Source organism: Heloderma suspectum, chromosome Z (assembly GCF_057233095.1).
Source record: "Heloderma suspectum isolate Gila_16-S chromosome Z, 16-S_ref, whole genome shotgun sequence".
Lineage (NCBI taxonomy): Eukaryota > Metazoa > Chordata > Lepidosauria > Squamata > Helodermatidae > Heloderma > Heloderma suspectum.
This window is the reverse complement of record NC_139476.1, coordinates 17,494,877-17,566,587: the sequence shown is the minus strand read 5'-3', so window position 1 is coordinate 17,566,587 and position 71,711 is coordinate 17,494,877. Positions and strand designations below refer to the sequence as shown.

At 46.7% G+C, this 71,711-nt stretch overlaps 1 protein-coding gene across 1 annotated transcript; it reads left to right on the top strand.

Moving 5' to 3' along the window:
* The first annotated feature begins 13,262 nt into the window (after positions 1–13,262).
* On the top strand, positions 13,263–21,487 carry LOC146333805 (vomeronasal type-2 receptor 26-like). Its single transcript, XM_084826316.1, has 3 exons — positions 13,263–13,307; positions 18,519–18,645; positions 20,589–21,487. The coding sequence occupies exons 1-3, from the start codon at positions 13,263–13,265 to the stop codon at positions 21,485–21,487; spliced, it is 1,071 nt and encodes a 356-aa protein (XP_084682442.1).
* The last annotated feature ends 50,224 nt before the right edge of the window (positions 21,488–71,711 follow it).

Here is a 71,711-nt window from a genome sequence, read left to right as displayed (position 1 = left end):
TCCAGTTCTGGGTGCCACACTTTAAGAAGGATGCAGACAACTGGACAATGTCTGTAACTGAACCCCTGCTCAGTGCAGGAATCCATGTCAGCATCCCTGACAGATGGCTGACCAGCCTCATCTTGAAGGCCTCCAGTGTGGGAGAGCCCGCCACCTCCCCAGGATCAATTTCAGGGTGCAGTTCTAGCACTCAACCAGAAGATGTGTCTGGGAATGGCAGGGGAGGTCCACACTACCTTGACTCCTAAGATTTGAGCTTTACATGCTCAGCTGCACTCAGGACTAAGGCAGACCTTGACAACTACATTGAAATCCATCAACTTGGGGGTGCAATGGTGGCTAAGAAGTAGGACTTCCTTGTTGCTACCACATGGAAGGCATGGTAAGGTGCTCTCAACTCCGCTAGGTCAGTTTTGTTCTGATTCTCGTGCCACTTGCACTCTGTCCGCTATCCTACCTGCCTCATAGAATCATGGAATCATAGAATAGTAGGGTTGGAAGGGGCCTACAAGGCCATCGAGTCCAACCCCCTGCTCAATGCAGGAATCCAAGTCAGAGCATCCCCGACAGACGGCTGTCCAGCCTCGTCTTGAATGCCTCCAGTGTGGGAGAGCCTGCCACCGCCCTAGGTCATGGGTTCCATTGTCATAGCCCAAAGTTCTCCTGAAATCCAGAGAGCCATCTGTGTCCAACAGCACCAGGGAGGACTCTTAGGCCTGGCAGGGAGAATATAACTGGTATTTGCTAGCCATGCTGAACAAAACCTCCCGAAAGCATTCAGGAATCCCCTGGATTCCATAGGGCTTTGGAGTGGGCCATCCTGAAAGGTCCTTTGCCCCCTGCAGAATGATTTAACTCCTGACAGACCAGACATGACATCCTGCAAAGCCTTATTGCCCATCTTTGCACTGCTATAACCAGGTGCCAGCTCCTCCATTTCCCAACCAACTATTTTAGCTAGTGAATGTTGGCCAAAGTCTGGACTCCATCTTGGATTTAGGTTCTCGGATTTACACAGGCCAAAGGGCAGAACCTGACAACTAAAGTCAAGTCCAACTGGCCCATAGAGAAGCAAAAAGTGACGCAAACCTTTTTTTTCTTTCCAATGTTTAAAGGGAGCCCAGTTCTCTGGGTCTGTGGTCATTTCACTACCCTGGAATTATTATGGAATTATCAAAATGACAGTAATTCTTGAGAAAGGCTCCATGAATCTCCATCCAGCAAATCAATAACAAAGACATCCTGGAGAAAACATGCTTAATATAAATACCTCCTGAGCCCTTCCATGCGCAGCTGAGGTGGGGTCTGATCGCATGGCATCTTGTCACTTCTGGTTAAGATCAAATTCCCCTTCTGGGGCCTACATTGTTGGCTCTCTTTCAGGTTCTCTTTGTTGCTGACCAAGAAGGGAAGGTCTCCCTGTGGCTGTGATGGTTTGGCTGCAGCCCCTGCTAATCTTTTGGCTCCTGCGTCAGGCCACCCAGAGGATGCTGAGGGCCAACTGCCTCTTGACCAGGACGTATCGACTGAAAAAAGATTATTACAGGCCAGGAGATCTCATTGTTGGTGGGAATATACCACTTGGTGGTTATTATCCCTCAAAGGCGCACGACTTTAGAAGATTATCCCTAGAACCATTTATCCCTATTCTTACGTAAGTTTCCACAAGAGGGACCTAGGATGGATGCTTGGCTGCTTTGCTTTCAGCTTAGAGGGCTCCTTCCAGGGAGATGCATGCTGCTGATGATAGAAATTTCCTAAGCTGAAATACAAGTCTCAGATGATGGTCACGACTGGCTGTAACACATGATGGGAGTCAGAGACATGAGGGATCTTCTTTGGCTAGAGCTGGAGGAGAATTCTGAGCTGGAGGAGAATTCCTCCTTCTCAATCTGGCATGGTTGAGGGTGCTATGGTAGCCTCACAGGCATCCTGGGAACAAACTTTGGAGACAGTGAGGGAGTCAAGTGCTGCTGTTGTGAATTCTTCACAACGAAGCTTCACAACTTCGAATCTTCAAAGATCATGCCTGAATTAGAAAAAAAAACTCCTGGAGAAGCCCCAATTCTGCTAGGATAACAGCTTAATTTTAAAAAAACATCCGGAGCGGGGGATAGGAGGGGGTAAAACCTAGTCTCATTTGAAGAGATAGAACAACCCCCTGCTCACTGCAGGAAGCCTGATTCCCAGGCAGTCTCCCATCCAACTACTGACCCCGCTTAGCTTCTGAGATCAGACAAGCGCACGCACATCCAGCCCTTTGCTTGTTGCTGAGGAAATGGGGGCTGCTGAGGAAGCTATGCTATCAGTAGCTGGAAGAAGACATGGGGCCGTCGAGAGCTGTGATCGGACAGGGGGGAAATACAAACACTGCCATATATGGGCAGGGGAGGGGACTGCGACCGGATCTGGTGGTGAAGGTGGACAATCAGAGGGGAAATACCGGGACATTGGGGTATTGAAAGCGGGAGCACGGAAGTGGGAAATTCTGGTTCCAATTTGAGGCGGGGACTGCGTAGTATGAAAGGTGGGCAGTGAAACCTCATTAGAAGCAAAAAAAAGGTGGTAAGTGTAGATCCAGCCAGAGAGAGAGAGAGTAAACCATCTGGATTTCTCTGTGTGCTCTTGGTTTTGGGACTGAAGGTGGCTTTGGTCTAGAAGCTTTTGTATTTTTTTTTCAAAAAGGGCTGAACCAGATGGACTTCTTTTACTTTTTATTTAATTACAGTCACAGACCAGCCACTAGGAATACAAAGGATGGACTTCATTACCCTCCACTTCTCAGCTGTTCTGCTGGGATCCTCACCCTCCCAATATCGCTCTCTTTGCAGACTGACACTCAAAAACTACCAGCAAATCCTGGCCATGGTGTTCTCCATCAAGGAGCTGAACAAGGATCCAACTCTCCTTCCCAACACCACGCTCGGCTTCCGCATCTATGACCACAGCAACATTGCCAGAAGGATTTACGTGAGCACCCTCTCTCTGCTCTCCACACGGGGGCAAATGTCTCCCAATTATAAATGTGACAGGGAGGATGAACTGCTCTCCGTTATTGGGGGTCTTGACTCCGACTCCTCAAGACAGATGGCCTCCATCTTGGGCATCCTCAAGATCCCACAGGTAAGGGAATTCATGTGAGCACAGATGTGGGGATTCTGCTCTGCAGAACTCGGGAACTCGGAGATGGAAAGGCCAATCTCTGGAAACGATGCAGTGGCTGTGTGGTGCCATTATGTTGCCATGATTCTCTGGATGGCAAAATTAAATAGCCTTGGTGATAACCTGGAATGAGGAAGTTCAGGAAGCTGCTGCATGACCAATCCCAGCAATGGGTCTTTTATGTAAGGAAAGGTTTGTGATGGGGGGGCAAAGATTCTAGTGACACCTGAAAAACTCACAAACTCAAAAGTTGCCAACAGACTCCTTGTTGTTCTTGCTGCAAATGACCAACACAGCTATGCCTTTGCGGACTGGGGGAAGCCCCTCTGCCCCACTTAGTGATGGCAGAGAATTTCGCCATGGACTCCAATGAGGCTGGATTCGTTAAAATTCTTTAGAATTCCCTCCCCCCCCCTCCGGAGTCCATGGCGGAATGGACCACTCACCTCCGCCTCCCCACGGGATCCATCCAGGTCGGATCCCTGTCCACGTCGAATCAACTTTACGGCCGCAAATGGCATCCACTATGCCATTTGCATCCCTGTTTTTGGCCATGATAGGCTACGCAAATATCTGCATAGCCTACTGCATGAACAGGGATGCGAATGGCGTAGCAGATGCCATTTGCGGCCATAAAGCTGGTCGATTAACCTAAATGGCTGCATTTAGGCTAATGGACCAGCTTTACGGCTGCAAATGGCGCCCACTACGCCATTTGCGTCTGGGGGACTGACTTAGACAGAGATGCAGCACGGCAACGGCTGCCGGCCATATCGACTTTCTCCAGCCCTGCAGAGCTGGCGGCCAGCTCCGCAGGTTCAATGCGGAGCCAGTCTGGACGGATTCCAGGGGGAAGGAATGGATCGCCTCCCCCCCCAGCGGACCCCCTGCGGATGGCAGGTAAGGGGATTCATACATCCCTAGCCCCACTACAATATGCGTTTGATGTCGAATGCTGTGGACATCATATATTTTGACTTCAGCAAGGCATTTGACAAAGTGACCAGGATATTCTGATGAGCAAGCTTGTTAAGTGTGGCCTGGAGGGTGGATCCACAGCTGGCTGGAGAACTGGACTCAAACAGTGCTTATTAATGGTTCCTCATCAAACTGGAGGGAGGTATAGAGTTGGCTCAGGGCTCAGACTTGGGCACTGTACACTTCAACTATTTTATTAGTAGCCTGGAGGAAGGTGTGTGTGTGTGTGTGTGTGTGTGTGTGTAGGGGGGGTGCTTGTCAAATTTCCAGGCCACAAAATTGTGTGGGATACCTAAGCCCTTAGAAGACAGGAACAAAATTCAGAATGATATTCATAGGTTAGAAAACTGGGCAGAAAATAAGAGGATGCAATTTAATGGAGAGAAGTGCATAGTTCTTCATTTAGGAAAAAAGAAATTAAATGTCCAGGTATAAAATGGGGGATACCTGGCTTGACAACAGCAGATATGAAAAGGATCTTGGAGTTGTAGTCCACCACAACCTGAATATGAGTCAGCAGTGTGATGTGGCTGCAAAAAAGGCGAATGCAATTTGAGGCTGCATCAGTTGAAGTATGGTTTCTAAACCATGGGAAGTAATAGTTCCACTGTGCTGATCAGTCCTCACCTCAAATTCTGTGTCTAGTTCTGGACATCACGCATCAAGAAGGTTTCAGACAAACTGGAATGAGTTCAGAGAAGGGCAGCAAAGATGGTCAGGGAACTAGAAACAAGAAAGATTGAAGGAACATGGTATGTTTAGCCTTGAGAAGTGAAGACCGGGGGGGGGGGGAGAGAGAGAGAGAGAGAGAGAAGGCAGGACATTTCTAGTACCTAAAGCGTTGTCACACAGAAGAGGGCTGCAACCTGTTCTCTCTCACCCAGTCCTGTAGGACATGGAATAACAGACTTAAATTACACGGAAGCAGATTTTAGTGGAGCATCTGGAAAAATGTCCTGTTGGAGCAGTCAGGCTGTGGATCTGACTGCCTCAGGAGGATGGGAGCTCTCCGTCCCTGGAGGTATTCAAGCAGAGACTGGACAGCCAACTGTCAGGGATGTTTTAAACTGGATTCCAGCACTGAGCAGAGTGTTGGACCCAATGGCCTAAAGTGCCCCTTCGAACTCTATGATTTTATGTCTTAGAACACACTTCCATAGAAAATAGTTTTTGTTTCAGCCAGTTGTCTTGAGGTTACCTTCACGGCACTCCTGACTTTTGGGATGATAGCCTTGAAGTCATCATGCAGCTTCAGCTTACATTTCAAAATCTATTTTTAAACTCTTCGTTCAGGATAATGTTTCATGAATCTGATGCACTGGTCCGTAGGAATCCACAAAAGTGTATGGCATAAAAATCTGTTAATCTTTCAAGTGCCACAGAACTTGTTTTTGCTGCAACAGACTAACGGGGCTCCCCCTCTGAAAATTCCTTCCTTCAGCTTGGTTATGGCTTGATCGACCCTACTCAGGGAGAGAAAAGGACATTTCCTTCCTTCTACCGGATTGATCCTAAAGAAACTTCTCAGTATGTGGGCTTAGTCCGGCTGCTCTTGCATTTCTACTGGAACTGGATTGGGCTTTTTTCCTACACAAATGCCATTGGTGAACACTTCGTCCAGACCCTGACCCCAATGCTCAAGCAAAACGACATCTGTGTAGCCTTCACCAAAATGCTGGAGCCCACTGACAAGGTCTTACAAAGAGAAGGTCTACTTGGTTCTATTCCTAGTTCTTGGCTTGAATCTTTAGTTGTTATTCTCTTTGGGGAACCAGATGTTATATCATTCTTTATTTATCTCCAAACTACCAAGATCTCATTGAGGAAGGTTTGGATCCTGACATCCCATTATGAAATTGCTGCAACGGGATCTCCATTAGGCTGGGGAAGTCACAAACCTTTCCATGGCGCTTTGCACTTCAGAGTCCACAGGAGGGATGTGCCAGAATTCAAGCCTTTTCTCCAGGCTTTAGATCCTTTAGAACCACAAGGAGACATCTTTCTCCGTGAGTGGTGGCAAACGGCATTTTTCTGTCAGTTTCTGAAATCAGGCCAAACCTCTCAAAGTGAAACAAGAAGTTGTACTGGGAAGGAGAAGCTCAAGGACCTGCCAGGCCCCTGGTTCATAATGAGCATGACCAGTCACAGCTACAGCATCTACAACGCCATCTATTCCATGGCACATGCATTTCATGCCATGTACTTCTCTCATTCCAAACGTGCAGTGATGGGGGAAGGAAAGAGTCTTCTGAATGTCCAGCCATGGCAGGTAATGTTCTCATTAAAACTTGGCCATGTTTTTAAAAGTAGGGCTGTTCACAGACCACCCCCCACTTTGCTTTGGATGCCGATTCGGATATCTGGAGCTGCCCCACTTCACTTTGGACCGATTCAGACCCAATCCACTTTGCTTCAGATTTGAATCTGAAGCGAGATTCAGATATCCGAATAATTCGGATTTGACGTTTTCCCTTTAACTTGCATTGGAAAACAGAAACAGCCATAACTTTTTTGATTTTCATGATAAATACATGAAATTTGGGGACCTGGTGGCAGCCCCCATGGAGGTGATTCCACCTGCCAAATTTCAGACAATTTGTCCCAGTGGTTTTTATGCTGGGCACATGTAAACTGTGCTGTTCTCAGATACTCAAACCAAAGGTCATAAGGGGATAATCAGAGAAGGGAGGGGCTTAAGTGGTGATTAGGAGGTCACTATCCCTAATCTCTGCTGTAGGCTTCTTTGAAGTGCAACAACCTCTCTCCCCAGTACTACTTTCCTATTCCCCTTCACAGTGGATGACCTCAAGCTCTCTTTGGCTGGATGGGAGACACATCACCTGGGAAAACAGTGTGCAGAGGAGGAGGAGAGTCAGGAAAGGGCATGCACAGTGCACACTGCATGGGTGCTGGCACAAGGCTGGCAGGCAGAGGAAGTGGAGAGGCAGCTACACCCACTGCTCGCTCAGCTCTGCCCCTGCCACGGCCCTGAAGGTGCCTCATATTGGGCTTGCCTTGCCACCCAGTGTAGTATTAAATGTAAATAATATATGTTAAGGTGTGCAGTGCTTTGCCCACTGTGTTTTGAAATGTGGACTTGTGTGTAGTGCTTTGCTGCACACTGTTTGCTTGACCACAACACAAGCGCATGCACGCACATGCACACACGCAAAGACAGAGAGTGAAACAGAGAGAAGAGCAAAATAAAAGCAAATACAGAACTACCTACAAGCAAAGAAAAGGGTTTTTATTTTTTATTATTATTGGGGGGGGGTGTAGAGTCCTCCGGCTGCCTACACCAAGGGAAGCTCAGAAGACAAGGGAGAGGGCCTTTTTGGTGGCGGCCCCCAAATTATGGAATGATCTCCGTGACAAGGCCTGCATGGTGCCAACGTTGTTATCTTTTCAGTGCCAGGTTAAGACCTTTCTCTTCTGCCAGGCATTCAGCAGTATATGATAAGTGTTTAATCGATCCTGGAATGTCTTATGGTTAGGGTTGCTTTCTTTTTAGATTGTTTGTTTGAAGTTGTTTTAGATAGATGTTTCTTTTGTGTATATTGTCTCTTCATGTGTGTGTTTTTTATTAAATGGTTTTTAATCTCTGTATATTGTATTTTTTAATGTTTTTAATCTTTGTAAACTGTCCAGAGAGCTCCGGCTATTGGATAGTATAGAAATGTAATAAATGATGATGGTGATGATAGAGTTCAAAAATGGGAAGGGAAGGAATACAGGAATTGAGAAGCACAGGGGAGCCAAGAACAAGGAAAGGATCTAGAAAGAAAGAAAGAAAGAAAGAAAGAAAGAAAGAAAGAAAGGGAAACCTTTAAGAAGGGGAGCCAAGAACAAGGAAAGGATCTAGAAAGAAAGAAAGAAAGAAAGAAAGAAAGAAAGGGAAACCTTTCAGAAATAGTTGAATTGAGAAGGGAATTCAAAGAACAAGGCAAGGCAGGAAACTAAACTACTGTGGTTTTTTTGTGGGTTTTTTTAAAAGGAATCTAGAAAGAAAGGGAAAACTAATAAGGATGGTTGAATTGAGAGTGGGGCCGGGGAGCCAAGGAACAAGGAAAAGAAAGGAGGAAACTAAAGTAATTTTTAAATGTTTTGGGGTTTTTAAATAAAGAATCTAGAAAAGAACGAAAGGGAATAGTTGAACTGAGAAGGGCTGGGTGGGAAAGAAGAAGAACGACAAAGCTGCAGTACAACCCACACATGCACACACTCCACACAGATCTAGCCAGCTAACCAACTCTAACCAGCTCTCTCTCACACAATGAAACAAATGCAGGCTGATCTCCAATATCCACAGGATCCCCCCACCCCACCCTGCTCCTCCACCACTGTCACTGACTGGAGACTGCTAGGTTAAGTTTAGCCCCAATTTGGCAACTAGACTTGCCATTTGCCAAGGCTCACCATTCCCCCCCTCCTCTCCCCTTCCCCCTCCCACCTCCTCCTTTCCCCCTCCCTGATCTTTCACATTTAGAGACAGGCTGTCTGGGCTTCAGAAGGGTTCAGAATAGCTCCAAATCTCTGAGGCAGACCAAGGCACAGTGGAGACCTGCTTCACTTGGACAGCTTCAGTGCTGATCTGATCCACTTCAGATCTCAACGAGGCACCCCCAAAGCAGCCTGATTTTAGGGATGGCGGAGAAATCCGCCACGGACTCCAATGAGGCCAAATTCTTTAGAATCTGGCCCCGCAGAGTCTATGGTGGAACAGACTGCTCCCCCCCCCAAATCCTCCCCAGATGGACCCTACCTGCTGCCGGCCGGTTCAGGTCTATCCGCTGCTGCCATCCGTCCGTTGCCCTGGACTGCGGCTGAAAATGGTGTCCAGCGTAGGGGACACCATTTGCATCCCTGCTCTTTTCAGTGATAGGCTATGTAAATATTTATCACCTCTGGAGGCACCGAAAAGAGCAGGGACGCAAATGGCCAGCAGCGGATGGAAGTCCAGCTGCAGATGGGCCGAGCCGGCGGCTCTGCGGACTTGCCGCAGAGCGGAGCCGGCCAGGCAGGATTTCGGGGGGAGGGACGGATCGCCTCCCCCCACCCCACGGATGCCCGGACCGGAACAGTAAGTGGGTTTCATACACCCCTACCTGTTTTGCTTCGGTATTTGGATTTGGCACTGAAGCAATGCACAACCCTACTAAAAAGAGCCTCAGAGGTTTTTTAAGTATCAGATCTTGGGATAAAAAGAGTGAGTCTAAGAGAAGGGCTATTAGTCCATTCTAAAGATCCCATTCTAAAGAAAACACATTTTCTTGAATTCGCTTCTACTCCTCCCATGTCACATGTAGGATGTAGCCAATTAATGCAGCATAGAATTTATATAAATCTCACTTTTGTGAGGCAAGTGTGTAATCTTAAACTGCATTTAGCTGTGTAGGTGATTTAGCTATGTAGGTGGAGTCTCGGGACATCAACAAGTTTCCTTCCTCCCCCCGCTTAAGTGTAGGCACAGATGCAATTATGTGGAGATTTTTTTAAAAAGTCATCCCAAAAGCAACATGAGGGTGAAGCCGAAAGGAACAGATTAACTCATCTCCTCGGGCCCATCCCTCACTGCCATAACTTTTCATTCCCCTGAAGCCTCTTTTCCCTCCACCCCGCAGTAGCACAGCAAGCTTAGGACACACTGAGTTCTGAAATGCAGGGAACTAGCAATACAGGGAAAATCTGTCACAAAAGGACTTAAAACAAACGTGGTTTTTTATGGCAAGAAAATTGGGGACTGATACAGATTGGGGTATTTGTCATGCCCGTGTGTGAAGCACAGTAGCACCACAGTAAATTCCACTTGTAGATTGGGCCACTTCTGTATTACTTATGTATTTACAGCTATGGCTGGGAAGAAGGGAAGAATGATGCAAAACTCCATAGCACACATCCATAATCTATGAAACAGTATTTGTCCCCACCCCAATTTGCAGAATCAATTTGCAGCCAGTGAATCAATTCACAGCCAGCACATCCATTCACAAATCAATTCACAAATTAATTCAATCCGCGGATGAATTCGCGAATTGATTCGTGAATCAGTTTGCAGAATCAATTTGCAGCTAGCTGAAAACATCAGAAGTTCGTCTCTCTGCTGGTAAAAACCAACCTCCTCCATTCCCCACCAAAGATGTGAGACCATCTTGTAGCAAGCTGACACCAGTTAACCCTTCCTCCACAAAAGTGGGGATGCTTCTTCAAAAGGTTAATGCCCAAAGAAGAAGCATCTTAGGCTTTCAACGAAACCAGGGGTGGGCAACTTTGGGAGGCCTGGGGGGGGTTCACACCAGACCCCCAGCAGGCTGCCCACCCCTTCTGTGGGTGCTGAAAACAAATAAAATAATGAACCCTGTCATGGCTATGGAGCATACAAAAAGCAATCAAGTTAATTTGCACCCTTTTGACACTCCGTAGCCACCACAGACACAGTGATGTCCCCCTCCCTCAAGTCCATCTGCTTCTGCTTTGGGACAGCTGTCCTCACTGTCCCAAAAGCTTCAGCACCTAAATTCACCATGTACAAGAGACACCCAATATGCCTAATTGGTTCCAAGAGACGTACCTGGGAAATATGAACACTATTGGTAGTTCAGAAAGATGAACAAGACCTGGGATATTATACTGTAAAAAAAAATCAAGTTTATTTAAGACAAGAGATGTTATATCTCATAATTAATCACTCAGTTCTCAGTCTTACCCTGCCTCCTCTGCCCCTTCTAACTCCTGTTCCCACAACCCCAATATCTAGATGTAGTTTCATCAAACCCTGTGTCTATCTCTGTCTAACCAGTTAATTGTCTGCCCCTGCCTTTTATAGACTCCGTCCCCTCACACACACCCAAAAGCCACTCTCACCTTTCACTCACTTTCTGCCACACAATTAACCCTAACTTACCTGGGTTCTATTTAACACAGGAAACAAATAAAAACATTATTATAGACTCCACATGGCAAGCTTTATGATTTTGTCACAGACACCTTTTCTTTTTCAAAATAATATTTATTTTTACTGAATTCACTGGGTGGCATGGGCGGCATGTGGTTCATTACCCATGTGTTTCCCACCCCTGCACTAAATAATGGAGTACAGATGAATACCATCTCCTTCCTTGATGGCCATCACATTATGTTAGAAGATACCAGACCCCTCTGATACCAGAACCGATCACCATGTTTGCTCAATGTCTCTTTCATTTCAGATCCTTGCCTCCTTGAGGAACATCCGGTTTAACAACGGTGCTGGTGATGAAGTCTCTTTTACAGAAAATGGCAAGAGATATGATATTCAGAACTGGATCTACTTCCCAAATGGATCTTTTCATCCTGTGGAAGTTGGCTGGATAGACCCCAAGGCTCCCCCAGGCGAAGACTTTAGCATAAGCTCAGAAGTGATTGTGTGGGCTACAGAGGTGGAGTTGAAGTGAAAGTTCTGAGGACATGGGAGAACTAAAGAATGTTGCCATTGTGTCGCTTGAGAACCAAAGATGCCTTTCTAGATAGAACCTCCCTATTGTGTCCGGGGACGGGCTGCTGCTCTCCCTGTGGTAAAGCACCTCCTTTGCAGGCAGAAGTCCCAGGTTTGATCCTGGAATCTCTAGCTAGGGCTGGGAATTGATCTGGCACTAGCTTCCTTTGTTCCTATTTAATCTGCCTTTTATTCAAAACTATGGTCCCACAGCTTTAATGGACTGGATGAGGGCCAATAATCTTTAGCTCAATCCAGACAAGACAGAGATACAACTGGCTGGTGGTTTATCTGTATTCAACTTGTTCTGGAAGAGGTTGCGCTCCCACTAAAGGATCAGGGTTGTAGCTTGGGGGTGCTTGAAGATCCAACTTTGTCCCTAGAGGCAAACCTGTCTTCTGTGTCATGGGTTGATTTTTTTCCAGTTTAGGGTGGTATGCCAACTACTGCCCAATCTGTATAGAGACTGCCTGGCTTCAGTAATCCAGTAACCTTCCATAGATTACTGCAATCCAGCCAATGTGGGGCTCCCCTTGGAGATAGTCCAGGAATTCCAGTTAGTACACACAATGACAGCTGAGGAATTATGAGTGTATTATGCCGGTAGAGTACCATCTTCACTATCTTTTTTTCACTGGCTACTGTTCTGTTTTGGCAGCCATTTCAAAGTGTTTGTCTTAATCTGCAAAGCCCTGTATGGCTTGGGGCCACAGTATCTAAAGGAACTCCTGTTCACATCTGTTCCTACTCATGCTCTGAGATCATCATCAGAGGCCCTCTTCCAGTTGCCCTCATATAATGAGATCAGGTGGGTGGCTATTCATGAGTGGGGCCTTTTCTGTAGTGGCTCCTGAAATGTGGGATATCCTTCCTAGCTAGGTCCTCCTGGTTCCTACTTTGTTGACATTTCAGCACCAAAGTCCTTTTTTTTTAATTCCCTCTGGTCTTCTAAAAGATTTTTAAATGGCTGCTTGTTTTATTTTGAGTAGGGCTGTGTACCTCTTCAGAGCTGAATCTGAATACCAAAGCGAATCGGGCCGCTTCGGGGGTGTCTCGCTGAGCTCCAAAGTGGGTCAGAACAGCACGGAGGCAGTCCCCAGCGAATCAGGTTGACCCTGAAGTGCCTCAGTCTGCCTTGGAGATTCAGAGCTATTCTGAAGACATTCTGGAGCCCAGACAACCTGTCTCTAAAATGTATCAACTTGCAAAAGACCAGGGAGGGAGTGTGCTTGCTGCTTCAGCCTGCTTCAGCTATTGGGCGGTATAGAAATTAAATGAATAAATAAATTCGTTCCACTTTGTGAGAGAGAGTTGGTTAGAGGTTAGAGTTGGTTAAGTGTGCACGAAACCACTTAACAGTCCACTAAAGGGTTCCGTGGGGGGGGTAGGCAATCCGTCCCTCCCCCCCGGAATCCTCCCCAGCCAGCTCCACTCCGCGGTGAGTCCACGGAGCCGCCGGCTGGGCCCGTCCACAGCCGGACTTCCGACCGCTGCCACGCAAATGGCGTCTGGTGTAGCGGACACCATTTGCGTCCCTGCCCTTGGCCACGATAGGCTACGTAAATATTTACATAGCCTATCACAGCCAAGGGCAAGATGAAAATGGCATCCGCTACGCTGGATGCCATTTGCTTCCGCAGCCCGGCAGAGGATGGCTGAGGAACGAAGACGACGGACCAGGACCAGCTGGCGCCAGGTAGGGTCCCTCCCGACCAGGCTTCGCCGGGTGGTGGGGGGAGGCCGTTCCACCATGGACTCTGGGAGCCCAGATTCTAAAGAATCCAGTCTCATTGGAGTCCGTGGTGGATTTCTCCGCCATCCCTAGAGTTGGTTAGAGAGAGAGTTGACTAGATCTGGGTGGTGTGTGTGTTGTGTTCCACTGCAGCTTTGTCGTTCTTCTTCCTTCCGACCCAGCCCTTCTCAATTCAGCTATTCCCTTTCTTTTTTTTCTGGATTCTTTATTAAAAAACAAAACAACAACAACCATCATTTTTAAACTACTTTAGTTTCCTCCTTTCCTTTCCTTTCCTTTCCTTTCCTTTCCTTGCCTTGTTCTTCACTCCCCTGCCCCGCCCTTCTTAATTCCTGTTTTCCTTCCCTTCCCATTATTGAACTCTATATCTTTTCACTACCCTCCCCCCTTCTCTTCTGGTAGGATTATAGATCTAGAATCATAGAATCATAGAATAGTAGGGTTGGAAGGAGCCTACAAGGCCATCGAGTCCAACCTCCTGCAATAGAATATTGAACTCTATATCTTTTCACTACCCTCCCCCCTTCTCTTCTGGTAGGATTATAGATATAGAATCATAGAATCATAGAATAGCTGAAGAAAGCCTTTTTGCTGATTTTAGCCTCCCTCGCTAACCTCAGCTCGTTCTCAGCTTTAGCCTTCCTGATGCCATCCCTGCAATTCTGTACTACCTGCCTGTACTCTTCCTTTGTTACTTGGCCTTCTTTCCACTTCCTATATGTGTCCTTTTTTGTTTTCAGGTCATCCCTAAGCTTTTTGTGAAGCCACATTGGCTTCTTCTGTTGTCTTCCACCTTTTCTTCTTGCTGGAATTGCTTGTGATTGTGCCTTGAGAATTTCCTTTTTTAAAACTCCCACCCATCTTGGACTCCTTTTCTTGTTACCATCGCTTGCCATGGGACCTTACTGATCATTGTTCTGAGTTTATTAAAATCAGCTTTCCTAAAATCCAGGGTACGTGTTTGACTACACTCAGCTTTTGCTTCCCTTAGAACCAAGAACTCAAGTACAACATGGTCGCTTTCCCCCTGAGTTCCTGTAACTGCTACTTTATCCACTAAGTCATCTCTGTTGGTTAGGATCAAGTCAAGGATAGCTGATCCTCTAGTTCCTTCCTCTACTTTCTGTAGGAGGAAGTTATCTGCCACACAAGTCAGGAATTTCCTGGAGGGGCCATGTTTTGCAGAATTGGTCCCCCAACAAATATCGGGGAAATTGAAGTCCCCCATTACTACTACATCATGCTTCCTTAAAACATTGGCTATTTAATTTTCAAAAGTTTCATCCTCGTCTAATCCTTGGTTGGGTGGCCGGTAGTAGACTCTGACCACCAGGTTCCTTTTATTCTTTGCTCCATTTATTTTGATCCAGATGCTCTCGATGGGGCTACCAAGCTCCTCCTCCTGTATTTCTGTGCGGAGATATGTATTTTTCACATACAGTGCAACCCCACCTCCCTTTCTGTTCCTCCTGTTCTTTTTGAACAAGTTATATCCTTCAATTGCTGTATTCCAGTCATGAGAGTCATCCCACCAAGTCTCATTTATACCTATCAAGTCATAATTTCCCTCCTGTATTAAGAGTTCAAGTTCGTTCTGTTTGTTTCCCATACTCTGGGCATTAGTATATAGACATCGAAGACCATGTGCTTCATAGTCTGGCTTTCTTCCTACATGTGTCTGAAGACTATTATTGGGCGCTGTTAGAGCTGTTCTCTCCATTGCAGTGCATGCGCCTACGTCCATTGTTACCCCCAACTTTGCGTCTCCCTTCCCCGTAGGATTCAGTTTAAAGCCCTCCTGATGAAGTTCTTCATGCTGTGGCCAAACACATTCTTCCCAGCCTTTGTGAGGTGCAACCCGTCCCTAGCCAACAGCCCATCTTCCAGGAAGTATAGCCCGTGGTCCCAGAATCCAAATCTCTCTCATCGGCACCACCTTCGTAGCCAGTCATTCACCCGGAGTATTTTTCGTTCCCTTTCTATCCCTCTTCTAACTACTGGAAGGATGGATAAGAAAACTATCTGGGCCCCAAAGTTCTTGAGTTTCCTTCCCAAAGCTTCAAAGTCTGACGTGATCTCTTCGTAGCTCCGCTTGGCAGTATCATTTGTTCCCACATGGATGAGAAGAAAGGGATACCTGTCAGTGGGCTTTATGAGTGCAGGCAGCCTTTCAGTCACGTCTCTAATTTGTCCTCCCGGGAGACAACATACCTGGCAAGTCCACGGGTCTTCGCGACATACTTGGGTCTCGATCCCATGCAGCAAGGAGTCTGCCACTACTATCACTCTTCTCTTCTTGTTGTTGTAGGCCTGAGTTTCATCGCCTCTGTTTGACTGACCTTCAGCCTCTTGCTCACTCTCATGTAGGTTCCCCTGTGATTCTTCCTATGCAAGCTGTCCTCCAGTCTCATCTGCAAGTACCTGGAATCAGTTCCGCAGCTCCACTGCTTCCACTGGTGCAGAGTGGCGTCTAGTTCTTCTTCTCCTAACTGTCACCCTTTTCCATGGAGTATCCTCTACTCCATTTTTCTTCACCTCAGCATTTCCCACTGTCTCATCTTGCTGTTGTTCTTCAAGCTTCTGGTCTTCCCTTTGCTGCTGCAGTTCCCCCATTCTGTCCAAGAACGCTTCATGTTCTCTTATTCCCCGGAGGGTCGACAGTCGCTGCTCCAGTCCTCTCACTTTTTCTTCCAGCAGCATGATCAACTTGCACTTGTTCCAGGTGTAGGCCATGTTGTTCTCAGGCAAGAGAACAAACATTGCACATACCTTGCAGGTCACAACCACTGGAGAGTCCTGTCCTTCTATTGCCTCTTTTCCCTTTTTGTGTCTAGCTTTGTGATTGTTCTAGACTAGCCTGTGCCTGCTCCTCTACTCAGTAGAGGTTAAAAGCAGAGTCCCACTGGTGTGGAAGTGTGTGTTACAAGACAAATAAATGAAAAAAGTTAGTTAAAAAATAAAATTAAATTAAAAAGTGGGGGGAAAATGAAAAAAAAATGTTAGGAGGCAAAAAATGCCTCCCCCTTGACCTCCCCTGCCGAACTCCCCTGGCCAACTCCTGTTTGCTCCCCCTGTCCGCTCGCTCTGGTCGCTTGCTCTCTGGGAGCTTGCTTGCTTCTGTAGTCCCTGGACCAGCTGGAGCAGCTTCCTCTGCTCTGCTCTGCTCTGCTCTGCTCAGCTGGGAGGCAGGAAACAGACTGAAGCTTCCCGCCCACTCAGCTGCTGGGAGTACTCAGGCCACACACACCCAATTCAGTTGGAGCTCTCAGAAGCAGCTGGTGAGCTCACAGCCACTCAGAAGGATAAAGGGCAGCCCCCTGGGCTTCCTGCAGCCCACTTACCTCTTAGCCTCTGTCTCCTTTGTCTCCTTTGTCTCCTTTGTCTCTTCAACCACTGCAACTCCCCTGGCCAACTCCTGTTTGCTCCCCCTGTCCGCTCGCTCTGGTCGCTCGCTCTCTGGGAGCTTGCTTGCTTCTGTAGTCCCTGGACCAGCTGGAGCAGCTTGCTCTGCTCTGCTCAGCTGGGAGGCGGGAAATATTGTACTGTACGCCTCCCCTCCCTCCCACTTTTTGTTTGTAGGTAGTTCTGTATTTGCTTTTCTTTTGCTGGTGTGTGTGTGCGTGTGCACTTGTGTGGTGGTCAAGCAAACTGTGGCAAAGCACTACATGCAAGTCCCTATTTCAAAATATAGTGGGCAAAGCACTACACACATTAACATATATTACTTAAATTTAGTACAACAATTACAGCTTTTTCTTTGAGTTTTGTTGTTGTTGAAAGAAGCACATTTTACCGGCACCTAGCACAAAAACTACTTGGACAAACTGTCTGAAGTTTGGCAGGTTCAGTCACCTGCATCCAGGCTGCCAGGTATCCAGATGTCACACATTGCTGTGCCACCAGTGAAAAGTTATAGCTCTTTGCTTTGAGAGTTTGTGTTGAAAAAAAAAAAATTCTAGCACAAAACTACTCTGGCAGCCTGCCTGCTTAATAGGAAAGTAGCATTAGAGGAGAGGGGTTATTGCACTTCAAAGAAACCTACAGCAGAGATTAGGGATAGTGACCTCATAATCACCGCTTAAACACCTGACCTCTCTGATTATCCCTTTATGACCTTTAGTTTGAGTTTCTGAGAACAGCACATTTTACCTGTGCCCAGCACAAAAACCACTGGGCCAAACTATATGAAATTCGGCAGGTGGGTTCATCTCCATGGGGGCTGCCAGGTCCCTAAGTGCCATGTACTTATCATAAGAACTGAAAAAGTTATGGCCATTTCTGTTTTCCAGTGCAAGTAAATGGGAAACCGTCAAATCCGAATGATTTAGATATCCGAATCTTGCCTTGGATCTGAAGCCGAAGCCAAGCGGATTGGGTCCAAATCGGCATCTGAAGTGAATCGGGGGGGGGGGTGTCTGTGTACAGCCCTAATTTTGTGGATACAATGAATGCTATGCTTTAAAATTATCCTTTTTCATGTTCAAGTTGCTTGGGATTTGTCTCTTATTTTAAACTTATTTTAAATTATTATTTCTTCTTTTAGAAATGTTAATGTGTTTTATCATAGGTTTTATTATATTTCCTTTTCTTACTATGTTGCTCCGAGAGCTTCAGCAACACATGCATTTTAATTAATTACTTAATAACGCTGAGGACTGGAATCTTGTTTTATCTTTATGGGGCCATAGCTCAGTGACAGAGCCCTTCTTTTGCATGCAGAAGGTCCGAGGTTCACCTGAAGCATCTCCAGCTAATCTTGAGATAGACTCTCGTCTAAAACCCTGGAAGCCACTTAGAATCATAGACTCATAGAATCATAGAATAGTAGGGTTGGAAGGGGCCTACAAGACCATCGAGTCCAACCCCCTGCTCAATGCAGGAAACCCCCAGCAAAATGCACTTCCAGTCAGAGGAGACAATCCTGAACTAGATGGACTTGCTATAAGGCAGATTCCAATGTTCCTATGTGTGTCTTGGTATACATTTTGTATGAGCCTCTCTTACTATACTGCAGATATCCAGGAGAGATTTGACCCTCCAAACTGGTGATCCTATTCATCCTGTAATGGAAAACTCCACTGACTAACTCCAAGTTCTGTTTTCTTCCATTTCCGTCATGTGGGAAACCTCAACTATTCCTCTCTTCCCTTTCAGAAGACACCCTCTTCAAGGTGTGTGGAGAGCTGCTCTCTAGGACAACAGAAGAAAGTTCCAGAGGGGAAGCTGGTTTGCTGCTACGAATGCATCCGTTGTCCAGAAGGGACTTTTTCTAACCAGACAGGTAGCTGAAACTTTAAGAGCCTTATTTAAGTGCAGAAAATACTGAGACAAGAACAGGATAGGAAAGGTGCAGATCTTGGATTGGGGGGCAAGAGGGTGCCATTTTCTCTATGGTAAAATTCAGTTTTGGTGTCCAAACTTGTGCAGTTTTACTTGTTTCAAAGTATTCACAGTTTTCTGAAGAAATGTTCTATATTAGTATTAGCATTAATACTTCAGTTCAGTTCAGTTTATTGCTTATTAAACAATCAGGCCATAGGCATACAAACACATATTAAAATACCAGTCTTGCACAGAAAATGATACCAAAACAAAAAGTATTATAGAATGATAGAATAGTAGGGTTGGAAGGACCCTGAAAGATTGTCGAGTCCAACCCCCTGCTCAACGCAGGAAGTCTGATTCCCAGGCAGTCTCCCATCCAAGTGCTAACATTTCATGAAGTCTGGAGAGTATTTAGAGACTTATTGAAATATGTTAGCAAGCTTAGTCTTCTATGCCAGTCAATAATGTTAATTTCTCCCAAGCCCGTTGGACAAACTTGATAGTTCTATAGGATGTATACTAATCCGTACCAGCCAGTAGAAATAAGGTTGTGCTTAGAGAAGATTTGTGACTGAAGGGCTCAAGTTATTGCTTCCTCAGCTCTACATACAGATGACATTTCATTAGAAAGTGTGCCATGTCCTCTATCTTACAACTGCCAGCGGGGCAATGCCCATAATGAACCCTATAGCGTGCTTTCATCTTCATTATTTGCAGCGAGTTCAACCTGCATTTAGTCAGGAGCTATCTCAACTCATATGAGCCAATAGAGGACAAATGGGGGGGGGGGCACCTTACCCAGAAAAATAAGACTTTTATAGAGTGTGTTAGAACTGCTCTCAGCAGCAGTGGCCCTTGCAATCTGAGACTCGATACCGAGGAGATTTCTAGAAGATTATACAATTAATATTTATCATCATCAAGTCAGGAAATCATTAACACCATTGTGCAAGAACTCTCCAGTCCAGTGTCTGTCAGGTTTTCTTTCATATTCACCTAGCTAACACTTGTCTTGTATTTGCCCGTATGGCTCCACTGATTATGTTCCACTAGCACGACACGCTGCTTCCGAGAGCAACCCCAGGAAGCAACTGGAAATGAGCTGAGATGCTCATTTCCAGGATGAGTCAGCAGATTTCCCTTCTGCGAGCTCCACTGATCTGTCCCCACTGTGGGAGTGAGCATTTTGGCTCATTTCCAGTCGCTTTTTGAAGCACTAGTTTCTCAGGCAGCTCTGGATACTGCTCCGGGATTTGATCCAGATTCAGCCATCCTTAAATGTGTCTAGTTTAAGGTGTATAACTGGATCCAACCGCTTGACTCCGACATCAGCTGTTCTGGCATATGGCCCCATAACTTTGAGGGCAGTTTGGATTAAAGGCTCAGTACGCTGATCAGGGGAACAACCAAGGCATGATAACCCAGTCCCAAAGAACTGCCCCTTTCCTGCAGTGTCTTCTATAGCATGTCCCTCAGCCTCCGGACTAAGACACGTCCTGCGGGACAGGGTGTTGTCACGAAATAAGTTGCTAAAGCTGAAAGGGAGGGCAATCGAAGGGCAGTTGTACTCTGGGGTGTACAATAAATTGCAGAAGCAATAATTCCACCTCTTTCTTTGTGCTCTGAACTGGCAACCAAGTCTGCATCACATTTGAGATTGTAACCATCGTGTGACATAATACCCCACTCCATCCCCCAAAAGATTGCTTTTTGAGATCATGCCTGTTGTACCCTGATCCCCAGCCTTGCTCCCAGTGCCTTTTCTGAGAGGATAGTCCATATTCCAAAGAAAACAATATTTCAGGATGTATTTTTCATTTGTTGTGGCATGAACTGGCTACCACAGAAAGAAAATCTCTGTCATCTTTGAGATACTTCAGCAGCTGTTGTTCATTCCAGATGCAGATCACTGTGCTTCATGTCCAGAAGATCATTATCCAAACAGGAACCAAGATCAGTGTATCCCCAAAACGATCCACTTTCTTTCCCATCAGGAGACATTGGGTTCCATGCTAGTTTCTCTAGCCATTTTCCTCTCTCTGATCACATCCCTGGTGCTGGCAACCTTCATTAAACACCGTGACACAGCAATCGTCAAAGCCAACAACCAAGACCTGACATACGTCCTCCTCATCTCCCTCCTGCTCTGCTTCCTCTGCTCCTTCCTGTTTATCAGTCGACCCACGGAGGTCACTTGTCTTCTGCGGCAAGCTGTTTTTGGCATCATCTTCTCTGTTGCTATTTCTTCCATTTTAGCAAAAACCATCACAGTGGTTCTGGCCTTCATGGCCACCAAGCCAGGAAACATGGCAAGAAAACTCTTGGGGAGACAACTGACCAACTCCATTGTCCTGGCCTGTCCCCTCATCCAAGCTGTGATCTGTGCTGTCTGGCTAGTAACTTTTCCTCCATTCCTAAACTTGGACTTCCATTCCCTGGCAGAAGAAATCATAGTGGAATGTAATGAAGGCTCAATCACCATGTTTTATACTGCCTTGGGTTACATGGGTTTCTTGGCTCTTGTCAGCTTCACTGTGGCTTTCCAAGCTAGGAATTTGCCTGACAGCTTTAATGAAGCCAAGTTTATCACCTTCAGCATGCTGGTATTTTGCAGCGTTTGGGTCTCCTTTGTGCCTACATACCTGAGCACCAAAGGAAAGTCCATGGTAGCAGTGGAGATCTTCTCCATTTTGGCCTCCGGTGCTGGACTCCTGGGTTGCATCTTTCTCCCTAAATGTTACATTATGCTCCTGAGGCCCAATCTCAATTGCAGGGATCATCTCATAAGGAAAAAGTAATCTCTGAATTGTAAAATAACTGTAACATAATCTGTGAATTCCCTGCTAATTCATTTCCCAGTCAAGCGCATTCATATTTATCAATACAGGCTTTAATGTGACCCTGATTTTTTCATTTTAAAATAAAACTAGCCTGTCAAATTCATGATTTCTGTGTTTCTTTTTTGCCTGATGCAGTTTTTTAGGCTAAGCAGTTCTAATAAGCCAGTCAGAGACACCTTGCAGAGTGCTCTCACTTCTGTATTGAATGTCATTAGGAGATCATGATGAGACCCAGATTTTACTGAACGAAGCAGTATCGTCATTAGATCGTACAATTTCATAAGATTTATTGTAAACCTGCCAACAGTTCCCTTCTTCTGTTTTATCTTATGTTCAGTACCTAAATATCCTGAATTCATGAACAATTTGGCATTATTTGGATGGGGACTTTGCCAAATCTCTGCTCCTCTCACTGTCACCCTCCTTCTCAGATAATGGAGAATGCTTGGAGTAAGCAACCTTTGGTCTAAGGGTCAAACTAGATGGGACAATCTCACGGCTGGCAGTTGTGTCCTTATGTTATTGCAAATAAATAGCCACGGGGATGGAGGTGGGTCTGGACCATGGCAGAGGAGCAAGGTTATCTTTCCATCTGGATTGGAGCCCCAAGCCTGTTCCTTGCTGTGCAATGGAAGTTCCTGTTAGTGCCTGGGGGAGCTTCCCTTCTGGTGCAAACACCCATTCCAGGCAGGGTGGGGAAATTTTCATCAGGGCCCTTGCTGGTGCTTCCAAGAGGCACAGTGAAGGGCAGCTTTTGAAACATCTCCCAAAGATGAGCCGTAAGAAAAAAGGGGCCAGAATGAAGTGGAAAGTTTGCATGAAAATTTAATTTAATTGAGTGTTTGGGGTGAATTGTGATGGGAGATATTTTAATTATAATACACAATTAAGAAGAATAATGTTGCTTTACCGCTAGTTTAAGCTCAGGCTGAACCCCCTTTTCTCATGTGGCCCCCACTTATTTGAGTGTTGGGTGATCTATTGGCCCCCAATACATCACCCAACACTCAAAACCACCCCGAGAATTTTGTGCAACCTTACTCCATGTGATGTAAACGTTGAGACTAACGCTTCCAGCGATGCAGTAACATGGGTGTTCAGCATGTTGGGGGGGGGTGCAAAACACACCAACCCATCGTGGGTGACAAGCCACTAGGAGCGGTGAGTGCGATTCGGAGCAAAAAGTGGGGTGGGGGCACTCTTCTATGGAAACCAGTTGCTGCTGACTTGGGGAGGGGTGGACTGGGAGATGGGGTCCCCAAGGGTAAGGACAGACCTTTAAGTCCTCGGGATCACCTCGGTGAGTGATCTTGAGCACTTTTCTGCCTTGACAGGTGGGGAAAAGTGCTCAACACCACCCCCTTAGCAAGGTGATCCCCATGATTTAAAGAGCTGCCCCGACCCTTGGGGGTTCCCACCTTCTAGTCCCCCCCTCCCCAACTTGGCACCAACTGTTTTTCATAGAAGACTGCACCCAACCCCCTTTTTAGCTGTTGCACTGCCCAATGCCCCCTACCCATGATGGACTGGGTGTCCCTGGTTCGGACGACACCACAACCCATCATGGGTAAAACAACCCCCGGAAAAAGCCATGGCTTTGTGCTGTGGCTTTTCCTCAAAGAATTAACCCAGCCCACGGGTAGCTGTCCAGGTTCAGTCATCACCTTATTATGGGATGCCCTTCATGCTGTTGCACTGGGATCATTCATCAGTATGACAGCTGTAAAAAGGTGGGGGATATAAAGGACAAAAGTGATGATTGAATCAGGACATTGTCATTAGCTTAGAGGCCCGACACAGAAGAGACGAGGGCTCCACAGTCACTTTGGGCTGGTGGGCACCGTTGGGCTTCTGAGAACTCTGTGGCTGTGGCCCCTTGTGTGTGGTCTCCCCTCCTGCAGATCCTGCCTCCCCTTTTTCTTTCTCCCCCAGGCCTTTCCCCCTCTCCGCCCTCCCTCCCCTCTACAGGTCCCTCCACGTTTGCTTCCTGCCACGGACCCTCGCCCCTCCATATTTCCTTTTTCTCCCACCCCTACTTATCTTCCTCTCCCTTTCCTTTTCTTTTAGTTGTCATTGGACGCTACCAGCAGAGAGAGGAGAGAAATGGGTTCGAATTGGTCTCTCCCTCCTCTTTGTTCACAGTGTGGTGTAATGGTTGGAGAGTTGAGCTGGGAACCAGGGGACCAGGATTCAAGTCCCCACTTGGCCAAGAAGCTCACCGGGTGACTTTGGGCCACTCGCTGAGTCTTCACCTCACCTACCTCACAGGGTTGTTGTGAGGAATAAATGGAGAGGAGAAGGACCACACAAGCCACCTTGGGCTCCTTGAAAGAGGGGAGAAGGCGGAATAGAAATTTAACAATTAGATACATAAATAATTAGAACTATTCCCTCCCTGTTGCCTTTCTTTCTTTCTTTCTTTCTTTCTTTCTTTCTTTCTTTCTTTCTTTCTTTCCCTGGAGTCTGCAAGCCAGTCAGAACGGCAGGAGGCCCTAGTCATGAATGAAAAGAAAGTGGGGCTCAGCACGATTGTAATTTCCAGTCTGGCCATGAGTGGAGCCGAGAGCCTGGCAGGCAGCCTGGGAGTTCTCTGTGGGCTCACGGACACCCGCTGGCGCCGCCTCAGAGACCTCGACATGCATCCCGCTGCATAAACGGGTCTACGACTACGAATAGCACTGGGAAATAAAAGGAGGGGTTCGCTGAAACTTGTCAAGCGCAAAGAGCCTCGGTCTGCAACCAGGGTGGGGAAGGTTTCCCATAAAATCGCGGGGGGGGGGGCAATCTTCATACAATATCCGCATTGGGTAGCAGTGTGGACAAGGTGAAAAAGGGCAGGTCCTACTTCCAGCTGGCCCTCGACATTGCCATTCAACACTGTTCATGGCAGCTGACGGATCCCGTCCTGCTCCCGGGCGGGGAGGGTGCTTGTGGCTCAGAGGAAGTGGTGGGGTGGCTGCATTAAGGCCCCTGCAATCGCCGGTGCAGGAACCGAGGGTGAAAAGTCTTTGTCTTCCACTGAAAATGGGCACAGTGTCCTGGGAATGAATGTAAACTGTTCATCGGGGTAAAGCACAGCTGAGGCCTAGAGAGGATCAGCCAGCTCGACAGCAGCAACAGCCACGAGGGGGCTGTTCTTCCCTAGCTGCCCCTGGGAGGCACGTGCCTCTCCTGCAACTCTTAACTGCTCTTCTCTCCCTGTGCTAGAATGGCACATGGTTATGATGTGTGGTTATGGCTGCCTTAGAATTGAGCATGGTTATGGTTGTCTGCTTTGAGATTGCTGGTGGAAGTTGTTTTAGCTAGATGTTCTTGTAGATTGTTCTGTTCGTGTGCGTTTTATGGAATGGGCTTTTAACATCTGTATATTATATTTTTAAATGTTTTAGTCTTTGTAAACTGCCCAGAGATCTTCGGCTATTGGGGGGTATAGAAAGGTAATCAATCAATAAAATAAATATGTGCTGCTCTGGCAGGCCTCACAGGAGACCTGCGTGGCTGGGGAGGCCTGTGTGATGGCAGCGGCGTCCCACATCACGTGTCCCCATCCTGGCGTCAGTGGGGCTGGGGCAAAGCCACCCTATCCCAAAGACACAGAGGAAAGGGCTTTTTTCTGGAATGGGCTGGTTTATGCATATTATGCCCATTTAAAGAACAAGCAAACAAACCCGCCACTGGCTATTTCGTTCCATGCCGAAGTCTGTGTGCTGGGACTTAACCTTAAAGCCCTAAATGGAAAGTTCCTGAAGGACACAGAAATGTTCTGAATGAAAGAATGCATAGATAGGAAGGAGCCCAAGACAGGGTCAAAAGCCAAAAGGAAAGCAGGGAGAGCCTGACATTTAGTGGTTGCTTGGTGCGATTGCTGGGCTTAAAAAGGCAACTCCCCATTTGACTGGTATGGCCAGGCTGATTTGCTTCTTGGTCTAGTTCCAGGAGCTGCTACCTAACTTGAAAGTCTGCAGTGGCTCAGATCCCAAACACAGGAACAATTACATGTGTGAGCGGGTAGGTGTTCTTGGGCCTGCAATGCAGAACTGCTGACCACTGCCTCATGTGGTGAGGCATAGAACTGCAGCCTCTCCTGGGAGAATGTTCCAGATCCAGCTTGGCCCCACCCACCCAGTTGGCCATTGGCTCCTCCTGGGCAGGAAGGAGTATAAAGGACTTCCTTTTCCAGCTGATCCTGGCTGGAGCAACAAGGTCTACTTGGGCTCTGTTTTTTCTTCCATTTCTAGTCTTCTTCTTGGTTCTGACTCCTGGTTGCTCTCACATCCAGAATGTATTTTGGGCCTGGCTCCCAATTCTTGACTCCCCTGAGACCATTCCCTACTGCCCAGTCCTGACATGTGGCCAACGGTTTGGTCAAAAACAGTGGAAAGGGTTTCTCCACTGGGCAAGAGGGCTAAACCTAACCCAGGCACTGAGCCCCCTTCATTCCCAAATTAATCAAGAATGGTTCAAAGGAAGCAAATGATGCAAAGCTTTTGGGGCTTCCAAAAGGGTGAATATCAGGGCAGGCAACATGTCATCTTAGGCCAGCCTTCCCAAGCAGATGATGCACAGGTCTGTTGGACTGCAAGTCCCATCATCCTCATATAACACATCTGGAGGAGACCATGAAATTTTCCACCATGCAGCTTTCCACATCCTCATTTTCAAGGTGCAGTTTTTGCAGTCAGTGTGACAGTTGGTGTGCGGAGGGTGAGAGGCAGTTTATGGGGCACAGCTGAGATGTGAGCTGAGATGGCCCTTGGCCTATGAATAGTTCATGGGGGGAAATCCCCAAGGCAAAAACTCCGCTGAACTCACGATCAAGGGCTGGTGTGCCTTGCTAAAGGAAGAAGGTCTCAGGATATCTAGCATCATTAGGATGAATCTATGGCCCTGGGGCATGAGGAGGATGGACTCCATTATATGTCCATAGATACTCGTTCTCGAAAATACCAGTTCACACTGGGAGCAGGACCAACCTTAACAAGCTGAGGCAGGCAAAACATCCATGCAATTTTAAATGTCTCTTCCCTCCCAAGGTGGCCACCTCTAAGATGGTTGCTTGGTATCTCTTGGGTTTAGAGGCTCTGTATCGGGTGCTGGGCCATGATCCACACCAAGATCCCTACCTCAAACTAGGGAGTCTTCCTGGAAGCATGTGAGGCTACCATTAAGACACAAAAATCAAATCAGAGCATTAATTTATTTCTGAGACTTGTATACCATGGAATATAATTGCTGAAGGCACCAGAGAGAATGTTACATTCAACCGGAGTTGTAGTTTGGCCCTGCAACATTCAAGATGGCAGTAACAGAAACAGCTGCTGTAAAAAAAGATGGCTGGATATTGGGAATGATGCTCACAGTTTCTTCCCCTGAGATTAAAAGACTTGGAAGGAAGCCGCCTTGTACCTGGACATGCTTTGCATCCATGGTATAATAGGTTTAACCCAGCCTTCCTCTATCAGGTGCCTTTCTGATGTTTTGGACTTCAACACCCACCATACCCAGCCTCCATAGCCATGGCCAAACTGACTAGAAATGATGGGAGTTCCAGTCCAAAACATCTGGAAGGCACCAGATTGGGGAACACTGCCATTCACAATGTTATCTGGAGCTTGAGGGATTGGCAACGATACTGAACACCAGGCATCCATGATGGTGCAGAGGTGGGTGGGTCATCTTAGGTGAGGTGAAGTCAACCTGCTGTCCTCCATCTAAGCGTTCTCAAATCCAGGGTGCAATTCTAGCACTCATCCAGAACATCTGTCTGGGGGTGGAAAAGGAAGGCCCATGCTGGCATGACTCCTGAGATGTGAAACTAGGGTTTAGGGGCTCAGCTTCATACAGGAACAAGGGCACACCCTGAAGGAGGAGCAACTGCAGTGCCCCCTGGAAACTCCCCCGCCCCCCAAAAAACCTTCAGGAATCCCTCAGCTTCCATAGTTCTTTGGAGGTGGACCATTGTAATAGGTCCTCTGCTCCCTGCAGGATGTCCTAGCTGCAGACAGAGCATTTGCTCCATCCAGCAATGGCTTTTTGCCCTGCCCTGCGCTGCTATAACCAGGGGCAAATTCCTCCCTTTCCCAACCATTACCTGCATTAACAAACTTTGGCCCAAGCCTGGAATCCATCTCTGAATTTAGGGGCTCAGCCTTAAACAGGCCCAAAGGCAGAACCTGACAACTGAAGTCAGGTTCCAACTGACCCATGGAGAAACAAAGAGCGACTCAAACCTGTTTTTCTCCCTCCCAAGTGCAAAGGGAGCCCAATGTTCTAAGGCTGGGGTTATTTTACTGCCCTGTAATTTTCAAAATTACAGTAATTCTTGAAGACTCCCCCATGGATTTCCTTCCAGGAAGACAATAACACAGAAATACTGGAGGAAAAAATGCTTAATATAAATATGTTCTAGGCCCTTCCATGTGGGGCTGGGGTGGTGTCTGATCATTAGCTGTCTGTCCATTTCTTCCTAAGGTTTAATTCCCCTGCTGGGGCCTGTACAGTCAGTTCTTTTCAGGTTCTGTTTGGTTGCTGACCAAGGAGGGAAGTTATGCCTGTGCCAAAGATGATTTTTCAGCTGATGCTTCTGCTCTTTCGGCTCCTGCCTCAGACCACCCAGTGGATGCTGAGGGCCAGGTGCCCCTTGATGATGCTTAAGGAAGAGCATAACTATTACAGGCCGGGAGATTTAATTGTTGGTGGGAATTTACCACTTGGCAGTTATTCTTATACAAACACAAAAGACTTTTGCAGTTTAGCCCCATCAAAAAGGTCTGTTATTGAAGCGTACGTTTCCACAAAAGGGATCTGGGATACATGCTTACCAGTTTTGCTTTCAGATTACAGGGCTCCTTCCAGGGATATGTATCACCCACATGGGTGAAATTCAAAATTTCCTGATTTGAGATACGAGGATTGTCATGATTGGCTTTGACTGGTAGTGAAAGCTGGATACTAGAGGGTTCTTCTCTAGTTTAATCATGGGGGGTTTCATGCAAGGAGCAGAGGCTGAGCTAACTGATAATTTGGTTTCATGCTGGTCATGACTAAGAAACGTCCCCCATACACGCCCCAAGCAGACTTCACCTAAGAGAGGGCTGGCGAAGGTAGGTCTGGATGTACTGGTAGATCTCTGGCTGATCAGCAGTGTATCAGCAAGCATTTGTGACTCTCAATTGTGTAATAACAGCAGCAACAAATGATTCCCTCCCACCTTAAATTATACAGCTGAAATGAAGAACAATCAGGGTTTTGTCTCTGAGGTTCTGGTACTAAAAATAAACTCCTGAGCTCAGAATATTTTATTTCTAAGTGTGTGTGTCTAATTTGCACCAGGCTCCGGTTGGGGGATCTCTGGGAGCATGTAAAAAAATGAAGTAGATTACACAAGTTTGAACTCTGCCCAGTCCTGATCTGGTTCCCAACCTTGAATTCCCAGATAATGTTTGGATCCCAATTCCCATCATCCATGGACAAATGTAGGGGATGATGGAAGTTGTGCTGAGGACCCAGGGCTGGGAAATACTGTAAACATCCCCACAGCTGGATGCTTCAGACATTTTGCAAGGTGCGGATGAGATTCTGTAGTAGGCAATAACTGGGTGGGTTTTGTAGCCCTGGAAGTAAGGGCTCCAATAATTGTAGGCTAAATTAATTAACAGTCAGTCAGCAATATATTTATTGCAAGGTATAAGCTTTCAGGGGAAAAAAAAAGCTACTTTTAAACATACTGAGATGCACATTAAATGCAACCTTGAGAGATTAGCTCCCCTCTCCAAGAAGAAACCCCAAGAAGGGAAAAGAAAGGAAAAACTCAATACTCGATTACCTTTACACTCTTCTCCATTTCTGTGCACAGTCTTCTTGCCACTGAAACAGTAAAGTGGCCCCCCTTTTTAAATTCCACATTTATCCACATCATTTGACATAGATGTTAAGATATACTTGGATCACAAAAGACTCAGCAGTTCCTCTGTGACTGCTCCGTAAATGGAGGAAAGGAACATTGATTGAGCAACTCAGAAAGCTTCCTTCTCTTGAGGGCTCCTTTACATCAGTTTCCTCCATGAAAAGAGTTAAAGCGGCAAGAAGAGGAACGAGATCAATGAAAGATAATGGAAGACTTCAGTGCAGGGGGAAGGGGAGGGGGGAAAGAAGGAAGCACGTGTAAAGGGAGTCCATTGTGATCCTGCATTTAAAATGGAAGCAGAAAGCCCCATTTTAAATGCAGGATTTTAGGCTGGTGTAGAGATGTCTCGAGACAGACCATCGGTCCATCTAGTTCAGTCTCTGCTCCATTGAGTAGCAGGAGCTTTCCTTCCTTGCCCCACCAAGAAATTCTGCCAGCGGTGGAACCTGGGGGCTTCCCTGTGGAAAGCCGGTTTCTTTTTTTTGTCCTTTGGCTAAAGCTAAGTCCTCGTGGCTCTGAATAAAGGTATGATTTAATTAGGAAGTTGCTTTATGCCATGTGAGAGCTTTGTTGCAATTAGATCAATATTGACCCCACAGAGTGGCCGATGGGTTGAGTTTGCTTTAAAAAGGGTCAGATAAATTCCTGGAGCTGAGAACTATTCTGAGTCAGACATAGGGCTGTCCATCATGGAGAAATCTGGCCCTTTTTAGGCCTGACAGATCACCACAACAGGCCCGGCTTGGCTTGCATTTGCAAGCCAACTACGCAATAGTTCCTGAAACTGGAAACTTTACAGAGATTTTCTGGGCAAAATCTCAGGCCACGTTGCGTAAAATTGCAGCTGTAAATAGCACAATTTGTGCAAAATTGAGGCCATAGGTCATCCAATCTGTGCAAATTAGACCACTTATGGACTCCGTCTTGCACAAATACAAATATTTGTATATTTGTATACAATATACAAATAGCAAATTGTGCTATTTACAGCCATAATTTTGAGCAAATCGCGATTTGTGCAACCCCCCAATCCATGAGTTGGCCTGACTCATTGCACACTGAGTCAGGCCACTTCATGGATGATCCAGCCAGACTCCAAGTTGGTGAAAACTTGCTCCATCCCACAAATGGATTCCTCTGACATCCCTAGTCAGACAATTGATCCTAGCTCAGTATCTAGCACAGGCCCTCCAGGGTGCTAGACAGGGTCTCTCTCTCTCCCAGGGTTGCCTGCATATGCCAAGCATTGACCCTGGGACGAGTAGCATTCAAAGGAGGTGCTCAATCCTTGAAATATGGTCCTTCCTCTAAAAAGAAAGCAAGTTTCCAGTCCTCATGGTTCTGAATGAAGGGCTGGTTTAAGTTGGAAGCTGCTTTATACCGTATTAGAGCTTTGATGCAATTAGGCCAAATTTGCCAGCACTGATTGGCAGCAGCTCTCCAGGGTTTCTGGCAGGTTTCTTTCCCAGGCCAATGTGGGAAAGATTGAATATTCTGGGGACTGAACCTGGGACCTCCTGCATGCAGAGCTACGGTCCTTCCCCTCGGTAGTTCTGAATCACACGTGCACATCTTGCTTCACTACAGAAGGGGTTTGTAGACGTGGTGATGGCTGCTGGCCTAACTTTGCTTTTAGAAGGATCGGACACCTTTCTTGAGGTGTATTGGCAGCTCTGAACCAGGGATGCTAACTAGAGATTCCATGATGAGAGGCAGTCTACCACAGAACAGGAGGTGTTATGGGAGGGAGAAGAAGAAAGGTGGGCTCTTGCCTTAATCTTCTTCTTGTGGGGCTCCCAGGAAGCATCTTGGCTGACCGCAGTCAGAAACAGGATGCTGAGCAAGATGGAACTACCTTGGCCTGATCCAGCAGGGTTCATCTGACCTTCTTAATATATTCTTCTTCACAAATTAATGGGGGAGGCTGTTTCAGTCAAGAGCTCTTAGCCCGTCTTAAGTTATCCTGGCATTTATTTATTTTCTTTAAAATATTATCTTATATTAATTTCAGTATTGCATTTTTGTTTTACCTGTAACCCATACTGAAACACTTCTATCCTGAAAGGTGGAACTTAAAAGATGAAAATAGTTAATAAAGAACTAAATTATAAATGTGCTAAATTAGAGCTTTGATCTAGCAGGGCTCTTCAGATGTTCTGATAAAATGCAGCTACTGAGACTTTGTGTCTCTGTGTATCAATACGACAATCTGAATTTCACTCTGAATGCTTTGTGGAGATGTCTTTGGTCTAGAAGGTTTTTTTTCTTTCTTCACAGAGAGTTGAACTAGACTGACTTTTTAACTTCTCATCAGATCTGTTGGGATCCTCACCCACCTCTCAATGTCACTTTCATCATTGCAGGACCATAGTGAAGAACTACCAGCACATCTTGGCCTTGGCGTTTGCCATCACTGAGCTCAACAAGGATCCAACGCTCCTTCCGAACATGACGCTTGGCTTCGGCATCTATCAGCACAAGGACCTTGCCAGATGGATGCATGTGAACAGCCTCTCTCAGCTTTCCACTCGGGGGCAAATGGTTCCCAATTATAAATGTGACAGGCAGGATAAACTGCTCTCTGTTATGGGGGGTCTGGACTCCCAGTCCTCAAAGGAGATCGCATCCTTAATGGGCATCTTCAAGATCCCACAGGTAAGGGGATTCACATGGGGAGAGATGTGGGGGACCTGCAGAGCTCAGGAACACTAAGATGGAAAGGCCGATCTCTGAAAACAGATTTGCCCCTGCAGTGGGGGGCATTGCCTCAATTCTGGATAGCAGGAGTCGGGGTCTTCTAACTTTGGTTGACCTGCCACACCATCACCTTGGTGGTAGCCAGGAATCTCAGGTGGCTATTGCATGACTGATGTCAGCCAACAATGGGTCTGGTATCTCAAAAATGATTCATATTTGAAGAAAGACCAGGGAGTCTTCTGAAGCCTTAAAGACTCAGAAACAAATGAGGTTCTACAAGATGCCTTGTTGTTCCTGCTGCTGTCGACTAACACACCTACCCCTCTGGGGATTGGGGGAAGCCCCTCCCCAACAAGATGCAGTGATCGATCTTTTACCTATTGGACTATGAATATGATCTTGGGGAGGGGCCCTATAGCTAGGAGTATTTCATAGAATCATAGAATAGTAGGGTTGGAAGAAGCCTATAAGACTGTTGAGTCCAACCGCCTGCTAAGTGCAGGAATCCAAGTCAGAGCATCCCTGACAGATGGCTGTCCAGCCTCGTCTTGAACGCCTCCAGTGTGGGAGAGCCCACCACTGCCCTAGGTAACTGGTGGGATTGTCATATTGCTTTAACTGTCAGGAGGTTTGTCCTAATGTTCAGCCGGAATCTGGCTTCCTTTGATTTGAGCCCATTCTTCCATGTCCTGCATTCTGGGGTGATCGAGAAGAGATCCTGGCCTTCCTCTCTGTGACAGCCTTTCAAGTACTTGAAGAGTGCTATCATATCTCCCCTCAGTCTTCTCTTCTCAAGGCTAAGGGGTGTGTCTGATTAAACCCCACTAATCTTGTGTCACATTTGGTTTTTTGTGTGTCCTGATGCATTTCCACAAAGAATGGGAACAGTTTGACCAGCTATTGTCTTTGGGGAGAGGCCCTAAAGCCAGAAAGCCCCACTGTTGCTTACAAAGAGTCATATATCTAGCATATAGACAGAAGGGCCCATTCATTGCAATGGGAACACATTGTGTCAAGGTTACCTGCTTGGAGCAGTAACTTTTGGGGTGATATCCACACTAGGGGGGCGGGGAGTATTAAATACATCAGAGAGCGTCACTTTATTTAAAGAAGGATTTAGATATCCTTCTTTAAAATGGACATCTTCCTTCTGGAGAGCACTTCATGCATCTAAAGCCGGGTGTAGGAGTCCATAGAAGCTCATGCCAGAAAAAAATATGCTTGTTTTTGAAATGCTGCAGAATTCTGCTGCAACAGACTAACAGGAAATTCCTTCGTTCAGCTTGGTTACAGCTTTTTCAGCTATGCTGAGGGAGAGAGAAGGGAATTTCCTTCTTTCTACCGGATCAATCCTAGTGAAGTTCCTCAATATGTGGGCTTAGTCCAGCTGCTCCTGCATTTCCACTGGAACTGGATTGGGCTGGTTGTTCACAATGATGACAGTGGTGAAAATTTCATCCAGACGCTGACACCCATGCTCAAGCAGAATGACATCTGTGTGGCCTTCATCGACCTGCTCAAGTCTACAGACTCGGGCTTTCATCTTCAAATACGAATTGGCTCTATTCCTAGCTCTTGGTTTGAGCCCCAAGTGATTATTGTCTTTGGGGACACCAGTGTTATACTGCAATTAACAATGTTGTTGTTTATTCATGGAGAAAAGACTAAAACCCCATTTCGGAAGGTGTGGATCATGACATCCCTTTGGGAAATCATTGCGACAGGACCCCCCTTCAGCATGATATATGGAAAAACCATCCATGGTGCTTTGCACTTCAGAGTCCACAGAAGGGATGTGCCAGAATTCAAGCATTTTCTCTGGGTGCTAAATCCACTCCAACCGCAAGGAGACGTCTTTCTAAGTGAATGGTGGGAAATAGCATTTGGCTGTCAATTCCTGAAATCAGGCCAAACCTCTCCAAGCGGAGTGAGAAACTGTACTGGGAAGGAGAAGGTACAGGACCTGCAAAGCTACAGGTTTGAAATGGTCATGTCCAGTCACAGCTACAGCATCTACAATGGTGTATATTCCGTGGCACATGCGTTACATGCTGTATCTGGATCCAAATATGGTGTGACGGGGGAAGGCAAGAGGCTTCTGAATATTCAGCCATGGCAGGTAATGTCCTCCTTCAGATCTGGCAATTTTATAGAAATTGTCTTGGTGATTTCTCAGTGGCCTGATCCTGTAAGCAAAGCAGAAGGAGTATTAGAACCTTTTTACATGAGGCATTTATTATGCGCTCATAATTCCTCACTCACAGTGGTTTACGGGTGCTTTACATGCCGTTATCATCCTCCAAAGCCTCTCCCATTCTTTAAAAACATTGTAGCATTTTTTTAAATGAGAAAAGTCTGATATCTCCATGAATGACAGCATTAAACCCTGGTGCATTTGCACAATTCCGCTATACCACAGGCCATTCTAAGGATGCTAAGGAAGATATTCGCCATGGATATTCTTTCATGGCCAAACACCAGTAAACAGTTCTATCCTAAATCTGTCACAAACAGCAAAACAAAAGGTTTAAGGAAAATTATGCATGTAACAATATATAAACAAATTTTAATATAAAAACTTATATTTCATACAAAGTTTAAAACAATAGATTAGCAGTCCAACAGTTTATCAAACATTCATAAGTGCAAGACTGATTTCCAAAAAAGGCTATACAAATACACTGCCTATATCCCAAACGCGTTTCGATTAAACTGGTCCTCATCAGTGGGAAAAAGCAAACAATAGGCATCTCTCCTGCCCCATGTTCCTTCTTGACAGCCAGCTGAAGACCTCCAGACATTGGTCTCTTTGCTACTATGAACAAACTCCCGGCAGCTCCCACTCCAAGATATGAGGGGGAATTGTAACAAGTAGACACCAGCCCACAAAGCCCAAGGCACTGGGCACGCATATTTCATAGAATCATAGAATAGTAGGGTTGGAAGGGGCCTACAAGGCCATCGAGTCCAACCCCCTGCTCAGTGCAGGAATCCAAGTCACAGCATCCCTGACAGATGGCCGCCCAGCCTTGTCTTGAAGGCCTCCAGTGTGGGAGAGCCCACCACCTCCCTAGGTCATCGGTTCCATTGTCATATCACTCAAACAGTCAGGAAGCTTTTCCTGAGGTTCAGCCGGAATCTGGCTTCCTGTCACTTGAGCCCATGATTCCGTGTCCTGCACTCTGGGATGATGATCAAGAAGAGATCCTGGCCTTCCTCTCTGCGACAACCTTTCAAGTACTTGAAGAGTGCTATCATATCTCCCCTCAGTCTTCTCTTCTCAAGGCTACACATGCCCAGTTCTTTCAGTCTCTCCTCACAGGGCTTTGTTTCCAGTCCCCTGATCATTCTTGTTGCCCTCCTCTGAACCCTCTCCAGCTTGTCTACATCCGTCTTAAAGTGTGGCACCCAAAATTGAACACAGTACTCCAGATGAGGCCTAACCAGTGCTGAGTAGAGGGGAACTAGTACTTCCCAGGATTTGGAAGCTATGCTTCTATTAATGCAGCTCAAAAGAGCATTGGCCTTTTTTTGCAGCCGCATCGCATTGTTGGCTCATATTCAGCTTGTGATTGACAACAATGCCAAGTTCCTTCTCACTTGTAGTGTTGTTGAGCCACGTATCCCCCATCTTGTAACTGTGCATTTGGTTTCTTTTTCCTAGGTGCAGAACTTGGCATTGATACCCATTAGATTTCATTCTGTTATTTTCTGCCCAGTGCTCCAGTCTGTCAAGATCATTTTGAATTTTGTTTCTGTCTTCAGAAGTATTAGCTATCCCACCCAATTGTGTGTCATCTGCAAATCTGATCAGCATTCCCTGCACCTCCTCCTCCAAGTCATTCATAAACATGTTGAAGAGCACTGGGCCCAGGACTGAGCCCTGCAGTACCCCACTCGTTCCCTCTCCCCAGTTTGAGAAGGTCCCACTGATCAGCACTCTTTGAGTCCGATTCTGTAGCCAACTGTGGATCCACCAGATCATTGTTCCATCTAGCCCATTTTGAGCTAGTTTGCTCATCAGCATATCATGGGGCACTTTGTCGAAAGCTTTGTTGAAGTTGAGGTATATTTCCACAGCATTCCCACAGTCCACAACCTGATAAAAAAATGAGATCGGATTCATCTGGCAGGATTTGTTCTTGACAAATCCATGTTGGCTTCGAGGAATCACTGCCTTGTTTTCAAGGTGCTTACAGATGGATTACTTGATAATCAGCTCCAGAATTTTCCCAGGGATTGATGTCAGACTGACTGGTCTGTAGTTCCCAGGTTCCTCCTTTTTACCCTTTTTGAAGATAGGGACAACATTCGCCCTCCTCCAGTCATCTGGCACTTCCCCCGTCCTCCATGATTTCTCAAAGATAATAGACAATGGTTCTGAGAGTTCTTTTGCCAGTTCCTTTATTACTCTAGGGTGCAGTTCATCTGGCCCTGGAAATTTGAACTCATTCCAAGTAATTTGGTGTTCCTTGACCATATGCCTATCGATCTCAAGCTGCAATCCTGCCCCTTCAACCTGTACTTCGCCTTTCCTAGGGGGGTCATAGACCCTCTTTTGGGAGAAGACTGAGCCAAAGTAGGAATTGAGCACCTCTGCCTTTTCTTTGTCATCTGTTATCATTTTGCCATCCTTATTTAATAGCTGAACTACCATTTCTTTCCTCTGCCTTTTATTATGCACGTAGCTGAAGAAAGCCTTTTTGTTGCTTTTAGCCTCCCTCGCTAGCCTCAGCTCGTTCTCAGCTTTAGCCTTCCTGACGCCATCCCTGAAATTCTGTGCTACCTGCCTGTACTCCCCATTTGTTGCTTGGCCTTTCTTCCACTTCCTATATGTGTACTTTTGTTTTCAGGTCATCCCTAAGCTTTTTCTGAAGCCACATTGGCTTCTTCTGTTGTCTTCCACCTTTTTTTCCTGTTGGAATTGTTTGTAATTGTGTCTTGAGAATTTCCTTTTTTAAAAACTCCCACCTATCTTGTCCTCCTTTTCTTATTAGAGTTGCTTGTCGTGGGACCTTACTTATCATCTTTCTTACTTGGCCAATCCTCTAGTTCCTTCCTCTCCTTTCTGTAGGAGGAAGTTATCCGCCACACAAGTCAGAAATTTCCTGGAGGGGCCATGTTTTGCAGAATTTGTCTCCCAACAAATATTGGGGAGATTGAAGTCCCCCATTACTACTACATCACGCTTCCTTGAAACATTGGCAATTTGCTTTTCAAAAGTTTCATCCTCATCTTCTCCTTGACTGGGTGGCCGGTACTAGACTCCGACCACCATATTCCTTTTATTCTTTGATCCAGATGCTCTCGATGGGGCTACCAAGCTCCTCCTCTTGTATTTCTGTGCAGAGATATGTATTTTTAACATATAGTGCAACCCCACCTCCCTTCCTGTTCCTCCTGTTCTTTTTAAACAATTTGATCAGATAATGCTCAAAGAAGAGGCATCTTAAGTATTAAACTAGACAACAGAGTACTGGGGGGTGGGGGGTGGGGGTTGTCTCCTAACTTGATGGCAATCACAGTATGTTGGAAGACACCAGGAGCTTATTGTGCATGTATTCCCTACTCATAACCCTACTCATGGTTAACTGCAACTTCTTTAGATGACATCATTACCCTCCAGTGTGGCTTCTGGTTTTTCTTTCACTTTCAGTGAGGGTTGGTTTTTGTTTGTTTTTAGAGAAGGGAAAATGTGGTATTACTTAAAGGAAGCAAAAGAAAACACTGTTTCCACTTGAGTATTTGCACTATTCTGCTGTACTGCAGTGCCACCTAGAATTTATGTATCAGAAAAGGAAAACCACTTGCGTAGAGCTCAGATCTCAATTCTGCAATGAAACCAAAAGTAGATACAGTGGATTAAGAGCCTCATGTAGAAAAGCTCCAGAACTCTCTCCCATTTACCCCATTTTATTAATGGGGTAAATGAAATTTCATTTCAGATTCTTGCCTCTTTGAGAAACGTCCGTTTTAACAACAGCGCTGGAGATGAAGTCTCTCTCACTGAAAATAGGAAGAGATATGACATCCTCAACTGGATCTTCTTCCCAAATGAGTCTTTCTCTCCTGTGAAAGTTGGAGGGGTCATTGGAGTTCCCGCAGGCCAAGACCTCACCATTCACTCAGATTCGGTTATCTGGGTTACAGAGGTTGGTTTGACGGGAATGTTCTGGGGTCATGGGAAAATGAAAGAATATTTCTGTTCTGTCCCTTGAGAACAGAAGCGGTCTTTCTAGATGAAGCTTAGGGCCTAATGAATCCAGGGAGGGGCTGCTGTCCAGTGGGTAAAGAACCATCTTTGCATTGAAATGAGCCCAATTCAGTTCTTGGCTTCTCCAGGCAGGGCCGGAAAAGGCCCCTGTCTGAATCCCGGAAGAGCCACTGCCAGTCAGTGCAAGCAACACTGGGCTAGGTACATGAACAGTCTGACTCCTGAGAGGGCAACTTCCCTCAGAATATATTTTTGATCAGCCTCATGGCCCAACTGGGACACGAGTGCGGCAGGAAGGAAGTGCCAACTTGGATGGGGTTGCAGAACCAGGTCGTTTTCTCTGCAGAGAGAGGCAAGGAGCTCTGTGTCCTGATCCGCATGGAGGGGAGGTGGGGGCGCACTCCCTGATGTCATGGGAGGGGAAGGTGGTTTGCAAGGGCGGGGTGTGTGTTGTGTCCTTGATGTTATCAGAATACAGCCTCTTTCAATATTCCACTTTCTGTCTCCCACCAAAACCTCCTTTATGGTGTTTCAGAGTAACCTGCAGACATCCAGAATATATTTGGCACTCCTAAACTGGTGAACGTATCCATCATGTAGTGGTAAACTCTGCTGAGTGAGCCTTTTTAGTGTGATTTCTGCTACTGGATCTCCTCAGCCGGTTGCCTTTTCCCTTTTAGAAGCCACCCTTTGCCAGGTGTGTGGAGAGGTGCTCTCCAGGGCACCGGAGAAAAGTTCCAGAGGGGAAGCCGGTTTGCTGCTACAGATGTGATCTTTGTCCAGAAGGGACAATTTCTAACTCAACAGGTACATCAGGCTTTGAGAACCATATAAAAGTGTCCAACGTACTGGGGCATGAGGGGAGCAGAGACAAAAGGATGATCATAGACAAGGAGAAGAGTCTGTCATTTCTCCTAGGGATATATTTGTCTGTCAGCTCCATTTGGGATTGCATACATCTGTGGTTACACAATTTCCTGAAAAAAACATCTATTTAAATAATAGAATAATGACTCCCAGTGAATTACTAATTCTTGAAAGTAAAGAATTTACTGGGATTCTTTCTGTATACACATTGGATAACATGTCCATGCATAATTTTTCTATTCAGACAGAACACCGATAACTGCAGGTGGTCACTCATCCTTGTAACAACTGAAGCATGTTACCCCAGTATCAAACAGAATGGCCTTTTTTACTGTAGTGATTTATGTAACCTGTGCCACAGCATCTGAACCAACTTAACTCCTCAGAGGACACTGAATAATCTTAGGGAAATGACAAAATATATATTCACCTATTAATTGAGCCATCTATCTAGATATAATTTATATGCATATTCAGAAGGCACTGCAGGTGATAGATTGTGGTTCGGTTCTTAACAGTTCCCTGGTTTTTGTTTCCAGTTACTGAATTTTCTTCTTTGAGAATATTAAACATGAGTCTGCTACAGGAGCCTTTCATATGGGTGGGGGAAAGGATTTTGTACTTTTTTTGGCACGGGTCTTACGACTGCTAAAGCTTAAACAGAAAATAATCAAAGGTGTGAAATAAGCTTCAGAATGAATATTTCAGTCATTTTCTTTGAGTGCTCAACTGGACCCTACAAAAAGAACATCTGTGTCATATCTGAGATACTTCAGTAGTTGTTGCTCATTCCAGATACAGTTCTCTGTGACCCATGCCCAGAAGATCAACATCCAAACAGGAACCAAGACCAATGTATCTCCAAGAAGATCCACTTCCTTTCCTATCAAGAGACACTGGGGTACATTTTAACTTCTCTAGCCATTTTCCTCTCTCTCATCACATCTTTAGTGCTGGCAATCTTAGTTAAACACCGTGACACTCCAATTGTCAAAGCCAACAACCGAGACCTCACCTATGTCCTCCTCATCTCCCTCCTGCTCTGCTTCCTCTGCTCCTTCCTGTTCATCGGTCGACCCATGAAGGTCACCTGTTTCCTTAGGCAAGCTGCATTTGGCATCTCCTTCTCTGTTGCTGTTTCTTCTGTGTCGGCAAAAACTGTCACGGTGGTTCTGGCCTTCATGGCCACCAAGCCAGGAAACATGGCCAGAAATCTCTTGGGGAGACAACTGGCAAACTCCATTGTCCTGGCCTGCCCCCTCATCCAAGGTGTTATTTGTGCTGTCTGGCTGGTGGTCTCTCCCCCATTCCCAAACTTGGACTTCAATTCCCTGGCCAGAGAGATCATCGTAGAATGTAATGAAGGCTTGTTCACCATGTTTTACACTCTCTTGGGTTACATGGGTTTCCTGTCCCTTGTTTCTTTCATGGTGGCTTTCTTAGCGAGGAAATTACCTGACAGCTTTAACGAAGCCAAGTTTATCACCTTCAGCATGTTGGTGTTTTGCAGCGTTTGGGTCTCCTTTGTGCCAACCTATCTGAGCACCAAGGGGAAGTCCATGGTGGCCGTGGAGGTCTTCTCCATCTTGGCCTCTGGGGCTGGTCTCCTGGGTTGCATCTTTCTCCCCAAATGCTATGTTATAGTGCTGAGGCCCAATCTCAACACCAGGGATCAATTTAATAAGGAAAAAGAATTAAGGAATCTGGAGCACGCCCTGCTAGTCTAATTTCCTGTCAAGTATGTCTATTTAGGAAGGCCAATAAAATTATTCAAAAAATTAATGTGCTGAGTTAGTTTTTAAACAATGGGGTCCCTTCCACACCAGGAGGTTTGGCCTCTGCTGAGGCATTTGCTCTTTCTCAGTGAACTGGAAGCAGACTTAAAATGGCTGTGTGTATATTCCCCATAAACATCCTTGAATTGTGGAATTCTTTTTTAATCATGCCAAGGCACTGTCAGGAATTAGTGTTATATACATAACCTATGACATCTGCAATGGGATGTTGCACTATATCCTCCACCCCAAAGGGTTAGGGATTCCTGCCAGCCGGTCATGCTCTCTTCTGGGATGTTATAAGTTGTATGGAGCTTAATTTGACTGAAAGTAGAACATTCCACTTCCCTCATGGCAGAAGAGTTTTCTCTTTTCTCTTCCAACTAACATAACATTTTGTGGCTATTGAATATTCTCCATTCTCTCTAGGGTTTGGGAAGGTAGTTTTATTTTATTTATTTTTTAGTTTATGAGGAGGTGGGTTTATTGGGGGGAGGGTAGGTGTTTCTGCATTCTTCATTGTTCCCCAGAGCATACTGATACCTCCCTCAAGTTTCTCAATATCCCCATTTTGGCTTGATTTCTTTTGGCAATCACCACCTAAGTTCACTATTGGAGGGAGTTATACTAACAACAAGGAAATATTATGCTAAATTATGGCAAATGTCAGCTACCCCCCATATTTGAGGGTTAGGAACATAAAATGTATGAACATGCTATCATGACAAAACTAGATAATTCGGTTAAGAGAAGGAACAACAGTAGAACAGATTTCTTCAAAATACAGGGTCTTTCATTGAATATTAGAAAAATAACAATTGAATCCTATATCCACCTAGGAAAAAGAAACCAAATGCACAGTTACAAGATGGGTGATACTTGGCTCAACAATAGCACAAGCGAGAAGGATCTTGGCATTGTTGTCGCTCACAAGCTGAATATGAGCCAGCAATGTGATGTGGCTGCAAAAAAGGCAAATGCTATTTGGGGCGGCATTAATAGAAGCATTGCTTCCAAATCCCGGCAAATCCCGTCCTCTTGGTTCTGAATAAAGTGCTGATTCAAAGAGGAACATAGGAAGCTGCCTTCTACTGAGACCGAACTTGTTCCACACAACCCAGTATTGTCCACACTGAATGGACAGTGCGGCTCCCCAGGGTTTCAGGCAGGGCCCAGCTGGACCAGGATTCACCATGAAAAAAAACCTTTAAACTTGTGTTCAATGGTCACTGCTCCCTCGCTCCTGCATCAGTCTTCCTGAGACTTGGAAGGTTTGTTGCCTGGAGTCACCTCTATGACATGGACCATTTTCATACAAATTGCCCCAAAATTACTAGATGAAGAAAGGGGAAACAAATCACCCCTCCCCCACTTGAGGTCTGCACTTCCAAATGAAATTCTGCACCTCTCCTTCTGAAACTTTGCAGTTTTCTTACATTGGGCCACCTCTATGCTGCCTGTGATTTTCAGGTGTAGTGGCTAGAGTGCTGGACAGGGAGTCGGGAGATCCGGGTTCTAGTCCCCACTCGGCCATGGAAGCTCACTGGGTGACTTTGGGCCAGTCACAGACTCTCAGCCCGACCTACCTCACAGGGTTGTTGTTGTGAGGATAAAATGGAGGAAGGAGGAGGATCATGTACGCTGCCTTGAGTTCCTTGGAGGAAAAAAGGCGGGATATAAATGCAATAAATAAATAAATAAAGGGATAAGCACAACCTGATTTTGGATAGCCTCAAAATGTAAAGCTTGCTCTTGCACAAAGATCCCAGCACCTATTCATCTACAACCCAGCAGAGCAGTTCCCCTCAGAAGGGAAAACTATCCCTGCAAATTCAGCCTATTCTGCCAGGAAATTAAAATGTTATTGGCAGTTTACTTAAACAACCTCCCCACCAAATATCATGGGGCATAACAGGAAGACAATTGTACCTGTGTTACTGAAATTTGGCATGCATATTCCCACATCTGACAAACAGAAAAAAGTTGCAGCCTTTATTTGATTTCCCACCGTAGTCAATCACAGGCACGAAGCCTTGGATTTCCAAATCGTGACTCGGGTTCGTTACTCAAGTCGAGGCAGATGGCCTCTGAATCAGGCAGAGCAGAATCAGGCCTTTTTCTGAAGTGCTGAATTGTGGTCTGCGTGAAATCTTAAGGCCAGTGCGTTAATATCAGCAGTGCTGCACCCGAAGAAATTTGGAGTTCAGATATAGTTATGGGAAGACTAGGAAGTTGCTGTTTAGAAAGAGGATTCTATTTGCAAAAGATTAACACAATATTTCAAGAATTAGAGGCTGAAATGATGATAGAAGGGTGGGAAGCGCTTTGAAAGGAACCGAGTCCACAATATTCTCTCAACTAGGCAGCAGAACTGGCCCTGGGCAGCTGCTCTCCCTCTGAAGGAACAAGACTGACAGGGAAGCTCCCTGTACCAAATCGGAATGGCCCATATAAATCAGTAGCCCCAGACTCCAGCGCCCCAGACAGGGGTCTTTCTTGGTCCTACCTGGAGATGATGGGATCTGACAGGGGCCTTTTGCATGCAAAGCAGGGGCTCTAACACAGAGCTGTGGTCTTTCCCCTAAAATTAATTCAGGATTCCAGATCCCATGGTTCAGAATGTAACCCCACTTTCTCGACTGGCCACACTGAGGGGAGGTGGAAATCATGGGACCTGGTTTCATACTGTATGGGGATGGGTGAGGGAGAAAAATGCTGACCCCAAACTAGTGTGTGGTGCTTCCAACCCATTGGGACCCCGTTCCTGAAAGAGGAGCTGAGGGAGAAACTGGGAAGTAAAAAAACAAAACTAGGATTTCTTTAACAGTGAAGGGACAGGAAGCAAAACAAACATTCAGGTGGTTGAACAATGTTAAGTCTGCAAACAATAACTCTGAGGAGAGGATGTCCAATAATTACGTGGCCTACAAAAGTCAGGTTATTTCCTCACACCTGTTTCTAGGTCTGTAGTCCAGGACTGGAGGTAGCTGAACGGTCTCTAGGGAAGGAGAAGATGCTACTGCTGTTCCTCTCCTTCCCAGTCCTTCCTCAGCCTCCTCGGGACCTCTCTTCTCTGTCTCTCCTTCTTCCTCATTTCCTCAGGAACATTCTTCACAATCTCTGTCTCCTTTATTCCCCTTGGAGTAAAAAATAACAACCCACCAGGATCAGAAAGGGTTGAACTCAGGGGTTCCAGCAGAGGGCTGCACTGCACAGGGCACCATGAAGAAGGGGCTGCCTTAAAACTGGAACATGGGAAGCTGCCTGGCACAGAATGAGGCCCATGGTCCGCCTTGCTCAGTCTCACCTTCTCCACCCTTCCACAACATGTTCTGCTCCAGGTGCTTTGGGCTTCAGCTCCCATCAGCCCCAGCTGGCATGGCCAAGGCACAAGAGTGGTAGGGACTGATGTCCAAAACATCTGGAAGGTTGGTGTTGGGGAAGACGTGTCCACACTGACTGGCAGGGGCTCTCCAAGGTTTCAGACAAGAGCCTTTCCCAACATTATCTGGAGGTGCTGTGGGTCGAACATGGGGCCGTCTCCATGCCAACTGTGTGCTCCAGAACTGAGCCACGGCCCTTCCCTGCCCACCTGTCCCACCAGCTCAGCTGCTCTGTCCTCCCCTCCAATGTGATCAGAAGCAGACTTGAAATCCTGTGAGAAATATCAACGGCTGAGGCTGAGACTGAATTTCCTCCACAGCTTTGGAAGCGGAATGAAGTTGCCAGAATCTTCACCAGGGAACCCCTGAGCTCCTCAGAGTGGCATGAGGAATTATTATATATTTTAATATTTATTATTTCTAGAGGAGCTAACCGTTCTTCCTCTGTTGCCTTCAGAAACGCACCCTTGACCCCTCAGGGTTGGGGAACAGAGGCAGCTCCCTGGCAGAACTGCTCCCTTTGTTATGATGGCCCCAGGGGGGAGAGGCAGGGTGTCCTCCTCTTGGAGGGATCCCCCTTGTCTCGGCCCCGACAGCTCATGGCCCCTTCTGCCTCTGAGGGGTGTGTGTGCATGTGTATGAAACTCTCCACAGAGAGGCCAAAATGCTTCTGATACTCCTACATTTTCTCACCAGAGCACTCACCCCTCCTTGTTCCTGAGGGGCAAGGGGAGCTAGAAGTCCCCTTAGAAGTAAGAACTGGAATTCTTTGGCTTCCTCCCCAGAGAGGTTGTTGCCACTTCCGTTTCTGAGCGGGGAGAGGCCTGGCATAGTTAATGTCAGGAGTGCCCTGGCGGCCTCTTTCAGTCTACTGCAATAGCCAACTCAAGACACAGAAGAAAGAATTCTTCTCAAGGCTTTAATCCTTTTACAACTTAATGACTCTTTCAGATGCTCATCACCAGCGACTAAGCAAGGAACAGCAGAGTGGCCTATGCTCCGGGTAGGCAGTTGGTCCCTGTTTGAAGGAGAGTCACTTGCCCTCTTTCCCTTGGGTCCATGGGACGCAGCCGTTGCTTGCGCACCAAACGGGCGCTACGCCTCCTTTCCGCGCCCTCCATCTCTCGTCGCTCCCTGCATCTGTGTCGAGTGTCTAGCAAGCCCCCCTCCTGCACTCTCTCACTGCCAGGGTCACTATCTCTCCCAGGAATGCCAGCAGGAGGAATCTCTGCCAGCTGCTGTGCCTCTGAGGGATGAGCTGGCTCCTCTCCCACAGATTGTTGATCCTCCTCAGAATCAGAACTGCTCTGGGGCTCTATCAGCTCCATTTCCACCCTGACAGTTAACATCTTGATGTGCTGAGGCACAGCAATCTCCACCCTGGACTGGCTGACAAGTTAGGGGGGAGGGTCTTATAACTCTCCAACTTTGTGAGGACACTGTAAGGAGGATGGGAAGGAGACCTGTGTCCCTGTTTGATCATTTTGTGGCTTGTTCTGCCCCTAAAACAGTGGTGGTGCCTTTTCTTTTTCCCTTATGGTTCTCACCCTCCACCCCCAGACAGGACAGTGAATATCTGGGCTTCCCGCTTCCTTCTGGATTCCCAAGGAAGGAAACAGGGGTGGGGCAGATCACCACCCAAGTCTGGCCCCATTGCAAAGATGAGATGGGGGCCCCAGGTAGACTCCCACCACCTGGGCCCTTTGGTGGATCTGCTGACTGCTGTGGGGGAGTGTCAGAGGAGCCCCACCTCAGTGATGCTGCAGCCTCTTCTCGCTCCCCCATGGCTTCTCTCACTTCCAAGGCGTGGACAGCTCATGGTGTGTAATCCAGGGACACCTGCTCCCAGTTAACATGGGTGGGGAGCAGGGGGCACGGGGGCAAAACCGGCGTTGATGTCAGAGTAAATTCTGGGGAGGGCGAATGGGGGCATGTTGGAGGTATGTGTTCAGGGAGACCATATGGGCCACTGAAGTTTGCTGGAGGGCCACCTTCACTTCCTTCTCCATCTCTGTGTGGCCCACTGAAGGCTCCAACCAATCCGCCAGGCTTTGGCACAACCACCATCCAACCTCTCCATGTTCCCCAGAGTTTTACCTACACTGTGCTGGGATTTTGGGTGTTTCAGCCCCAGAGAGCTTCTCTGGAGCTGAATTCTGCCCTCAGGCTGTGAGAGGTCCCCCACCCCTTCCCCTCCCATCACCCTACACAGGATCATATTCAGGGCACGTATGGGTGGAGCTGTGATGGGAAGGCCATTCCTTGATCTGTGAGTACTTCATGGGGAAACCCCCCAGGGGAAAACCCTGAGTGATTGTTGCTGCTGTGACTCATTGAGGGAGAGGCACTTTACGTCCATAGTACTCCCCCCAAAAAGGTGCATCTCTCCCCCTCCCCCACTGCCGCCAGTGTCAGGGCAAGCAGGGCCTTTCTCTCCAGAAGCTACCAGTTCACACTGGTGGCAGGACCGACCTGAACAATCTGTGGCCAGCAAAACATCCTCCTAAACCACTTGAGTGTCTTCTCTCTCCTAAGGTGCCCGGTCTAAGAATGGCCACCTCTAAGAGGGTTGCTTGGCATCTCTTGGGTTCAGGGGTTCCATTCGGAGGGCTTAGACATGATCCACATCAGCAGACCTCCTCATTCCTCAAACTGGGGGATTCCTCACGGTCCACACACTGAATGTGAATCAGACTGAAGGGTAAATCACCACAGGCTGGACACAATCCCTGTTGCAAAGGCCTTGATGGATCATTCCCTTGCCTCCAGGGCAACACAGATCAGCTGGAAGAAGGTGCCATGATCCTCCCTGAGATCTGCTCCAATACTCTTGCCTAGCTGAGGAACAACTCAGACAGTGTGTTTTATTTTTCCAATGTAGGTGTGTGTGTGTGTAGTTTTTAATTATTTTAATTCTATCCATTTCCATTCCCCTCTTTTCAATCAATCTTTACTTGATTTCTGTCAATAAAGATTATTTCCTTCTAAGGTTTTCTCTGTCTAAATATAGGTAATCTTGTGTAGACTGAAGGATGCCATTGTGAACTTTCTATGATCTTTTGTTGCTTGTGTAAACCATCACAATTTTGTAACAGAACGCAGGCTTGAGTTCTCAGTGTAACACTAGAGGTATACGAAACCCCACTTACCTTGCTCTGCTGGGGTCCGCAGGGGTGGGGGAGGCGATCCAGGCTGCTGCGGATGCATGTAGGGGACGCCATTTGTGTTGCTGCTTTAGCCGTGATAGGCTACATAAATATTTACATAGCCTATCACGGCTAAAGCGGGGATGCAAATGGCGTCCACTACGCCATTTGTGTCCCTGCTGTAGCCATGACAGGCTACACCAGAGCAGCAGCCAGCAGCGGCCGGATCCGGACTGCCGCAGGCAGGTAGGATCCGGTCCGTGGGGACTTCACGGGGTGGCGGGGGGATTGCTCCATTCCGCCACGGACTCCGAGTGGGCGGATTCTAAAGAATCCGGCCTCACTGGAGTCCGTGGCAGAATTCTCCGCCATCCCTAGGTAACACTTTGTAAATATCCTGGGTGTGAGATTGCTTGTGTTTCAATCACTCAGTGTCTTATTTATTTATTTATTTATTTATTTATTAAATTTATTTATTAAATTTATTAATCGCCCATCTGGCTGGTCACCCAGCCAGATGGGCGATTAATAAATGTCTTTGTTGTTGCTGTTAGAAAGATGCAGGGAGGTGTGAATGTTGGGTGAATGGTTTCACGCAAAGGAAAAGGACATGGTTTCGGGGAGGTGATGAAGGAAATGCATGGAAACTACAATCAAGGTCCCACCTCAAGGGACTCTAGGGATAGACCACCCTAAGAGGTCCTCTTCCCCTACAGGGTGTTAGAACTGCACACAGACCTGACATTTCATCCAGCAATGCCATATTGCCCAGTCCTGCACTGCTATAACCAGGCACCTACTCCCCCCTTACCCAGACATCCATCAGGGTTAATGAACTTTGGTGCAAGCCCAGACTCCATCTTGGATAGAGGTGCTCAGGCCAAAGAGCATAACCTGACTAAAGTCAAGTCCAGCTGACCCACAAAGAAGCAAAGAGTGATGCAAACATGTTTTTCTCCTTCCAAAGTGCGAAGGGAGACCAGCGTTCAAGGGCTGTGATTACTGCAGTACCCTGGAATTATCAAAATGACTGTAATCCTTGAGGAATCCCTAATGGATTTCCAACCAGGAAGTAAAGAACAAAGCAATCTAGGGAAGAAGAAAAAACATGCCTTTAAAAACATGTAAGGTTTTGAACATGCTTTCAAAAACAAACTGAGCAATTCCATGTGGGGCTGGAGTGGTGTCTGGTCATTCAGCACTTAGTCATTTATTGCTATTGCTAATTCCCCTGTTGGGGCCCGTAAAATCAGCTCTTCTTTGGGTTCTGTTTGACTTAGAAGGGAAGTCTCTGAGCTGCTGCTGATTTTGCTGCTGCTGCTGCTGCTTTGGATCCTACATCAGGCCACCCAGACGATGCTGAGAACCAAGTGCCTCTTGACCGGGCCTAAAGAACAGCAAGACTATTATAGGCCAGAAGACCTCGTTGTTAGTGGGAATTTACCACTTGGAAGATATTTTTATAAAGAGACATGAGAATTTTGTAGTTTAGACCCATTAAATTTGGTAGTTGTTCCGGCATAAGCCCCAATTTATCCCATCAGGGATAAATGCTTTGAAGCTTTGCTTTCAGATTAGGGAGCTCCTTCCAGCAATATGCTTCAGCAATGCTGCTGATGTTCAACATTTGAACATCAGTGTAGTGGTGAGCCAGTGTAGTGTAGTGGTGAGAGTGACGGACTGGGAGCCGGGAGAGCCGGGTTCTAGTCCCCACTTGGCCCTGGAAGCTCACTGGGTGACTTTGGGCCAGTCACAGACTCTCAGCCCAACCCACCTCACAGGGTTGTTGTTGTGAGGATAAAACGGAGAGGAGGAGGATAATGTAAGCCGCCTTGGGTTCCTTGCGAGAGGGAGAAAGGCGGGGTAGAAATGCAATAAATAAACATTTCCAGATTTGATATATGAGTCTCAGAGGCTTGTTGTGATTGACTTTGACTCATAATAACTGTAAGAGACTTGAGAGTTCTTCTCTGGCTTCATTCTGAGCGGTTTTGTGTATGAAGCAGAGGCAACACTAACTGATAACTTGGTTTCATGTTGATAACCTGGTAATGACCAAGAAATGTCCCCCCTCCCTGCCCCAGGCAGACTTCATCTAAGACAGGGTTGGGGAAGGTAGGTCTGGATCTCCTGGGAGATCTCTGGATGATCTGCAGTGAATCAGGACACTTTCTGATTCCCAGTTGTGTAATAATAGCTGCAACAAAGGACTCCCTCCCACCCTATATAGCTCAAAGGATGAAAACATGGGGGTAACCAAGAGTGGGGGTTTGCATCCAAGAACTGCATGCTCTCTTCAGTTCTGGTACTCAAAACAAACTCCTCAGCTCAGAATACATTAATTCTAAGTGTGTCTGTCCTTTTTGCACCAGGCTCTGGTTGGGGATCTCAGGCTGCTAGCAAAACACCCTCTCTCTCTCTCTCTCTCTCTCTCACACACACACACACACACACACACACACACACACCATGAAGTAGATCCTGTAAATTGGAAGCCAGCCCACTCCTGATCTGGTTCCCAACCTTGAATTCCCAGATATTATTTGGACCACAACTCCTGTCATCCATGGCCAAATGTAGGGGACAACTGGAGTTCCCAACGGTTGGATGCTTCAGGCGTTTTTTCAGGGTTAGGTCTAGATTATGTAGTATGAAATAACTGTGTGTGTTTTGTAGTCACAGTAATAAGGACACTTATAGTCAAAGGCTATAAGGACACTTATAGTCAAATAACAAACTACTCTGTAGTATATTTAGTGCAAGGAATAAACATTCACACAACAAACCTACTGAAATAGGCATTACATTCAACAGTGACAGGTTAGCTCCCCTCTCCAAGAAGAAAACCCTGGAAGGGAAAAGAAAAGAAAAGAAACGCTCTATACTCAATTACCTTTACACCCTTCTCCATGACTATGCACAAAGTCCTTTCCCAAGCAAAACAGCAAACTTTTGTAAATTATACACCTATCCATTTCTCTTGGCATATATGTTAAGATATATTTTGGATTCGGCAATTCCTCTGTGCAAATATTCCTCTGAACAGAGCAAAACGAAAATGACTGAGCCACCCAGAAAGCCTCTTTCTGCCAGACCCACCATCAATCCATCTAGTCCATCTCTTCTGCACTGAGTGGCATGGCTTTCCTTCCCTCTCATACCTACAAATTCTGCAGGGGATTGAACCTGGAGGCTTCCCTGTGCAAAGCAGGTGCTCTGTGGGTGCTTTGGCTAAAACTAAACCAAGATGCCAGTCCTCATGGCTCTGAATAAAGGGCTGCTTTGAACAGGAAGAGCGGGAGCTGCCTCATACAGAGTCAAACCACGGATCCTCTCTACTTCAGCATCTGTCAGAGGCTCTCCAGGGTTTGAGACAGGCTTTCTTTCCCCCGGGGTTGCTTGTTTATTGAAGGGGGTGATCCTGAGTCCAGTTGTATTAGAGGAAGGGCTCTATTATTGAACTATGGTCCTTCTTCTAAAAATAAAACAACTGTCCAGTCATGGTCCTGGATGAAGGGCTGATTTAAGCAGACAGCTGCTGTATGCCATGTCAGAGCTTTGGTGAAATTAGGTCAATACTGCCTGCACAGATTGTCCCCTGGGTCGAATTCCCTTTAATTAGGATTAGACAGTTTCCCAGAGATCAGTCATATTGCCAGTGATTAACCATCATAGCTAAGTAGAGATTCCATTGTGAGAGGCAGTCTACCACTGAACAGGAGTTGTTGTGTGTGGGAGAAGGAGAAAGAAAGGCTGTTGCCTTCATCTTCTTGTGGGGCTCCCAGGAAGCATCTTGGCCAACCACTGGTGGAAACAGGATGCTGAGCTAGAGGGAGTCACCTTGGTCTGATCCAGCAGGGCTCATCTGATGTTCTTCTTACTGTGTTCTTCTTGGTTCAGTCAAGAGTGATTAGTCATTCTTAAGCCTGATAAAGCTGCCTGTGGGAAGGACCCTTGCAAAGGGTTGGGGGGGGGGGGGTTTGCTTGTTTGTTTTTTATGATTGACTTATTTTGCTTGCATCATTGCATTTTGGTTTTACATGTAAGCCTCCTTGGAGGCATTTGCATCCTGAAATGTGGCACATAAACAATGAAAATAGATAACAAATGGAAAATTCATAAATAAATTATGCTTGTTCTGAATTTGATCTCTGAACCCGCAGGGCTATCCAGGCGTTCTGTGAAATGCACCTAGCAAGGCTTTTTGTATGTGTGTGTCAATAGGTAAATCTGAATTTGTCTGTGAATCTTTCGTGTAGATGTCTATGATCTGGAAAGTTTTCTCTTGATTCAAAGATGGTTGGAACTGATGGAAGTTTTAACCCTTCATTTCACATCAGTTCCACTGAGATCCTCACTCACCTCCCAATGTCACTCTCAATATTGCAGGCCGATAATCAGGAACTACCAGCACTTCCTGGGCTTGGCATTTACCATCATGGAGATCAACAAGGATCCAATGCTCCTTCCCAACACAACACTTGGCTTCCAGATCTATGAGCACAGGGACCTTGCCAGAAGGATGCATGAGAACAGCCACTCTCTGCTTTCCACATGGGGGCAAATTATTCCCAATTATAAATGTGACAGGCAATATAAACTGATCTCCGTTATCAGGGGTCTTGACTCCCATTCCTCAAGGGAGATCGCATCCTTAATAGGCATCTTCAAGATCCCACAGGTAAGGGGATTCATCTGGGGACAGATATGGGGGACCTGTAGAGGTCAGGATCAGTACGATGGACTGGCCAATCTCTGAAAATAGGTTTGCCCCTGCAGGGGGGCGTTGCCTTCTGGGTAGCAGGAGTCGGGGGCCTTTTGACTTTGGCTAACATGCCATGTGCTAATCTTGGCTGTAGCCAAGAATCTCAGGTGGCTACTTGGTGATGAATTCCAGCTAGCAATGTAAGAAAAGGGTTTGCATTGAGAGAAATAACAAGGAGTCTAGTGACACCTTAAAGGCTCACAAACGAACAAGGGGGGCTACAAGACTCCATGTTGTTCTTGCTGCTTTCAACTAACACAGCTGAAGTCCCAGGACTGGGGGAAGCCTCTCCCAAGGAATATAAAATGCATCAGTCTTCCATGTATTGGGCTCTCAGTGGTACTCGTTCTGATGGCTATATGCTTTCTCTAGTATCAGAGGCAGTGAGCCTGTGTACACCAGTTGCTGGGGAACATGGGTGGGAGGGTGCTGTTGTGCTCATGCTGTGCTTGTGGGTTTCCCACAGGCAGCTGGTTGGCCACTGCGCATACAGAATGCTGGACTAGATGGGCCTTGGTCTGATCCAGCAGTTTTCTTCTTCTGTTCTTCTGTTCCTATTTCCATATAAAAGAGCTCATGTTTCAACCACATCCCCATTAACCCCATTGACCTTGTGTCACAGTTTCTATTTTGTCTGTCCTGATGCATTTCCACACACAATGGAACCATTTTGACCAAACTAGTGCATTTGGGAAGGGAACCTAACAGCAAAAAGCCCCCACTATGCATACAAAGAGTTGCATTTCTAGAATATAAACACAAGGTCCCTTTCATTGCAATGGTTTGAAATTATGTCATGGTAGCCCTGATTTCTGGGTTGATATCAGCACTGGGACAGTCTTAAAGACATCACCAAATTTCACTTCATATTTAGATGGACATTATTAAAAGAGATGTCTTCATTCAGGATAATAGTTCATGCACCTGAAGTCAGCTGTAGGAGTCCATGGAACATGTGCTAGTCCTTAAAGTGTCACAGAATTCTGCTGCTGGAGATTAACAGGAAATCCCTTCCTGCAGCTTGGTTATGGCTTATTTGACCCTGTTTAGGGGGAGAAAAAGGACATTTCCTTCTTTTTACCGGATTGATCCCAATGAAGTTCCTCAGTATGTGGGCTTAGTCCAGCTGCTCCTGCATTTCCACTGGAACTGGGTTGGGCTGGTTGCTCCTGAGAGTGACAGTGGTGAATTTTTTATCCAGACACTGACACCAATGTTCAAGCAGAAGGACATCTGTGTGGCCATCACCGAAATGTTCAAGTCAACGAACCTGCTTAATCGCCTTCAATCACTAATGGACTCTGTTCCTAGTTCTTGGTATGAGCCTCAAGTGATGATTGTCTTTGCAGGCAATAGTGTAACAGAACTATTAACAATTCTATTGGGTGTGTATGAAGAAGATACTAACATAATATTTAGGAAGGTTTGGATCCTGACATTCCATTGGGAAATTGCTGTGATGGGATCTTCCTTGGGCAGGAGAGATCTAGATGTCTTCCATGGTGCTTTGCACTTCAGAGTCTACAAAAGGGATGTGCCACTTTTAAAACATTTTCTTCTGGCTTTAGATCCACTCCAACCACAAGGAGACATTTTTCTCCATGAATGGTGGGAAAGGACATTTGAATGTTCATTTCCGAAATCAGGCCAAAGCTCTCCAAGGGGATCAACCAAATGTACTGGAAAGGAGAAGCTGGAGGACCTGCCTGCTTCCTTGTTCGACATGAGCATGTCCAGTCACAGCTATGCTATCTACAACAGTGTGTATTCTGTGGCACACATGTTACATGCTCTATCAGGATCCAAATGTGGAATGACTGGCGAAGGCAAGAGGCTTCTGGGTATTCAGTCATGGCAGGTAACATCCTCCTTCAGATTTGGGAATCCTATAGAAGGTGCCTTGGTGGTTTCTCAGTAGTCTGATCCTGGAAGCAAAGGGTGAGCCTGGAGAAGATGTCTTGGTCCATCCTAGAGATCCTAAGAGAGACATTCCCCATGGATATCCTTTCATGGCCGTAATTTCCCTTAAAGAGCATTAGGACATGTGAGAAGATTAGCTGTGACTCCTCTTCCTTCTGTAAGAATTATGGCTTTACAGCTGTGGATACTGAGGAGGGAGGAATCCTGCAAGCCCCACCGCAAACACTAGGCAGCTCCCCCTGCCCCATGTTCCTTCTTGCCAGACTCTCCAATGTTGGTTTCTTTGTTGCCATGAACAAACTCCTTCGAGCTGGCACTCAAAGATCTGAGGGTGGGTCGTAGTGTGGCATTTGCCCTGGTTCAAAGGTATTTGCAAAATACATTGTCAATACTGGCAACCTCTGGTTACTGATCTACTGTATATATATACTCAGATTTCTCATAAAACCAGATACCATCCTAGAGGATGCTTAATACCTCTCTCGTGATATCGGTGATACAGAATTCCTGTTTCTAAGACACGCTCTCAGATAAGATTTGTCTTTTTGTCTTTTTACTACAAAAGTATCAGCATAATAAATACAAAACTTGCACATGCATATATTCCAACTTATAAAACCTTCAGCATCATTCTAAACAAGGGTCCTAAGCAGAGTCAACTACCAGTGTTAGTTTTCAGTGATAATCTATCTCACACTTAACATGGTGATCCTACAGAAACACGTCAGGCAAGCTGATCCAAGAGGATGCCTCTCACTGTGGTGTGTTGAGAGTCTCCTTTATATATGTTTTGGATGTTATAAAATAAGTTCAAACTATTTTTTATTATTTATTTATGTTTCTTATCTAACAGTTCCAAAGATGCACTACTAACTTGAAACTTCATATATCTAAATAGTATTATGGAATTTCAAAGCTTCTTATCAAGATTAATGACTGTAACAACATATTTATATAAACGTTTTGCCTTTCCTTGACATATTACAGGTGTGTTTATGACACAAAAACATTTCCTTGATTTCATCCTGACTGGTGAGCTCATTTTCTTATTATACATTTGATGAATTTCACACTCAGGGATGAGCTTTCTGGTTAATTTATCTGATGGCATACCTGGCTTTGTTATGAAACTAATTGTTTTATAGTACTTTTTTTAACAATGCTAAGAGGAAGATGTAGCTATAAATATAACATGGACACTTCTCTGTCTCAATTCTTTTCTTATCAGAAAAGATTGCCAATGATCTGTCTCTGATGGCCTGGCATTGTAGTTTCTCATCTGGCAAACCTCAGAGATGAGGCACCTTTAACACAGGAGGCCAAACTGTGCTGCATTAGGCATTGGAATCCCATTTTTAATTCTGGAATTCACATGGAGGCATTTGGAGGTAGAATGTTCTAATTAGGACGCAGGGGTCAAATCTGCAACAGCAGCAAGTAGACACCATCCCACCCCCCACCCCCATGAAGGGGCATGATATTTGAGTAGATACTGCTCCAAAATATGAACCTTAAGCATTGAACTATACAACAGAGGGGCGGGGGGGGGGGAGTCTCCTAATGAAGGCAGTTACAGTACATTGAAAAACACCAGACCTCACTCACAATTACCCTGTTTTCTACCTCTCTCTTCAATTTCAGATTCTTGACTCTTTGAGAAATGTTAATAATAGCGCTGTGGATGAAGTCTCTTTCACTGAAAATGGCAAGAGATATGATATCCTGAACTGGATCCTCTTCCCAAATGGATCTTTTGCTCCTGTGAAAGTTGGAGGGGTGGATTCAGGGGCTCCCCCAGGCCAAGACCTCACCATTCACTCAGATGCCATCATGTGGGTTACAGAGGTGCAGTTGAGGTGAATGTTTCAGGGTCATGGGAAAACGAACAAATGTTACAGTTCTATCCCTTGAGAACTGAATATGTCTTTCTAGATGAGTCCAAATGGGATACTGAGTCCAGGGGAGGGGCAGGGGGGAGTATTGTACAAGTATAAAGTAAAATCCTTGCATGCCAAAAATCCCAAGTTCAGTCCTTGGCATATCCAGGTAGGGCTGGAAAAAGGCCCCTGCCTGAACCCCTGGAGAGGTGCTGCCAGTCAGTACAGCCAGTACTGGGTTAGGTGGACTAAACGTCTGACTCAGTAGAAGGCAGCTTCCAAAGTTCTGGTACCGTCTTAGAATATGATTTATATGAGCCCATGTTAAAATGGTGCATAGTGATCTGCAGGGATCCAGAAGAGATCTGGTCCTCCTAAACTGGTGATCCTATTCAACATGTGATGGGAATCTCTGCTGAGTAATTCTCAATACCGTTTAGTGTAATTTCACTCACCGGGGGATCCTCACCTGTTAGTCTTTTCCCTTTTAGAAGATGCCCTTTGCGAGGTGTGTGGAGAGGTGCTCTTCAGGGCACCGGAAAAAAGTTCCGGAGGGGAAGCTGATTTGCTGCTACAGATGTGAACTTTGTCCGGTAAAGACGATTTCTAACTGAACAGGTACCTCAACTACTGAGCCATATAAAAGTGAAGAACGTATTTGGGCAAGAGTGGAGTGGGGCCAAGTGGAAGGTCATAGACAAGGAGAAGAGTCTGCCATTTTTCCTAGGAATACTTTCAATATAAATTCCATTTTGGATTCCATACCTCTGCAGTTTACTTGCTTGCAAAGGATTCACAATTTCCTGAACAAAACTTCTATTTAAATAATGAGATAACAACTGCCAGTAAATTACTAATACTTGCAAGTGCAAAACATCTTGGTTTTTTCTTTTCCATTTACTCATTAGATAACATTTTCATCCATATATTCTGTAAGACCATATCTCCATCTTCAGTTGCTGTTTCTTTGTTTTACATCAGATCTGAAGCTGTTTAGGCAGTGCACTGATCAGGGCAGGTGGCTGGTCATCCTTGTAACTGGAGAATGCAAAAAAAAATTGCCATTTTTTGATCTATACTAATTTCTGTAACCTGTTCCCCACCTTCTGCACCAACTGATCTCCTCAGATAGCAGGGGGGGGGGGGACGACGACACTGTGTGCCCATTCAGATGACACTGGGTTCTTACAGTTACCTGGTTTACATTTCAACTCATAGAATTTTGGATTTCCTTCCTTGCAGATCAATATTGAACATAAATCTGGTACAGGGGGCTGTCACATGAAAAAAAAAGAAGAAACCCCTATACTCTACCTTTTCAGACTCTTGTCTTATGATTTCCAAAGCTTAAACAAAAAATAATCAAATATGTAAAATAAGCTAGAGAATGGATATTTCTGTCCCCTGCTTTGAGGGGACAAAAAGAACATATATGTCAAGTTTGAGATGCTCAACACTTCCTGCTCATTCTAGATGCAGATCGTTGTGCCCCATGCCCAGAAGATCAACACCCAAATAAGAACCAAGGCCACTGTAACTCCAAGAAGATCCACTTCCTTTCCTATCAAGAGACTTTGGGGTTTGTTTTAGCTTCTCTGGCCCTTTTCCTCTCTCTGATCACATCTCTAGTGCTGGCAACTTTCATTAAACACCGTGACACACCAATCGTCAAAGCCAGCAATCAAAACCTCGTCTACAACCTCCTCATCTCCCTCCTGCTCTGCTTCCTCTGCTCCTTCCTCGTCATCAGTCTACCCAAGAAGGTCACCTGTTTTCTCCAACAAACTGCTTTCAGCATCACCTTCTCTGTTGCTGTTTCTTCCATTTTGGCAAAAACCATCATGGTGGTTCTGGCCTTCATGGCCACCAAGCCAGGAAACATGGCAAGAAAACTCTTGGGGAGACAATTGTCAAACTCCATTGTCCTGTTCTGTCCCCTCATCCAAGGTGTTATCTGTGCTGTGTGGCTGGTGACCTCTCCCCCATTCCCAGACTTTGACTTCCATTCCCTGGCTGGAGAGATCATAGTGGAATGTAATGAAGAATCAGTCACTATGTTTTACACTGTGTTGGGCTACATGGGTTTCCTGGCTCTCATCAGCTTCACCACAGCTTTCCTAGCTAGGAAATTGCCTGACAGTTTTAACGAAGCCAAGTTCATTACCTTCAGCATGCTGGTGTTTTGCAGTGTTTGGATATCTTTTGTGCCAACCTACCTGAGCACTAAGGGGAAATCCATGGTGGCTGTGGAGGTCTTCTCTATCCTGGCCTCTGGGGCTGGTCTCCTGGGCTGCATCTTTCTTCCAAAATGCTACATTATTGTGCTGAGACCAGATCTCAACAGCAGAGATCAGCTCATAAGGAAAAAGAATGAGGGAGCCTAACACTTTGGTGTCTTCCCTGCTTAGTCAGTTGCCAACTGAACATTGAATTCTGATTTCCTGTCCAATTGGTCTATAGAAGGGAGCTGGATGAATGACTCAAGAGTTAATCCCTTTTCTGAAATGTCCTCCAAGCAAAAAGGCAAACATGTGGCAGAGGATGTCATCAACAACCTCCTTCCCATCAGCCTTGGGATATGAAGGAACCACTCCAGTCTTTTGTGAGAAAACTCTGTGCCCGTTCCTGGTCCAGATGTTTGCCCTCCTTGCTCGTTGATGTTCATAGAATCATAGACTCAGGAGTGGCCTTGGAAGTCATCATAGAATTATAGAATCATAGAATAGTAGGGTTGAAAAGGGCCTACAAGGCCATCGAGTCCAACCCCCTGGTCAGTGCAGGAACCCAAGTCAGAGCATCCCTGACAGGTGGCTGTCCAGCCTCGTCTTGAACACCTCCAGCGTGGGAGAGCCCACCACCGCCCTAGGTAATTGGTTCCATTGTCGTATTGCTCTAATGATCAGGACGTTTTTCCTGGTGTTCAGTCGGCATCTGGTTTCCTGTCACTGGAGCCCATGATTCCGTGTCCTGCACTCTGGGATGATCGAGAAGAGATCCTGGCCTTCCTCTCTGTGACAACCTTTCAAGAACTTGAAGAGCACTATCATGTCTCCCCTCAGCCTTCTCTTCTCAAGGCTAAACATGCCCAGTTCTTTCAGTCTCTCTTCATAGGGCCTTGTTTCCAGTCCCCTGGTCATCTTTGTTGCCCTCCTCTGAACCCTCTCCAGTTTGTCTGCATCCTTCTTAAAGTGTGGTGCCCAGAACTGGACACAGTACTACAGATGAGCCCTAACCAGTGCTGAATAGAGGGGACCTAGTATTTCCTGGGATTTGGAAGCGTTGCTTCTATTAATGCAGCTCAAAAGAGCATTTGCCTTTGTCATGGCCACATCCCATTGTTGGCTCATATTCAGCTTGTGATCGACAACAATGCCAAGATCCTTCTCGCATGTAGTGTTGTTGAGCCACGTATCCCCCATCTTGTAACTGTGCATTTAGTTTCTTTTTCCTAGGTGCAGAACTTGGCATTTACCCCTATTAAATGTCATTCTGTTGTTTTCTGCCCAGCGCTCCAGTCTATTCAGATCACTTTGAATTTTGTTTCTGTCTTCCAAAGTATTAGCTATCCCACCTAATTGTGTGTCATCTGCAAATTGGACCAGCAGTCCCTGCACCTCCTCCTCCAAGTCATTAATACAAATGTTGAAGAGCACTGGGCCCAGGACTGAGCCCTGCGGTGCCCCACTCGTTACCTCTCCCCATCTGAGATGGTCCCATTGATCAGCACTCTTTGAGTCCGATTCTGTAGCCAACTGTGGATCCACCGGATCGTTGTTTCATCTAGCCCACTCTGAGCTAGTTTGCTCATCAGGACATCATGGGGCACTTTGTCGAAAGCTTTGCTGAAGTCGAGGTATGTGATGTCTACAGCATTCCCACGGTCCACAAGGGAGGTTACTTGATCCAAAAATGAAATCAGATTCGTCCGGCACAACTTGTTTTTGACAAATCCATGTTGGCCTCGAGTAATCAATGCATTGTTTTCAAGGTGCTTCCAGATGGATTGCTTTATCATCTGCTCCAGAATTTTCCCAGGGATTGATGTCGGACTGACTGGTTTGTAGTTCCCAGTTTCCTCCTTTTTACCCTTTTTGAAGATAGGCACAACGTTAGCCCTCCTCCAGTCATCTGGCACTTCCCCCGTCCTCCATGATTTCTCAAAGAGAACAGACAGCAGTTCTGAGAGTTCTTCTGCCAGTTCCTTTATTACTCTAGGATGCAGTTCATCTGGCCCTGGAGATTTGAACTCATTCACAGTAATTCGGTGTTCCTTGACCATATGCCTATCGAACTCAAGCTGCAATCCTGCCCCTTCAGCCTGTACTTCGCCTTTTTAAGGAGGTCATAGACCCTCTTTAATACTAATAGCTAATAATAATTTGGTGTTCCTTGACCATATGCCTATTGATCTCAAGTTGCAATCCTGCCTCTTCAGCCTATACTTCGCCTTTGCCAGGGGGGGTCATAGACCCTCTTTTGGGAGAAGACTGAGCCAAAGTAGGAATTGAGCACCTCTGCCTTTTCTTTGTCATCTGTTATCGTTTTGCCATCCTTATTTAATAGCTGAACACCATTTCTTTCCTCTGTCTTTTACTATGCATGTAGCTGAAGAAAGCGTTTTTATTGCTTTTAGCATCCCTTGCTAACCTGAGCTCGTTCTCAGCTTTAGCCTTGGTGACTCCATCCCTGCAATTCTGTGCTACCTGCCTGTACTCTTCCTTTGTTGCTTGGCCTTCCTTCCACTGTCTGTTTGTGTCCTTTTTTGTTTTCAGGTCATCTCTAAGCTTTTTGTGAAGCCACATTGGCTTCTTCTGTTGTCTTCCACCTTTTCTTCTTGTTGGAATTCTTTGTGATTGTGCCTTGAGAATTTCCTTTTTTAAAAACTCCCACCCATCTTGGTCCTTTTCTTGTCAGCATCGCTTGCCATGGTACCTTCCTGATCATTGTTCTGAGTTTATTAAAATCAGCTTTCCTAAAATCCAGGGTACGCGTTTGACTACACTCGGCGTTTGCGTCCGTTAGAACCAAGAACTCAAGTACAACATGGTCGCTTTCCCCCAGAGTTCCTGTAACTGCTACTTTATCCACTAAGTCATCTCTGTTGGTTAGGATCAAGTCAAGGATAGCTGATCCTCTAGTTCCTTCCTCTACTTTCTGTAGGAGGAAGTTATCCGACACACAAGTCAGAAATTTCCTGGAGGGGCCATGTTTTGCAGAATTAGTCTCCCAACAAATATCGGGGAAATTGAAGTCCCCCATCACTACTACATCATGCTTCCTTAAAATATTGGCTATTTGCTTTTCAAAAGTTTCATCCTCGTCTTCTCCTTGATTGGGTGGCCGGTAGTAGACTCCGACCATCAGGTTCCTTTTATTATTTGCTCCATTTACTTTAACCCAGATGCTCTCGATGGGGCTACCAAGCTCATCCCCCTGTATTTATGTGCAGAGATATGTATTTTTAACATATAGTGCAACCCCACCTCCCTTTATGTTCCTCCTGTTCTTTCTGAACCAGTTATATCCTTCATTTGCTGTATTCCAGTCATGAGAATCATCCCACCAAGTCTCAGTTACACCTATCAAGTCATAATTTCCTTCCTGTATTAAGAGTTCAAGTTCATTCTGTTTGTTTCCCATACTCTGGGCATTAGTATATAGACATCGAAGACCATGTGCTTCATAGTCTGGCTTTCTTCCTACATGTGTCTGAAGACTATTATTGGGCACTATTAGAGCTGTTCTCTCCGTTGCAGTGCATGAGCCTTCATCCATTGTTACCCCCAACTTTACATCTCCCTTCCCCGTAGGATTCAGTTTAAAGCCCTCCTGATGAAGTTCTTCATGCTGTGGCCAAACACATTCTTCCCAGCCTTTGTGAGGTGCAACCTGTCCTTTGCCAACAGCCCATCTTCCAGGAAGTACAGCCCGTGGTCCCAGAATCCAAATCTCTCTCGTCGGCACCACCTTCGTAGCCAGTCATTCACCCGGAGTATTTTTCGTTCCCTTTCTAGCCCTCTTCTAACTACTGGAAGGATGGATGAGAAAACTATCTGGGCCCCAAAGTTCTTGAGTTTCCTTCCCAAAACTTCAAAGTCTGATGTGATCTCTTCGTAGCTCCACTTGGTGGTATCATTTGTTCCCACATGGATGAGAAGAAAGGGATACCTGTCAGTGGGCTTTATGAGTGCAGGCAACCTTTCAGTCACGTCTCTAATCCATCTTCCCGGGAGACAACATACCTGGCGAGTCCACGGGTCTTTTCGACATACTTGGGTCTCGATCCCACGCAGCAAGGAGTCTCCCACTACTATCACTCTTCTCTTCTTCTTCTTGTAGGCCTGGGTTTCATCGCCTCTGTCTGACTGACCTTCAGCCTCTTGCTCGCTCTCATGTAGGTTCCCCTGTGATTCTTCCCCTGCAGGCTGTCCTCCAGTCTCATCCGCAAGTACCTGGAATCGGTTCCACAGCTCCACTGCTTCCACTGGTGCAGAGTAGCATCTAGTTTGCTGCTGCAGTTCCCCCATTCCGTCCAAGAACTCTTTGTCTTCTCTTATACCCCGGAGGGTTGACAGTCGCCTCTCCAGTCCTCTTACTTTCTCTTTCAGCAGTGTGATCAACCTGCACTTGTTGCAGGTGTAGGCCATGTTGTTCTCAGGCAAGAGAACAAACATTGCACACACCTTGCAGGTCACCACCACTGGGGAGTCTTGTCCTTCCATAGCCCCTTTTCCCTTTTTGTGTCTAGCTTTGTGATTGTTCTAGACTAGCCTGTGCCTGCTCCTCTACTCAGTAGAGGTTAAAAGCAGAGTCCCACTGGTGTGGAAGTGCATGTTACAGGACAAATAAATGAAAAAAAAGTTAGTTCAAAAAGAAAAAAATGTTAGGGGCCTCCCCCTTGACCTCCCCTGCCGAACTCCCCTGGCCAGCTGCTGTTTGCTCCCCCTGTCTGCTCGCTCTGGCCGTTCGCTCTCTGGGAGCTTGCTTGCTTCTGTAGTCCCTGGACCAGCTGGAGCAGCTTCCTCTGCTCTGCTCTGCTCTGCTCTGCTCTGCTCTGCTCTGCTCTGCTCAGCTGGGAGGCGGGAAACAGACTGAAGCTTCCTGCCCACTCAGCTGCTGGGAGTACTCAGGCCACCCCCCCCCAATTCAGCTGGAGCTCTCAGAAGCACCTGGTGAGCTCACAGCTACTCTGAAGGATAAAGGGCAGCCCCCTGGGCTTCCTGCAGCCCACTTACCTCTTAGCCTCTGTCTCCTTTGTCCCCTTTGTCTCTTCTACCACTGCAACTCCCCTGGCCAGCTCCTGTTTGCTCTCCCTGTCCGCTCGCTCTGGTCGCTCGCTCTCTGGGAGCTTGCTTGCTTCTGTAGTCCCTGGACCAGCTGGAGCAGCTTCCTCTGCTCTGCTCTGCTCTGCTCTGCTCAACTGGGAGGCGGGAAACAGACTGAAGCTTCCCACCCACTCACCTGCTGTACTCCCTGTCCTCTTAGCCTCTGTCTCCTTTGTCTCCTTTGTCCCCTTTGTCTCTTCTACCACTGCAACTCCCCTGGCCAACTCCTCTTTGCTCCCCCCGTTCATCTAGTCTGACCCCAACTCAGTACAGGCTCTGCAATGATGGATGCAGCGAACGCATCTCTGACATGTGGTCATCCAGACTCCGCTTCAAAACTTCCAGTGAAGGTGAGCCCACCACCTCCAGAACTCGTCACTTCCACTGCTGAAAAAATGACAACTGACAAGACAAACTTTTTAAGCCCTACCCTGATGTAATGGATATTCTTTTTTTTCTTTTCTTCTTTTAAAGGCGTTTCACGGAAGAACCTGTTGTCTGTAGTTTTGTTTTTCTTCTTGTTGGAATTGTTTGTGATTGTGCCTTGAGAATCTCCTTTTTTAAAAGCTCCCACCCACCTTGGACTCCTTTTCTCATTAGCATCGCTTGCCATGGGACTTTACTGATCATTGTTCTGAGTTTATTAAAATCAGCTTTCCTGCAGCCCACTTACCTCTTAGCCTCTGTCTCCTTTGTCTCTTCGTCTCTTCAACCACTGCAACTCCCCTGGCCAACTCCTGTTTGCTCCCCCTGTTCACTCACTATGGTCGCTCGCTCTCTGGGAGCTTGCTTGCTTCTGTAGTCCCTGGACCAGCTGGAGCAGCTTCCTCTGCTCTGCTCTGCTCTGCTCAGCTGGGAGGCAGGAAACAGACTGAAGCTTCCCGCCTACTCAGCTGCTGGGAGTACTCAGGCCACCCCCCCCCCAATTCAGTTGGAGCTCTCAGAAGCACCTGGTGAGCTCACAGCCACTCAGAAGGATAAAGGGCAGCCCCCTGGGCTTCCTGCAGCCCACTTACCTCTTAGCCTCTGTCTCCTTTGTCCCCTTTGTCTCTTCTACCACTGCAACTCCCCTGGCCAACTCCTGTTTGCTCCCCCTGTTCATCTAGTCCGACTCCCACTTAATACAGGCTCTGCAATGATGGATGCAGCGAACGCATCCCTGACATGTGGCCTTCCAGCCTCCGCTTCAAAACTTCCAGTGAAGGTGAGCCCACCACCTCCAGAACTCGTCACTTCCACTGCTGAAAAAATGACAACTGACAACACAGACTTTTTAAGCCCTACGGATGTAACGGATGTTCTTTTTTAAAAAAAGGGGTTTCATGGAAGAACTTGTTGTCTGTAGTTTTGTTTTATAGGCAAAGACATTTTCCTTAAGCGGGCCTTTGTCATGGAAGCTGGTTTGTTTGGTTGGGTGCTGTTTTTATTCTTGTATTGTTATGTTCTTAATTGTGTTCTCAGTGTTTTTGAAATGATTGCTTTAGTTACATTTTTATTCTAAATACTGTCCTGCATTGTTATTAGCAGCCTTGAGTACCATTTTCTAGTAGAAAGGTGGGGTATAGATTAAATCAATAAATGCTATCTTATCCTAACCCCTTGAACAACCCAAAGGTCTTTCTCCAGCCTCCTTTCCTTCCACCTGCTTCTCTTCGCTTAAGCTCCCTCACCCCGCATGCCGGGGGGCTGGCAATGGTGCAGCAGGCAATTTTCGTCGCTGGTCCTGATGGCCTCACGGGGGTCCCTCTTTACACCTCCACGGGCATTTCTTCAGCTCGGAAGCACACAACTCACGTCTCCCTCCTCCCCACTGCCACGCCACATTTTCCAGCTCCTTCTGCATCCCTGATATGTTACAGCAGAGCTTGGGACGCTCTTTCAGCCCAAGCGCCAAATTCCGTTTCAGAGAAGCCCTTGGGGGCCTCATACCAGTCATGGATGGGGGCGAGAGGGGGTGGGGTGAAAAAAACAGAAACAAAAGGCCAACGTTTTTTGTCTCAAAGCCCTTCCTGCTAGGAAGTGCTAGGAGAGGTATTTCAACCTTAAAAAAAAGATTGTATTAATTTTCCAAAACAAAATCAAACCAACCAACAAAAAGAAGAAAAAGACGGGAAAAGGGAAAGGGAAAGGGGAAAAATGAAGTAGATAGAGAAGAGAAAAACATTAAGTTTGAATCTACTTTTTGTCAGAGGGTAGTACATTCAACACTGATGCATACTTTCCCGCTTTACTTTACAGACCAAGATATCAGTGGAAGTATTGCAGCCTGTTTGAATGGGGAGAACTCAGCAGAAGTCAGGAAGCCACCAAACCACCTTTGCTTGGGAAAACAGGGCAGGGCCAAGGGGAGGGGGGACAGCGAGCTGAGGAGCCCTGGACTGGGACCCCAGGCGGGCCAGACTGGGACCCTGCCCGAGGTTCCCCACCCCTGTGTCAGAGCAGAAGCAAAGGGGGAAATGGGCTGCCAACTCGGCAAAAGGGCATCCTCCGAGCACGTGCCGGTTTGCATCGTAAAGGCACTTAAATCATAACACCATGGGCGTCTGTCTCCATGTGCATGCCCAGCCCTCTGCCTCCTGGCTTTTACGTTTGTTTGTTTAAAGAAAAAGACAATGGATGCAGCAGGAAGCACGGTCAGCCCCCCGCTCAAGTCGGCCCCACTGCCTGCCAACCTTTGATCGGTCGTGCCAGGAGCTGTCTGTGGCACCCCGGCGCATTTGCGTGCATGGCGGTGTCCAGGTCGGCATGGTTGGGCACCTGCTGGCCACCCCACCCTGCAGGGCCCCCGGCGTTGCTCCTCCCCACCCCCATGGCAACCTGCCTGTTCACCCGCCTCCTGCTCTGGCCCAGGCAACGGTGCTGGTGAGGAAGCGGTGCAGGAGATGCCGCAGCCGACGTGCTCCCTGCCTGCCAAGCCAGCCGGCGGGGTCCCTGGGAGGGAAAGGGAGAGGAGCCAACGCGGCGGGTGGCGGTGGCAGTGAGAAGGGAGCCTCGCTGGCTGAGAGGCCCAGTGAGCGAGCCTTTCCCGAGGGCCTTCGAGAACCGCGTATCGGCACAGGGTGTGTCGTGTCGAGAGGAACTCCGTGGAGTCCGGCCCCTCCGCCTTCGCTCAAGCGTCCTCCTTTGACTCAGGTATGGCTGGCTGAGCTGGGTGCTTCCAGGGTGCCATCGACGCTGCACTACCACCCCGCCTGGACGGTCCATCAGCTGACCCCCGCCAGGGCCAACCCCTGCCCACCCGGCTCCAGGAGGCCTCCCTTCCGGAGCAGCTTCTCTCCCGAGCGAGGACAGTCAGCGCCCTCGGGCAGTTCCCAAGGGCAATGCTAAAACACGGGCAAGGGAACCCCGGGGGCCTTGCAGTCATTCTTTGTCTGTTTTTCCAGTACATTTCAACGGACGTCGGTGGCGCTGCAGAAGAACGGACTTGCACGAGGCAAGGACGGAGAAAAGAAAGGGAGGCGGAGGCGTTCGTTTTACAAGGCACGGGGAGGGAACCTGCTCCGCCTGCTCTCAGAAGCCCCCCTCGTTGGGAGACCGGGCAGGGTCAGCAGGTGCAGCTGGCCTACATCTGTGCTCCCGATTTCTAGATTGAGGGATCCCCAAACACCGCACTCCTGGCTACATATGTATGTATAGCAGCAGAGTCTTCTCGATGTACCTATTCTGAGCTAACCGTTTCGGCTTCCGCCCTCGGCAGTCGCTGTGCCGTTGAGCGGATGCCCGGAGTGGCACTCTGGCATGCCTGCAGGGGAACCTTCCGTAGGAGCGAAAACAGAGCTGCGGCTGGTCTAACGCTCACGAATTGTCCTCCAGATCAAGGCTCTTTGGACTAGGAGTTCCCAGTGGAGAGATCCAGAAATGTCCCCTTTTGTCAAGCGCGTCCATGTCTTTTGTTTGTTCTCTTGGAAGCAACTGTAAATCAGAGAGACTGTGTGCAGGAGAGCTGAGATGTCTTGCCACAGGCTGCTCCGGGTTTTTGGTAAGAACCACAGACGTGTTGTTACAGAAGCTTGTTCTTAGGTCCGTCGTAGTTTTCCTTTTCTCTCTCTTTCCTTTACATTCAATGAAATCAACCACATTAGTGGAAGTACATATTAGCAAACGTCGAATGAAGTCGGTTGGGTTAGCAGCTGAGCTCCTGAAAGAAGCGGCTTCTCTGAGGTAACGTGGTTCCTTGCAGGTTCAGAGCAGGCCACCCCGGGGCGCCCCGCTAGAAGCACGGAGGTCTGAGTTGGGCGACCAAGATGAAGAGCTGCAGTGCTCACAGCTGGCCACCGGAGGGCACCGCGGGGCAAGTGCTGAGGTCGGAAGCGGGCAGGTGAGACCGGCCGCCTGCAAAACCACACGGAAATGGAGTGGAGAAAGCCAAGTGACAGCCGACCTCAAACCACACACGCAGCCGTCTCCGGAGTCCAACATCGAGATAAACAAACACAGGAATGGCGGGGGAGAGGAGAGCGTAGCAGCAACCACTGAGAAAAAGCTATGTTAGTTTGAAAAATTATGGAGAGATGAATCTAATCAAATACAAATAGAAAATGAGTTAGAGGTAGAAGGAAATAGGAGAGGGTGGCTGGAAGGAATAATGCAGTGGCCCTAGTGAGGGCAAAACGTTCTTCCCCTTGAGCAGAACTCCAGTTAGGCAAAAGATTTTGTTCTGTTACAGTATGGGAAGTACAGACAGCATATCCCTCCAGCATTTCTTTGACAAGACCCACCCACAAAATATATACAGCCGACATTAGTCAGTGGCTCATCTGACAGGCAGCAAAGAAGCAGGATTTAGAGTGGAACAATGCTGTACTGTAATATGACTGCTTGAGAGAAGCAAAATTTCGTACCTGGAGAGGTGTGGTTGAGATAGGTACTGAGCCGTTGTTTTAACTAAAAGAGCTAAAGGAGAACGTAACACAATATTTTCAGAGGCTTGAACAAGGAGGGCAGAGGCTGCAACTGCTTGCAGGCAGGGAGAAATTCTTGCACCAACAGAATAAAGGAAAGTACTGTGATATGCTACTGGTCAGTTCTTATCTCCATGCTTTTGGGTAAGCACACTAAGACCACAAGATTTTGGGGTTTTTTTCATAATAGAAGAGAGTGAATGGGATAATCAGGAAGCCCAAGTTGTTTTGGTACACTGGAAGCAGATTCAGCTTCGGAAGACCAGGGAAGTGGTTCATGAATATCTAAATATACTCTGTCAGAGGAATAAAGACAGTGCAGCGAAATTTACACAAATGGTCTCTGGTGAAAATAAGAAGAAATGGGGCATTGATGAAGTTACAAACCTCTCAGCTGTGTTAGACGTTCTGAGGGTGGGGGAAGGAAGTGGCTGGGACGTGTGAAGAGAAAATAGTCCTAGCAGAAATGACTGACTCTTCTTCTTGTCTCTGATCTTCCTTTGTCCTCACTCCACTCTTGCCCAAGTATGTTCTGCACCCTTACATGGTTCTCGAAGTTTGAGGTACTTGTCCAGTTGGAAATCGTCCCTTCTGGACAATGATTGTCTCCCAGGAGGACGGATTAGAGATGTGACTGAAAGGTTGCCTGCACTCATAACGCCCACTGACAGGTATCCCTTCCTTCTCATCCATGTGGGAACAAATGATACCGCCAAGCAGAGCTACGAATAGATCACGTCAGACTTTGAAGCTTTGGGAAGGAAACTCAAGAACTTTGGGCCCAGATAGTTTTCTCATCCATCCTTCCAGTAGTTAGAAGAGGGATAGAAAGGGAACGAAAAATACTCCGGGTGAATGACTGGCTACGAAGGTGGTGCCGATGAGAGAGATCTGGATTCTGGGACCACGGCCTATACTTCCTAGAACATGGGCTGTTGGCAAGGGACGGGTTGCACCTCACAAAGGCTGGGAAGAATGTGTTTGGCCACAGCATGAAGAACTTCATCAGGAGGGCTTTAAACTGAATCCTACGGGGAAGGGAGATGTAATGTTGGGGGTAACAATGGACATAAGCGCATGCACTACAACGGAGAGAACAGCTCTAATAGCGCCCAATAATAGTCTTCAGACACATGTAGGAAGAAAGCCAGACTATGAAGCACATGGTCTTCGATGTCTATATACTAGTGCCCAGAGTATGGGAAACAAACAGAACGAACTTGAACTCTTAATACAGGAGGGAAATTATGACTTGATAGGTGTAACTGAGACTTGGTGGGATGATTCTCATGACTGGAATACAGCAAATGAAGGATATAACTTGTTCAGAAAGAACAGGAGGAACATAAAGGGAGGTGGGGTTGCACTATATGTTAAAAATACATATCTCTGCACATAAATACAGGGGGATGAGCTTGGTAGCCCCATCGAGAGCATCTGGGTTAAAATAAATGGAGCAAAGAATAAAAGGAACCTGATGGTCGGAGTCTACTACTGGCCACCCAATCAAGGAGAAGACGAGGATGAAACTTTTGAAAAGCAAATAGCCAATGTTTTAAGGAAGCATGATGTAGTAGTGATGGGGGACTTCAATTTCCCCGATATTTGTTGGGAGACTAATTCTGCAAAACATGGCCCCTCCAGGAAATTCCTGACTTGTGTGGCGGATAACTTCCTCCTACAGAAAGTAGAGGAAGGAACTAGAGGATCGGCTATCCTTGATTTGATCCTAACCAACAGAGATGACTTAGTGGATAAAGTAGCAGTTACAGGAACTCTGGGGGAAAGCGACCATGTTATACTTGAGTTCTTGGTTCTGAGGGAAGCAAACGCCGAGTGTAGTCAAATGCGTACCCTGGATTTTAGGAAAGCTGATTTCAATAAACTCAGAACAATGATCAGTAAGGTCCCATGGCAAGCAACTCTAACGAGAAAGGAGTCCAAGATGGGTGGGAGTTTTTAAAAAAGGAAATTCTCAAGGCACAATTACAAACAATTCCAACAGGAAAAAAAGGTGGAAGACAACAGAAGCAGCCAATGTGGCTTCACAAAAAGCTAGGGATGGCGGAGAATTTCTCCACGAATCTCGGGGAGGCTGAATGCCAACGCATTCGGCCCCCCGAAATTGGCGGTGAAATTCTCCCCCCCCCCCCCGGGATGGGACTTACCTCCTACGAATGTCCCTCTCGGCGGCAGGTCCCGGCGGCGGTTCAGCGGCAGTTCGGCGGGGGCGGGGGCGGGGGCCGGTCTTCTGACCGGCTGCCGCTGCCGCCATTACAAAATAAAGTAAAAAACAAAACAAAACGCCCCCGTGATAGGCTACGTAACGATTAACGTAGCCTATCACGGCTAGATTTCCAAAGTCAGCCGTGATAGGCCACGTTAATCGTTACGTAGCCTATCACGGGTGACATTGAAAAAAAAAAAAAGCGCGTACGCAAATGGCGGCAGCCCATGGGCGCCGCCATTTGCATTCCTTATTTTGGCACGTCTAGTCTACGTAAAGATTTACATAGACTACGGTGAAAATAAGGGCAACGCAAATAGTGCCAAAATAAGGAACGCAAATGGCGGCGCCCATGGGCCACCGCCATTTGCGTACGCGCTTTTTTCCCCCCCCCCAAAGTCACCCGTGATAGGCTACGTAACAATTTACGTAGCCTATCACGGCTGACTTTGGAAATCTAGCCGTGATAGGCTACGTAAATCATCACGTAGCCTATCACGGGGTCTTTTTTTTTTTTTACTTTTTTACTTTTTGTTTCGCGGCCGGGGAGACGGGACGCTTCTCCCTGGCCTGAATTTCGGCCGGGCGAGGCGGGAAGCCTCCCCCCCGGCCTGAATTTTGGCCGGGCGAGGCAGGAAGCCTCCCCCCCTTCGCCTGAACTTCGGGGGGGAAAGCAAAGCGCCTCCCCCCCACCGCGAAGCCAAGCTGCGAAAAGGTAAGTAACTTTCGTACATCCCTAAAACAATGCCGTGATTACTCGAAGCCAACATGGATTTGTCAAAAACATGTCCTGCCAGACAAATCTGATCTCATTTTTTGATCAATTAACCTCCGTCGTAGACCGTGGGAATGCTGTAGACATCATATACCTCGACTTCAGCAAAGCTTTCGACAAAGTGCCCCATGATATCCTGATGAGCAAACTAGCTCAAAGTGGGCTAGATGAAACAATGATCTGGTGGATCCACAGTTGGCTACAGTATCGGACTCAAAGAGTGCTGATTAATGGGATCTTCTCAAACTGGGGAGAGGGAACGAGTGGGGTACCGCAGGGCTCAGTCCTGGGCCCAGTGCTCTTCAACATTTTTATGAATGACTTGGAGGAGGAGGTGCAGGGAATGCTGATCAAATTTGCAGATGACACAAAATTGGGTGGGATAGCTAATACTTTGGAAGACA

Excerpts from the sequence above, each read along its gene's own strand:
- LOC146333805 (XM_084826316.1), top strand. The coding sequence starts at position 13,263 with ATGGCTGAGGAACGAAGACGACGGACCAGGACCAGCTGGCGCCAG. Across the intron at positions 13,308-18,518 it reads CCAGGACCAGCTGGCGCCAG|AAGACACCCTCTTCAAGGTG; the intron begins GTAGGGTCCCTC and ends CTTCCCTTTCAG. Across the intron at positions 18,646-20,588 it reads GACTTTTTCTAACCAGACAG|ATGCAGATCACTGTGCTTCA; the intron begins GTAGCTGAAACT and ends TGTTCATTCCAG.